This window comes from Nycticebus coucang, chromosome 1 (assembly GCF_027406575.1).
Source record: "Nycticebus coucang isolate mNycCou1 chromosome 1, mNycCou1.pri, whole genome shotgun sequence".
Lineage (NCBI taxonomy): Eukaryota > Metazoa > Chordata > Mammalia > Primates > Lorisidae > Nycticebus > Nycticebus coucang.
In genome coordinates, this window is record NC_069780.1 from 183,439,873 (window position 1) to 183,511,961 (window position 72,089).

The following is a 72,089-nucleotide window of genomic DNA, read 5'->3' on the forward strand; positions in this document are numbered from 1 at the left end:
CATTATAATTACAGTTCTCAGGCTGTGCCGCCGTGCTCGTTTAGAGTCTTGCTGTCTTAATTTATTCATTGAAGGGCTAGAAGAAGAGGAATTTTTCCTTATCATTTCCCCTCTAAATATTGAGACTGATTAAGATAAATTCCATTCTTCAGTTTGGGAAGCATCTTGCCGAGCTGTGCAAATGCCCCCTCTAGCTTCCTCTTCTATGGCACACAAAACGAGGAACTGGGAGGAGAATCACCGCTGTGTAGGTCATAGCTTCCGCCATCTTTATTTCCAACGTCAAGGTTCTTAGGTCTCGGGTTGCACTGCTTATACCCCTGACAACTTCTGAGCTCCATCAGCTGGATGTGCAGCTGATTCAGAATGCCCCGCTCCACCGTGTGCACTGTGTTTGTGAGCTGATAAGGATCTGTATTCATATCAAAATACTCCAAAAAGCCAGTAGCGAACTCACAGAAAAGAAAATTATGCGTCTCATTAACTGTACGCAAACACCAGTAGGTGTTATTGTTAGAACTCGTGCAAGCACAGAAAGATCCCAGGTTCCAGAAGGGGGCGGTCTGCCAGTGGTTGTTGTCGTGGGTGAAGCAGGTGAGGCCGGGCAGGCTGCACTCCTCCCCCTTCCGCTGCCGCTTCCTCTCCTTCCGCTCCTTCCTCCGCCTGCGGTTCTCCTTGAAAAGCTGCAGCTTGCCGTCCACTTCCTGGGCTGCCTCCTTGAATGGGTGAAGATGGCTCTTTAATTTCTCTTGCTTTTTTACACCTTTCTCTTTATTGTAATAGCTCTGTTTGCCACAGCCACACTCCTCAGGCTTCCTTCTCTTCAGGTGCCCTCCCAATAGCCCTTCTGACTGGGAGATTGCCAGTCAACCTGGGCACTGAGAATGGGTATTTAGGAGGGGCTCGGAGGTCACATGGCACAAATGCACATGATACGGGCTCAGTGGTCTATAGGGAATGTGCAGGCAGCTTTCCATGGGATGCCCTCAGCAAGGGGGGAATTAAAAAATGGTAAAACAGTTCTGGGTGCTGGGGAAGGATCCTTCTCACTTATTCAGAGGCTGATCATGACCTTAATGCTTCCCATCTTTTCCACATCATGAAGATTCCACTGGCTTCCCATGCCCTGCTATTTCTGCAACCCATCCTAGCGACCACGGCAGGCCTCGTCTCCCTTTCCAAGTAATAGGGGCCTGGTCTTCACACTCTCTGCAGTTTAGAGGTGGGCGTTATTGTCTCTGCTGCTTTGTTTTGCTGCTTCAAGACTTTGCTTTTCGATTTTCATAAACTTGCTGTTTTATCTGAAAATAAAATGTTGGCTTTCATAGCGGTTGCCTCAGAAATGTCTCTAAGCACCTCTTTTGGAAATCAAAGCTCAATGATTATTTTTCCTTTTAATGTAAATTCCTGCTTAAATAAACTACACCCTCTCCAAGGCAATGGATGCCCTTGAATAAATAAGAAACAGGTCTTCTGTGTGAAAACAGAAGGTGAAATGCACGTGGATTAACGTTTTAATTATCTTGCTATATTAATGCATAATATGTATGTGGCATGAGGGTGAAGGAGAAGAGAGAGAGAGAGAAGCCAGCCCCCAAAAAAGGGAATGGAGAGATGTATCTATCAGTAACACTCTTTAGCCCCAGGACTTCTTCCCTCAGCTCACTCTGCCACCAAGACTGGCTCTTATCTATGTCAGTGTGCGGAAGGATAGCTAAAAGTTCTTCTATGTGGGTGTCCTGTTAAATAGGTTTTTTTGAATCTTTTTTCCTTACTTTTCTCATTCGCTTCATTTTTCAAATGCACTGTAAGAGGGGGCACATGTAGGAAAGGGCTTCTTTTTGATGTTGCTGGGCAAACACTCAAATCAAGAGAAATGAAGCATAGTATGTGTTGCTTAGGCCCTAGGGCCTGCCTTTAATTTGAGAAAGGAGCCAACACACAGCCCAGCCCAGTTTGACAAGAAGCCTCATTGGTGTTTGGAGCCAATACCATATAGAGTGGTATCCATTTTCTAGGGACTATGGCAAAAAATGTTGTCCAAAGAGGGACATGAGACCAATCAGATGATCATTACTGGGAAATAAAGTCTGAAACAGAGCTAGCAAAGCAGGCGTTGTGAGTTAGAGCTGAGGCTTACAAGATAAATAAAGGGAGAAGCAATGAGCTAGAGCAGGGATGAGTAAGCACCAGGTGTGCTCTTCAGGGAGCAGGAAGCAGAATCTGGGAGGAAGTGAAGATTTGAGGGAGAAGAATGGTGCAGACCAGCAAACCGGTGGTCATGGCAGGAGAGTAGAAGCAGGAGCTAAACTAACCTTCCACTGAAGGCTGAGAGCTGAGCTGAAGTCCTGAGGAACCCACGTCCCCCACCCAGATTCTGGTGGGCAGGGCTGGGCCTCTGATCCTGGCTTTTTGCTTTTACAATACCCGGCTCTCCGATTTCACCTCCCACTCTTGGCTTTCATCTCACCCTGCTCCAGAAAGTCAGTGATCCTCTCTGTTAGTTTGCTAGGGCGGCTGGGTGGCTTACCACAGCAGAATTTTGTTTCATAGTTCTGGAGGCTGGGAGTCCAAACTCAAGGTGTCAGTAAGGCTACACTCTCTCTACATGTATCAATTCTCCTTAGGAGAAAATGTTTCCCTGTCTTTTCTAGCTTCTGGTATTTTCTGGCAATTTCTGGCATTTCTTGGCTTGTAGCTGCATGACTCCAGTCACATGGCCATCTCCTCTGAGTATATCACCACATTGTGTGTCCTTTTAGAAGGACACCAGTCCTATTGAGTTAGTGCCCATCTTGATGGCTTCATTTTAACTTGCTTTCCTCTGAAAGACTCTATCTTCAAATGAAGTCACATTACAAGGCACTGGGGCTTTATATTTCAGCATACTTTGCGGGGGATGAGGGCAAAATGCAACCTTAATTCCCTCTAATAAATAATTGAATTAACCTATGTATCCTTACAATAATTCTTTTATTACTCTGACCCCATATAAATTTTAAGGAAGTCTCTCTCCTATGAATATAAAATAACACAAATTTTTTTAAATGTGGTTTTATTAAATAATTTTATAGTAGGATCTGATTACATCCAGCATACCTATGTATACAAGATTGAAAATTTAAGTTTGTGAACTCATCCTAGAAAAATTGCTACTCACTCATTGATGAATATCACTACCATTGCCTTCAAAGTGCTCCCCGTGGCCATCTGGTGACCCCAGTGATATTCCGCAAAGAGGTATATAGCATTTTTTTGAGGATGAATCCACGAACTTATCCTAGTTTCATAGTATCCTTTGCTATGAATAAAAAAATTCTCAGTTTGTTTACTGAATGGAAAAGTAATAGCTCTTATTATTTGTGGCTCTAAGTATGTTATCCCATGTGTCAGGCAGGACGTCACACAGGAGTTACGCTATTACACTAAAAGGTCCTTCATGGCTGAGGACACTAGAAGGCCAGCTATTTACAACAAAGGTAAAGATAGTGCCCTTAAAAAAATGTAAATATATGTCAGGCAGGGATGTCAGACAATACATGGCACACTTAAATTGGGATAATTTTATGCCTTACGTATGGTGATTTCTGCCAAGAACAGGGCAACTCTTCCAAAACAATTTCTCTGTGAGTTTCAAATTGTGAGAGCAATAAAGCAAGAAAAGAAGAGGACAGGTGAGATTCAGAAAAGGTAGCTGCAAGACAACTGCACTTTTCTCAATTTCATCTCTTAGACTGTCACTAATAATTCACCTCTCATCGTGTCTTCCAGGAATGTGTCTAACAATATCATCCCCTCACCCCAATGCTGACTTTACATTTCTAACTACCTCAGGGACATTCTCAAACATTTTAAAATACTTCAAACTCTACATTCTCCCACCCCACCTCAGTATGCATTCATTGCCCACTTCTTGATGTTAACGTTTTTTCTACCATCCCTTTTAAAAATATTGATATTATATTTGAATCATTTTCTTTCTACATACTCCATATTGATGCACTCAAATTGGCAGATTTTCTTGTGTTCTCCCTCTCTACTATTTTCTGATAAATATCTATCATTTATGGTGTTCTTAGAAAACAGCCACTATGATGTCATATCAAGTGTCACTATTTTGAGGATTAAAACTATCCTTTAAAGTATATACGATCATTCTTTTAATTCCTCTGAGTTTTGAAAGAAGGGATGGGAAATAAAGCCAAGGAAATGTCCTTGAGAATGGTTCATTCAAAAGGAGAAAATTTGAAAATGTGATAAAAAGAAATAAGACTAAGAATATCAATTCTGAAAGTCCAGCATCCACTTCTGAATGGAGAGAATGGGAAAAATACCAGAGGGTGAGTTATTTTTAAAAAACATAATAGAAGAGAAATTTCTAAAGCTAATAAAAGAGATGAAAGATTTTTGATTGCTTGGGTTACCTCAAGGTCCAAGAAAATAAATAGAAATTTCCCCCAACAGAAATATATTTTAAAATGTCAGAAAATCAAGTGTACACAGAGATTCCTCGAAGTTCCCAGAAGGAAACCAAAAAAGTCATCTTCAAAGCAGTGTACATCAGATTGGTACTCAGCTTCCCTTCAGTAACACCACGTCTTTGAAGGTAGTAAATTTCTTTGAAGGTAGTAATTCAGTGCCTTTGAAGATGCTTAGGAGAAAAAAATTTATTTTTCATCTAGAATTTCTTTCCCAGTCTAAATTTTACTCATTCATTATTGTGTGAACAAGATTAGACATATTTTCCTGTATGCAAAGTCTCAGAAATTTTATTGCCTATATACCGACTTTGAGGTGTGCTCCTGTCAACCCAATGACCCGTGGGCTGCATGAAAATTATGTGAGGACTTTTTTGCTTATCTGTGGTGGCAGGTATCATGAAAATTATGCACAGATCTTTTTCTTTTTCTTTCTTTTTTATTTTTTGGATTATCAGTTTTTTATAGTGTTTGTGTATTTAATGTGTGGCTCAAGACACAACTTCTTCTAATGTGGCCCAGAGAAACTAAGAGATTAGACACCACTGAGAGTAATCAAAAAAGGCCAGTATCAAAAAAAATTTTTTTAAAGATTAGATGAGACATTTTCTTGAGATGTCAAAATATACTTAAGACTATGAAAAGAAAACAATATTTATATGGATACATATATGTACACTACATACACAAATAAAAAGAAAGGCAATTACAAACTACAGGAAAAATAAAAGTTATACAAGAAAAATACACTTCTTAGATATGTAGTGAACAATATTTATATCAGTATCATAATGCAAATAATATTTACATATTTGGTGCCCATACACCTTTTATGGGAAACCTACAGGTAAAGAAAAAATAACGAATTGTCTTAGTCCACTTTGTGTTGCTATAACAGAATACTTGGGACTGGATAATTCATAATGAACAAGAATTTATGGTACTTGATTCCAGAGACTTGTCAGTCCAGATCTAGGTGCTGGCATTGGGTAAGGGCTTCTCACTATGTCATCACATAGGGTAAGGCGAAAGGAAAAGAGCCCTTGATAGGCAATCCACCCTTGGAAGCCCTTCTTACTCTGGTATTGATCCATCTATGGGAAAGAGCCTCTGTGACCTAAACACCTTCCATCAGGCCCCACCTCTCATCACATTAGGGATTAAGTTTCCAACACAGAAATTCTGTGGAAACACATTCAAACTATCGCATTAGTGATAGTATTTTTAAAGTATGTAAATGTATTTTAGAAAGTAGAAGAGAGGGGAAAAAAAAACATGATGGTGGACAGGACGGACTTGTAGCCCACCTTTCCCAAGTCATCAGATGAGAGGAAGGGGGGTCTGGACTTTTCCCCATGTGGATTATTGGTGTGGACAGACAGCTAGAGACGTGCAATGAATTGGTGGATTGCTATATATGAGGTGTAATTTAAAACCACGGACTCTGTTGTAGAGACTTTCCCTGTTTGGCCGTGCTGGCCAGCAGGCCCCTCCCTCACGGAGGACAGCAGCTTGCAATTCCTGGCAAAACCCAATTGACGAAAATTTATTCCTGAGCTGAGTTTGGCGACCAGAAAGGGGTGCCACTCAGAGCCACAAGGGGCTAAGCAACCTGATGGAAAATTGAAGGGAAGGGATCCCACCCAGGAAACAGACATTTTGAATTGTCCGAAATGGCGGACACCTTCCCCCAGAACAACAGGAGTGATTAAATAGACCGGACCATTCCTGGCAGGGAATATTGGTGTGGGCTGGCAGTTCACACTGTGCAGTGAACTGGCGGGTGGCTGAACTCAAAAGTCCAGATTCAAAATTGAGACTCTGAGCCACAAAAACTGAGGAAAAGGTCTCTGTGCGCTGCAGCCGTGGGAGCCAGCGGCAGCTAGAGCTGGCAGCAGCCAGCAACCTCCCTCACAGCTGATTGCAGTTGCCAGTTTGCAGGAGAACGTGAGTGCAGAGTCGAGAGATTTGTGAAGTGTGGACTCCTGCACTGAGTTGGGAGGTCGGATAGGAGTGCTGTCTGGAATAGAGCAGCTGAGGTTGCATAACAATAAGGTAATAAACTTTTACAGAAACTCCAAAATGGCGATTGGCCAGGTAGGGGGGTTACATGGTAACACTGTAAACTGTGAATCAGGTATAAGCCTGGGAAACACTCACAGCGCCACATAGTCTCCAGAAAGTACATTGCATTATAAATATATTCCTACGAAAGTTGATCCCTATGTCATACATATAGATGTATATTTCTACATATGTACAAGAATAATATTTTTGTGGTTGGTGCCTTTTTTTCTCTTTGTTTTTCCTCATCATCTTCTTGGAGGAGCTATTGTTAATTTTTTTATTTTTATTTTTTCTATTTTAATTTTTTCTTTCATGTTTTTTAACTTTTTCATGAACACCACTTTTTTTTCCCTTCTCTCTTCCTCTTCTTCCCTTCTTACGGTTTCTGAGAGTGCTTACATCAGATTTTTAGAGGTTTTTTGTTTGTTTCTTTATTGTTTGTTTGGTTTTTACCTTTTTTTCAATTATTTTACGATTATCATTATTTTCATTGTAGTTGTTTCTTTGTTGTTGTTGTCTGTATGTCTATGTTCAGGCTGTGCAGTGAACTGGTGGGTGGCTGGACTCAAAAGTTTCAGATTGTTTGTGCATCTGTGGACTTGTGTGTCCAATAGCCTTTTTATCTGTTTATTGGCTCATTTGTTCTCAATGAGTTTGGTATTTTGCTAAATCCTTGGGTTGACTATTTTCCCTACTCCAATTTTCACATTCAACAAGAACAAGGGGGAACAGGGATGATGGCTGATTGGAGCCAGCTCTCAATAGAAGCTCCAGTCCAGAGGGAGAGATAATGACCAGAAAGAATCCACCAAAGCTACAAGAGGGAATTTGAGCTGAGAGATGAGATAGATAACTGCTTGTCCCTGCTAAGGCAAGCTTCGACTTCAAAGAAACTATTTTCAGAGGCGGAGACAAGATGGCTGACTGAAGCCAACTTTCCACAGAGGCTCCCATCCAGAAGGAGAGTTAAAGGACAGCACGTAACCTGGTGGATTAGAGCTGCACCAAGAAAGAAGGTTGAAGAACGCACATCAACCCCACTAAGGCAAGCTGCAAACTCAAGGATACAAACAAAACGTACAAAATCCATCACCAAGCAGACGGGAGTCCCCTCCCCCATGAGAATGGCTTGGAGTGCCCCACAAACAAACAAGCAGAGTTCAAAGGGCCTCCAACTACACTCCATGAGAGAGATCCTCTAAAAACTGGACCTACCTCCTCTACCAGGGTAACACAGCATTCTCCTGTCAGGCAGAAAACTGTATAAAATTGTATATATTCTCTACCTACAATTCTGAGCTCCCAGCACTCCCCTCCACTAGCACTCTGAGGTCTGGAGGCCTGTCCCCCAGGAGTCCAGATTCTTGGGTGATTTCTTGAGGGGTATGGACAGGGTCTGGACTGCAGCTGGTCAGTACTGATTTTGCAGCATGGGAGTGATGAGAGGAAGGTCGGCTGAAAGGGAATCACATCAGAGCGGCAGTGCCCAGAGGTGCAGAGCAGCAGTTATTTTTGTCAACAATAGGGCTCACCCCCGGATATTCTGAAGCCACACCCCCTGTCTCCCTGGGCAACCAGAGAAGGCCAGGCATATTCTCAGGTGGCAACCACCGTGGAACAGATCTGGGACTGAAACACAGGCCCCATGAGTAAAGGGTATGCCTGAAGCGGTACCGGCCTGGGTGGAATGCGGGGACAAGAAAATGCACGCACAGAGCTGGGAAATTAAGAGGGTGGGGAAGACCCAGAGGAACGCTTTACTGAGTCTAAGATGCACCCGGCCCTCAGGAGATAGACAAAGGAAGGCAGGAGGCTAGAACTGACACCTAACAGTGCTGTGAATACAAACCTGCAAGAGCAAACACTGGGCCCGAGGTGCAAGTTCTGGGAACTTGAAACAGCTTCTCTTCTGTAGGGGAATTTAGCAGGCACAGAAACAAATTCCCGCAAAATTGTTCTGTTCTGTCAGAAACATCAATCAGGGGCAGGACTGGAACTGAGTGAACACCCCTCAGCCTCCATGAAGCGCCCGAGGTTGTCAGTCCTCACCTCCCCATGGTGGATACAGGCAGAGTGCAATGGCCTGGCTGAGAAGATATAGATTTCCCTGTGATTCAGGCAGCAGCAAACCCCTGGAGTTATCTGTTCACTAGAGGCAACTGGGTCACAGCCCTGCAGGGCTATGAGGGACTGGGTGTGAGAGAAGTGTAAGGTAGGGAAGGAGGCATCAACCTTCCCAGACTATTTTCTGGGTGTGTCCTCCTGACTTCACGGAGCACTGGAGCAAGTCATATCTGAGTTGTCACCAGACCCCTGTGATCCAGTTGCCAGAGACCTTTTAAACTCTCCCACCTGAACAGGTGTTGATTGAGACAATTGATTTGGACCTATTGAACTGAGCCAATCACCCAAGGACTATTCAAGTGGTGCCCTGGGTGTGTGGTTGTAGGAAGGATTGATTTTCCTTTTCCAATAGTTACCTGTGGGGGGCGGGGTGACTTAACTGCTGGTATTTCTCCACAGCTGAGACTTCAATCCAGAGTAACTATTTCACTAGGGTCAGACAGAGACCAGCTGAAAACAAGACAGAACCACTTAGACCCACCACACCAAACAGGTCTCCAGTTTCTCAGGCGGTAGCACTGTACAGGTCCTCGAAAAAGCTCCAGAGGAAAATTCAAACGGTGTAAAATGATCATGGGCAGAATCAGTGGAAAAACTCTGGTAACATGAATAACCAGAATACATCAACCCCTCTAAGGAAAGATGTAACTGAAGATCCCATTCATAAACAGCTGGCCGAGATGTCAGAAATCGAATTCAGAATTTGGATCGCAAACAAGATTAATAGAATGGAGGAAAATTTGGAATTAGAAATTCGAGGAGCAATTCAAAAGTCACAATTAGAAATTCGAGGAGAAATTCAAAAGTAATCTCAAGAATTTACTGAATTTAAAGACAAAATCACCAAAGTTTTTGATGCATGGAAGCAAGAATTTGCAGCCCTCAAAGATCTGAAAAATACAGTAGAATCCCTCAATAAAAGAGTGGAGTAAGCAGAAGAAAGGATTTCTGACATTGAAGACAAAGCCTTTGAATGCTCCCAAACTTTCAAAGAGGAAGAGAAATGGAGAGCAAAAAGGAATCATTCTCTCAGAGAGCTCTGGAATAATTCAAAGAAGGCTAATACCTGCCTCATTGGAATCCCTGAAAGTGATGAAGTGGCCTCACAAGGAACAGAGGCCCTTCTCCATGAAATTATTAAAGAGAATTTTCCAGACATGCCAAGAGACTCTGAAATTCAGATAGCAGACAGTTTCAGAACCCCAGCATGACTCAATCTGAATAAGACATCTCCCAGGCATATCATAATTAACTTCACTAAAGTTAATATGAAGGAGAAAATTCTGAAAGCAGCCAGATGTAACAAATCCATTGTCTACAAAGGAAAGAATATTAGAACGACTCCAGATCTCTCTGCTGAAACTTTTCAAGCCAGAAAAGGGTGGTGATTAACTTTTAATCTCCTAAAGCAAAATGACTTTCAACCCCGGATCCTGTATCCAGCTAAACTGGGTTTCATTTAAGATGAAGAAATTAAATACTTTAATGACATTCATATGTTGAAGAAATTTGCCATAATCAAACCAGTTCTTCAGGATATTCTCAGACCTATCCTCCATAATGACCCAATCGTCTGCCACAAAAGTAAAGTCACTCAGAAACTTTTGATCAAACTCCAACTTCAGCAGTGGCAAAAGAATTAAAAATGTCCATTGGACTTTGGAAAAACTCGATACCCAAAATTTTACCAGACTTATCAATATTCTCCATTAATGTGAACAGCTTAAACTTCCTCTAAAGAGGCATAGGGTAGCTGACTGGATACAAAAACTCAGACCAGATATGTGCTGCATACAAGAGTCACATCTTACCTTAAAAGATAAATACAGACTCAAGGTGAAAGAATGGTCGTCCATGTTTCCGACAAATGGTAATCAGAAAAAAGCAGGTGTTGCAATTCTATTTGCAGACACAATAGGCTTTAAACCAACAAAAGCAAGGAAGGTTAAGAATGGTTACTTCATATTTGTTAAGGGCAATATAAAACATGATAAGATTTCAATTATTAATATTTATGCACCCAACCAGAATGCGCCTCAATTTATAAGAGAAACTCTAACAGACATGAGCAATTTGATGTCCTCCAGCTCCATAATAGTCGGAGATTTCAACACTCCTTTGGTAGCGTTGAATAGATCCTCCAATAAGAAGCTGAGCAAAGAAATTTTAGATTTAAACCTAACCATCCAACATTTGGATTTAGTAGACATCTACAGAATATTTCATCCCAACAAAACTGAATACACATACTTCTCAGCAGCCCACGGAACATACTCCAAAATCAATCACATCTTAGGTTACAAGTCTAACCTCAGTAAATTTAAAGGAAGAGAAATTATTCCTTGCATCTTCTCGGACCACCATGGAGTAAAAGTTGAACTCCGTAACAACAGGAATCTGTATACTCATACAAAAACATGGAAGTTAAATAACCTTATGTTGAATGATAGCTGGGTCAGAGATGAGATTAAGAAGGAAATTGCCAAATTTTTGGAACAAAACGACAATGAAGACACGAATTATCAGAACCTCTGGGATACCGCAAAGATGGTCCGAACAGGGACATTTATAGCACTGCAAGCCTTCCTCAAGAGAACAGAAAGAGAGGAAGTTAACAACTTAATGGGACATCTCAAGCAATTGGAAAAGGAAGAACATTCCAACCCCAAACCCAGTAGAAGAAAAGAAATAACCAAAATTAGAGCAGAATTAAATGAAATTGACAACAAAAGAATTATACAACAGATCAATAAATCAAAAAGTTGGGTTTTTTGAAAATGTCAATAAACTAAATAAACCTTTGTCTAACCTAACCAGGAAAAAAAGAGTAAAATCTCTAACTTCATCAATCAGAAACAACAAAGACGAAATAACAACAGACTCCTCAGAAATTCAAAAAATCCTTAAAGAATATTACAAGAAACTTTATTCTCAGAAATATGAAAATCTGAATGAAATTGACTAATACTTGGAAGCACGTCACCTTCCAAACTTAGCCAGAATTAAGTGGAAATGTTGAACAGGCCAATATCAAGTTCTGAAATAGCATCAACCATACAAAATCTCCCTAAAAAGAATAGCCCGGGACCAGATAGATTCACTCAGAATTCTACCAAACCTTTAAAGAGGAATTAGTACCTGTATTACTCAACCTGTTCCAAAATGTAGAAAAAGAAGGAAGACTACTCAACACGTTCTATGAAGCAAACATCACCCTGATCCCCAAACCAGGAAAAGACCCAACAAGAAAAGAAAATTATAGACCAGTATCACTAATGAATATAGATGCAAAAATATTCAACAAGATCCTAACAAGCAGAATCCAGCAACAGGTCAAACAAATTATACATCATGACCAAGTTAGTTTTATCCCAGCATCTCAAGGCTGGTTCAATATCCATAAATCTATAAGTATAATTCAGCACATAAACAAATTAAAAAACGAAGACCATACGATTCTCTCAATTGATGCAGAAAAAGCTTTTGATAATATCCAGCTTTCCTTCATGATCAGAACACTTAAGAAAATGGTATAGAAGGGACATTTCTTAAACTGATAGAGGCCATATACAGGCAAACCCACAGCCAATATCATATTGAATGGAGTTAAATTGAAATCATTTCCACTCAGATCAGGAACCATTGTCCTGCCCATTGTCTCCACTGCTCTTTAACATTGTAATAGACGTTTTAGCCATTGCAATTAGGAAAGAAAAGGTAATCAAGGGTATCCATATAGGGTCAGAAGAGATCAAACTTTTGGTCTTGCAGATGATTTGATTGTATATCTGGAAAACACCCGGTATTCTACCACAAAACTCTTAGAAGTGATCAAGGAATACAGCAGCATCTCAGGTTACAAAATCAACATTCATAAATGGGTAGTCTTTATGTATACCAACAATAGTCAAGCTGAAAAAACAGTTAAGGACTCTATTCCGTTCACAGTAGTGCCAAAGAAGATGAAATATTTGGGAGTTTATCTAACAAAGGACGTAAAAGATCTCTATAAAAAGAACTATGAAACTCTAAGAAAAGAAATAGCTGAAAATGTTAACAAATGAAAAAACATACCATGCTTATGGCTGGGAAGAATTAACATTGTTAAAATGTCTATACTACCCAAAGCAATATACAATTTTAATGCAATCCCTATTAAAGCTCCACTGTCATACTTTAAAGATCTTGAAAAAACAATACTTCGTTTTATATGGAATCAGAAAAAACCTCGAATAGCCAAAAAATAAAAACAAAGCAGGAGGAATCACGCTACCAGACCTCAGACTATACTATAAATCGATATTGATCAAAACAGCATGGTACTGGCACAAAAACAGAGAGGTAGATGTATGGAACAGAATAGAGAACCAAGAGATTAACTCAGCGACTTACTGTTATTTGATTTTTGACAAGCCAATTAAAAACATTCAGTGGGGAAAAGATTCCCTATTTAACAAATGGTGCTGGGTGAACTGGCTGGCGACCTGTAGAAGACTGAAACTGGACCCACACCTTTCACCATTAACTAAGATAGACTCTCACTGGATTAAAGATTTAAACTTAAGACATGAAACTATAAAAATACTAGAAGAGAGTGCAGGGAAAACCCTTGACGAAATCGGTCTGGGTGAGTATTTTATGAGGAGGACCCCCCAGGCAATTGATGCAGCTTCAAAAATACACTACTGGGACCTGATCAAACTAAAAAGCTTCTGCACAGCCAAGAACACAGTTAGTAAAGCAAGCAGACAGCCCTCAGAATGGGAGAAAATATTTGTAGGTTATGTCTCCAACAAAGGTTTAATAACCAGAATCCACAGAGAACTCAAACGTATAAGCAAGAAAAGAACAAGTGATCCCTTTGCAGGCTGGACAAGGAACTTGAACAGAAACTTCTCTGAAGAAGACAGGTGCACGGCCTACAGACATACAAAAAAATGCTCATCTTTAATCTTCAGAGAAATGCAAATCAAAACTACTTAGATATCATCTAACTCTAGTAAGATTAGCCCATATCACAAAATCCCAAGACCAAAGATGTTGGCATGGATGTGGAGAAAAGGGAACACTTCTACACTGCTGGCGGGAATGTAAATTAATACATTCCTTTTGGAAAGAGATATGGAGAACATTTAGAGATCTAAAAATAGATCTGCCATTCAATCCTATAATTCCTCTACTAGGTATATACCCAGAAGACCAAAAATCACATTATAACAAAGATATTTGTACCAGAATGTTTATTGCAGCCCAGTTCATAATTGCTAAGTCATGGAAAAAGTCCCAGTGCCCATCGATCCATGAATGGATTTATATATTGTGGTATATGTACACCGTGGAATATTATGCAGCCTTAAAGAAAGATCAAGACTTTACCTCTTTCATGTTTATATGGATGGAGCTGGCACATATTCTTCTTAGTAAAGTATCTCAAGAATGGAAGAAAAAGTATCTAATGTACTCAGCCATACTATGAAACTAATTTATGGCTTTCATATGAAAGCTATAAACAAGTTATAACCTAAGAATATGGGGAAGGGGGAGAGTGGGAGGGGTGAGAGCGAGGGGAGGGAGAGGGAGGATGGGCAGAGGGAGAGTGATTGGTGGGATTACACCTGCAGTGCATCTTACAAGGGTACATGTGAAAGTTAGTAAATGTAGAATATAAATGTCTTAACACAATAACTAAGAAAATGCCAGGAAGGCTGTGTTAACCAATGTGATGAAAATGTGTCAAATGGTTTATAAAACCAGTGTATGGTGCCCCATGATTGCATTAATGTACACAGCTATGATTTAATAATAATTAAAAAAAAAGAAAGTAGGAGAGAGAAGATGTGGAAGGAAAAAATTATATACTAAAATTTTCACTTAAAAAACAGAGGAATTACAATACATGGCCTATAATTGATGAAATAAGAAATAAAGACATCGGTATATTAAAGGTAACTTTGCAGAATAAAAGTAACTAACAGAAAGACTCAAAATGTGAAGTAATAGTTGAAGGAGGAGAGATGGTACACAAAAGGTGAATCTTTATTTCAATTATAAATCAATATCATCTAAGATTTGTAAATCAGGAAATAATGTTATAAAGGTAAACTATTCCATAAATGTAGAGATGACCAATAAAAAGGAAAGTCAGAAAAAAAACCTTAAAAGTACAAGTGGATTCATCTCATGGTTACTAAATGTAGCAAAGTGCCTTAGAAGCACTTCTGTGTGATTTTAAAAGCCATTCATATGTTGTATTCATTCATTCAACAAATATTTGCTGAGTATCTACCATGAGCAAATATTTGCTAGTATCAGGGACTGAGCAATGAAGAAAACAAACGAAAGACTCTTCCCTCATGAAGCTTACATTCTAAGAGAATAACTTAGATCAACATTCATAATATATTAAAATTTTTACCTAATTGTCTTTTAATGGGGAGACAGGTATGAATGATCAGAATTCAGAGTTCAATGAACGTGGACAGAATCTTGATCCTATCCTTTATTAGCTACACAAGATACTTAAGTTGTTCAAACTTTGTTGTTTGTTTTGGAATCTCATTGTCTATAAAAGATGGAGATGTGTTGAAGGGCTACTGTGAATATTAATGCTAATGAAGCTTCTGGCAAGTTGGGGGACCCTTTGTGGTATCTATTGTTACATACATAAGATCCACCTGTTTCATCTGTTCTGCTCTATTACTAGTCAAACATTATTTCTATGTCCCATTTTCTCTGGTCTTTATTCTAATTTTTTTAAGGTGGCATCTGACAAGCAGAGAAGCAAAACCAACCAATGAGTTGGCTAAGAAAAAGAAATGCATGTTATCTGAAAGTATCGTGAAGCACGAGTCACAGAAGTTCTTGGTTCTTGTCCTGGCTCACCCCCTACATGTCATGGACAAATCACTTCCATTTCTGAGCCTCACAAAAAATACACGAATATTTTGTAAACTATGGAAATAACATTTTAAGCACAAACATTTGTGAAGGATTTGTTAATTATAAAGGGCTATGTAAATATTAACTGCTTTATTATTCTTTCCTAATATTCACTTTTCCAGCAGGAATATGGCTTTTCTAGGTGATATGTCTCTTTACCAAAAAAAAAAAAAAAGAAAGAAAGAAAGAAAAAAAGCACTTATGCAGGTGAAATTTCAGCCACAGGAGTGGGTCAGCAGAAAGGGTGTTTGGGGAGAAAGGTCATCATTTTAGTGAACTTAACCTCACTTTGATACCAACTCACCTTTGACTGAGGTTCCACTGGACGCATTCAAAGAGGAGTTTAGAATTAAGCTGTGGTAAAAGGCCACTGAGGGTCACTAACTACTTTTCAAATGTTTTGGGTTCAATAAAATCACACACATAGTTGGCCCTGAAAAATTTCATTTTGTTTTTAAACCCATGTATGTTTTAAAGAAAACTTTAACCATATGTTTTTGATTCATTTACATTTCAATCATTAAAAATTGGTTTATTCCATACTACTAGTGGTAACTTATTCATAGCTAAAGTCCAATAAGCTTTCTTGTGTGTGTGTGTTTAAAATTACTTTCCTTAAAAAAATCTACTCTAAAGAAAAGGCCAAATAACAGGAAGCTGTGGTTCACCAAGAGTAAATAAATTTTGCACACCCCAAATTTCCATTTTGAGTCCAAACTCCAGACCTGTCATCTCTGGATTGTGTCTAAAGAAACCTTAATAAAACAAGTTCTACTTTCCAAAATTAGCAGTGAAGTATCAGGTGAAAACAGACTTAAAATAGTTAACAAAACACAGCACCCACATCTGCAATTGTAAACTTGTATCAGCTAGTTTGTAAACTGATATTGGATATGTCACATGGAATCAGGCAGAGTATGTAGCTCTTCTATATGAATCTCTGGCCTTTTCTGCCAAAGGAAATGAACATATATACTGTTCTAAGTTCTGCTGCCTGGGAGGATTTTCTGCCACCATCTTTTAAGTAGAACATAGCCATCGACATTTTCCCAGTGCTGGCACCTTTTGGGGAGACAATTCTGTGTGGGTCATTGCATTGTTAGATGTCTTGTAACAATGGTCACCAATGGCCTTTGTTCTACACTATCTTTTCAAGAATGTTTGCATATGAATATCACGGAAAATAAAGATAGTGTCCTTATCTAGAGCAGAGGGTGTGTTTGTTCACTGTCAAGAACTGTAAAAGGTCTGAGATTTTATTCTACTTTACAAGTTCACCTGGCCACAATTTTATGTAAAGTCAGGCCAACTGTATTCTTGAATGCTCCACTTCCATTTGACCAGATGAGGTTTTGTGGATCCTTCCCATCTTGTTAGTCATGAAGTCCAAGTTAACCACCCCCAGATGGAAGAATCGAGCTGAAGGGTCACAGGTTTGCATGGGTCAGGAGTTTGGTTTTAACTAGAGGCCAATAGTGAGCTAATAACCTACTTGTCAGAGGGGTGTATAGTAGTCATGTCAGGGAGGCAGTGAGTCTAAAATTGCAAGAGGAGCCTACGGGAGGCTTCCACCCTTTGTCAGATGATAAAAATCATCAGTCATAGAAGCTTACAGTTCAAAGAGGTCATCAGGGTTATAGGGGTCCCAAAGGGTGAAAAGAGCATGCCACGGCTTTCTGGATAACTTCCTCTGAAATCTGTTGGCTTGGCTGCCACTCAAAGCATGCTTATTTTTGTCTGTTATGAGTGAGAAACAGAATGCCCAAATGCTCCAATATCTAAAGAATCCAATAAAGAGCTGGGTCTCCTTTTTGGTGCTGGGGAGATTAAAGACACAGCAGTTTTTCCTGACTCCCGGAGGGACAAAGCATTGGCAACTCATCCACATAGTTCTAAGAAACAACATGGTGAGCAGGACTCAGAATTTTTCCAGGGTTCTTTAACTACCCCAACTGGGAGAGGTGTGATAACATCATAGCCAGGGTAATGTAGGCTGAGGCTTCTGACTTGCCAATCAACAAGGCATTATCTACATAGTAAAATATTTGGACAGCAGAAGAAAGAGGCACTTATTCTAATCCTGCCCTTTGCCCCCACGGATGGCCAGTGGCAGGGGTTTTTGTCCCATTAGCATTTCTCTTCTTGATTGGGAGAATCCCTTATGGCAATTATGGGACACATCAACATAGCAACTGCTGTCAGACATTGAAATAGAGAAATAACAGCATTAGATGGTACAGTGAGTTAGCCCAAGAGGTCCCAGGCATAGCACCTCATCCCTCCCCAGAGTATACAGAGTAGGCTCAGATGGTTGCATCTGGCCTTTAGTGCCCTTCGGAAACAAAGAATCCTGAACCACACCCTTCTCATCTTTTCCTTAAAGCATTTGGAATTGGATAGAGGGAGAGGGAGGGAGCAGCTTCATGCCACTGTGGAAGCACATCAATTTTTCTATCCTACGTAACCAGGAGGCTGCTTTACCCTCATTCTGCCGATCCACTGAAAGCTCTTTACCCTCATTGCTGACACTGTTTATTTCTGCTTTGGAAACTCCTGGAGTCAACAGCTACCGTCACATTGCCTTTTATCTGGAGTCTCAGTTCTTGCTGCCCTTTTGTCATAATAAATATCCCCTCCCTAGCAAAACCCAAAACACCATTCAAGAGACTTGTTTTCATTCTACCTCTTGAGCTCAGCCTCTAGGTAAGATAAATGGGGAAGCATTACTTCACACTTCTCCTTCCACTTGGGTGAGGGCATTTTCTACCGAATCACAGAAGCTATTCTCAGTCTCCCTAACCAGGTCTACAAATCCCTCATCCTTTCTTTTCAAGAAAGACATGTTTCTGTCAACATTCCATCCCATTACCCTGAACTTTCAGCAACTGTAAAATCTGAGATTTTTTATCATCCTTGCAAGATAGGAGATTAGCCTGCTATTGTCCTCCCTGCTGGCAGAGGACATGAATCTTGGACCAAAAATAAAATGTTTACTCTTCACAGCATAGCAAAGAGAGTGAAGTACCCCTTGTGTCAGTACCCCTTGGCCAGAGGTCCTACTGGGCCATCGTGAAGATGGATGCTGCACATGCAGTGAGTTTGCATCACAATTGAGGAACTCAAGCCTAGGGAACCCAAGCGTTTCTTAATGGGCTGCAGAAAGAGTCTGCCTGACTTTTGCCCTGGAGTGAGATGTTGCTTTCATTTTACTGGACAGTGTTGGAGTAATTCTCTCCCATTTCTGTATACCTTGCGATTAGAGACACTGACAGAGTCTTTCTCTGGACCAGCAGTTCTCAACCTGTGGGTCGCAACCCCTTTGTAACAATGAAAATACATCATGGCGTTAGGAAGGTTGAGAACCACTGCTCTGGACTATCTTTTCACAGATGCTTTATATGACATCATTAAGTGCCACAGACATAGTGACAGAAAAATTTGAGAGCAACCTGGACTTATTACAAGGCATTCTTTTAGCCTTTGTCTCACTCAGTTGTGAAGCTTTTTGGATTCCTTATTAAATGGGTCTGATCACACACCCAACGGAGGTGTGTTGCCCTTAAAATCAAAAAGGCCCAGTAGGCCCTAGGCTTCTTTCTCAGTATAAAAAGGGCCAGATGCAATGACCTCTCACTCACCTCAGAAGATTCATCTTGACATTGGACAGACTGTTGGATCCCTAGAAATCTTGCTGAAGTAGCAGGCCCTTGAATTTTCATGGAGCTATTTTTCCCACCCTCTGGCAATCATGCCTTACAAAGAGTCATTTACTAAGGATGGTTTTTGTCTTCTAATGCATTTTCTACCTTGTGAGGATAGCTTTGTAAAGTGGCTTATATGCTTTAGAAAAAAGAGAAGCCATTCAGTGATTCAGACATTGTAAAAGAATGCATTGTCCAAGTTGTAGATGCACGTACGTAGATACCAATAACATTTCAAAGTACAAACAACTGCCTCTTTCAAGGAGAACCATAACTGATCAACAGTATGGATTAGCCTTCAACTTAACAACTTCGTGCAGTACTTGAAAAGGAAAATACATATTATTCAGTCATTTTGGACGAATCAACTGATACTGCTGACTTGGCACACATTTTATTCTTCGTTTGGGTCATAACAGAAGGTTTTCTTTGCTGTGAAGAATTACTCTCTTTGGGCCACTCTTGGGAAGAGAACATGGGGAATAGATGCCTTCAACAACTTTCAAGATAAATGTGAGAGTTGGGATGAATTTGGTAAATTTAGTGAGTGTGTGTACAGATGAAGCACTTTCCTTGACAGAAAAAATATGAAAGGTTTGTTGCACAGATTAAAATAAGTATTAACAAATCCAGATGCTCTCATTTCTTTTCACTGCATCTTGTATCAGAAAAATGTCTGTGCTAAAGCTATGATTGTAAGCGACACTTTGCAACAAGTTATAAGTATTGTTAGCTATATTTATGCAAATGCAACCTGGCATTGTCAGTTTCATAACATGCTAAAGTTGAATGATGAGGTATTAAGTGTGGGTTTGCCATATCATTCTAAAATGTGCTGGATATTTCTGGAACAGGTGTTAGCCAAAATTTTATCTCTGCCAGAACAGATAGTTAAATTTTATGAAGAACAGAATCAGTAATGTGAATTATTGGAAGAAGTTTTCTATAGAAATGCAGCATTTCTGTTTGAAATGTCAAATCGAAACAACTTGAATATTTCTTTGTAAGGTAAAACTAAGTCTATATGATATGTGGCAAAAAACTCAAGTGTTTTGAAGAAAGCTATCTTTTTTCAAAATACTTCTTCAAAAGGAAACGTCGGATGAACATTTTCTCTAGTTAGTAAAGGTCATTGATCAGCAGAATGATGTATGCAAATCATTTGAAGGATACACACCTGTTATAGACCTATTAATTGGAGAACACATTGAAAGGTTCACTGACTTTGAGAATCATGATATCACACTCAAATTAGCATTTCAGCCTCACCTAGTAGATATTACCAAAGTACTTAAAAATCTATATATGGTATTAATTGAGTTCTCGGTAGATGGCGTTTTAATGTCACTGTTTAGTGCTAAGAAAGACCCAGCTAAAATATGGAAAACGTCAGTGAAACACCCACACTTTCAGCAACATGCACAAAAAATGATTTCTTGTTTTTCAATCACTTATTGCTGAAAATCTGCATTCTCCTACCTAACCTAAATCAAGACTCCCTTACAGTCACAATTGACTGATACCTGTCTAGACAATCAACTGAAACTTCGGACCTCCATGCTGTAACCAAATATTCAAATGCTTTCCAACAAAAACCAGACACAACAAAATGATTAAAAGGTTAGTTAACTTTAAAGTTAATAGTGTTCATTTTTTACATTAAGTACATAGAAGTTATACTTTTTACAAAATAATGTACATTTTTAAGTATATCTGATTGAAGTTCGTTGAATGTGTCTTTATTTGATTATAGCTGAATTTATGCACCTTCCAACACGACAATATTCCCCACTCCCATCTAACCACTAACCATTTGAGTTCCTGTTCTCTCGGGAACACTCCCACAATACTAGAGACACTCTCAAAATAGTGGGAAATATGTTTTAAAAACAACTCATTTGGGCCCTTGTTGCTGACTCTGAACTTCTCCCTTATTTGTGTGAAATTTATGACTACTTGCTTATTTTCTCCTAACATATGGGCTAAATTACATCTTCCCTTAAATATATAATTTAAATCACCTTTCCTGCCCAGCAGCTTGTCAGGATTCAGCCACCTGTAGGGGCCTAAAGAGATCACATGGTGAATATGCAGAGCTCTACGCCAGTCCCAACTTCTGCTCTTGAATCTGAGGCTGGGTAATTTCACAAGTCAACATTTCAACAAACATTTATTGACTATTTCAAAGGTAATACATGAGTAACTCTAGGGAATACAAAGAGGAATTTTTACCTACATCCTCCAGAGACTCACCATCTAATAAATACATATGTTGTCTTATTCTGTTTATGTTGCTGTGAAGGCATACCTGAGGCTGGGCAATTTATGAAGAAAAGAGCTTTATTTGGCTCATGGTTCTGCAGGCTGTACAAGAAGCCTGGTGCTGGCATTTGCATCTGCTGAGGGTCTCAGGCTGCTTCTACTCATGGTGGAAGGTGAAGGGGAGATAGCGTGCACAGAGATCACACCGCAAGAAAGAAAGGAGGAGAGAGAGGGTGGTGGTACCAGCTCTCACAGGAACTAATGAATTAGAACTTACTCGCCCTGTAAGCACAGTCCTGAGTCATTCATGAGAGATCCATCCCCACAGCCCAAACACCTCCTATCACGACCCATCTCCAACATTGAGGGAATAAATGTCCAAACCATAGCATCTGTGTTTGATACAAGCCATGAGAGAAGCACAATTTAAGGGGTGGAATTTGGATAAGGCCCTAAAAGACCCATGGCATATCAAATGTGATAATGGGACCAGAAAAGTTGCAGAGGTTTTAAGGGAATGAAAGAACTACCAATATCCTTGAAGTGAAGGTTTCTATTTGTGTTCATGGGGGTACAAGGGTGCAAAAGTAGTTAGGAAACAAGTCACAGAGTACCTTAAACTTAAGCCTTTACGTTGCGGCCCCGATTACGATTGCAACTGTAGATTATACAAGTTGTGTGCAGGAATGTGACACCACTAGACCTGGGGCTCATGTGGCAGGACAAGGTAACTCCAGGAGACAAGAATGCTACAAACTGATGTTGAGAAGATCCCCTGTGTTTGTCTTCAGCACAAGACCAAAACACTCTTAACCTTTTCTTTTGGCAAAAGTTTCCCTTTAGGAAACAATACTTCTTCCAGCTAAAGTATTTTAATTGTTTTTGATACTATTCTGGATCTAGGGGTGAGGATATGGCTTGTGTGACTCCCGTCAAAACAGTGTGTTCCCCTAACCAAAATGATTGGTTCTGTAATGGGCATGTTGAGGTTCTTAAAAGAGAAAGAGGTCATTCTTCTTACTGGAATTGTACTTGGAGGCTAGAATTGACTGGCACACAAAATGTGCTCGGTGAATGTATTTTCAAGGCATCCGTTTGCCTCTCAGAAAAGGAAGCTGGAAAATGGGGTTAACACTGGGATGGGGCAAAAGGAACTGGGACCTGAGGCACTGTGTGAGCCCTGAATCACACCTTGCTTTAGGTGCTCTCTAAGGCTTTTGTCAGTGGGACACTCATTGATAAAATAAGAAACCATAAAACCTCGAGAAACAAGTCTCTAGTTCTGGGATCTAGCTTCAAGGACAAATGTACTTGTACCAGTCAGCTGTTGCCACAATAATGCTGCAGAAAAAATGTCCCAAAACTCAATGGCTTAAAATAATAATCATTTATTCTTACTTGCCTATCAATATGAGTTGCTTGGAGTGCAGTTGAAATATATGAAGATCATTTGTGAATCTTTGCTTTAATCTATGCTCTTGTTCCTGATTCCTTGCTGTAGGTTTGAGTCAAGTCTGCTCCACATTTGTTTATACCACGGTCTATAATCAGGTGGTAGCTACACAGAGGACATTCTCATGGTGATGACACAAATGTAAGAGGACAAGCATATGATTGTAGCCAAAGCCTCTGCTGCTGCCACAACTGCTAACTTTCTTTTGGGCAAAAGCAAGACACATGGCTGAGTGCAAAGTGACAGTTTAGAGAAAATCATTCCATCTGTATGTGCTCAAATCAAAACACACACGACCAAGCCCAGCATTCATGGAGGAGGTAAATATACTCTACATAAGAACTTAAGAGTGATAGTAAACATTTTGAACAAATTCCCACACTCTGTTCTCACTAAGGAGACAGAGGTTCATCAAGGACTAGAAAATAGCTTAGCGAATGGATAAAAGGTCCTTCCAAAGGCAAAGGTCCTTCTATAGTCCATATAGAGTACTACTGCCTCAGTCTTAATCATAAGGTAATAGTTCACTAATGGGCATATTAAAGTAGAAGTAACAGTGGGACATAAAACCATAGTAGAAGGTTGGAAATATTGAGCTATAATTTTCTAGGAGAAAAATTGTACATTGTGGAAAGAGACCCAGGACCAAATCTTGCAGAGACACCACATTTGAGCATGGGTAGAGAAGCCAGTCAAAAAGACATAGAAGCAGTGATTACAGGGACAAGAAGTCCAAGGGAAGCCACCATGGGAAGAAAAAAGTAACTTTGAGATATTTGAAGCAGTTGTTAAGGGTTAAAGTGTTAAAGATTTTGAAAAGCTCAAAACGAATAAGAACTTAGAAAATGACATCCTTAGTATATGAAAGTGGGCTATTGATATGCTTTCAGAGAATAACTATATAGCATATTGGGGTCAGAAACCAAATTATAAAGCACAAGACAGAAAATTAGAGACCAGAGAGTTAACAGTCACAAGTAATATTTTAGAGCATATTCTTCTAGACATTTTTTTCTCATCTTTTTTTAAAAAAGACTCTGTATGTTATTCTTAAAATTTTATTATAATGTGCTTAGGTCATTAATATTCTTTGCAAATATTGTTTCAAGTATGGTATCTCTTTATATATATGTCATGAAATTAAGCATTTCTTTATGGTAGGTCATTAAAATTCTCCCCTGTGTGCCCCTACTATATAAAATATTATCATACGTTCATTGTTAAAAAGTAGCTCATATTTTCATAATATCTTTAGAAAAGATCTTTAGAAAATAAATTATTTAATCAAAGTTTAAAAATGTGTTGAAGATTCAACACACATTGTAAAATTTCTGAGCCAATTTAAGTTCCCATCAAAGAATGTTGCAAGTACCACCTTTATTAGTATTGAACATTTTAAATGCTAAATTTGGGCTTAGTTAATATATAAAAAATCAAACTCGATTATTGCTACTTATTTTGAAAGAATTCCTTAAATTTTATATATACATATTTATTTATTAGTTTTTAAATTTTCTTCTTTGTTAATTGTGGGGATTTTTTACACATTCTTTTCATTGAGGAGTAAAGAGATTTTTCCCCCCAATGTTTTAGAATTGTTGACTGTATAATACTAAAGATATTCACTCTTGCCATATTTCCTGTAAACATTTGATCAAATACAGAAGGCCCCCCTTAGCCACAGTTTCACTTGCTAAGATCTCATTTTTCTGTGAGATTAATGAGGCCTCCTGATTAATGAGGCAAAGAAATACTCTCTGTTTGCTGTAGTGGTAGGTATGCTAAAGTTACATGACAAAAGACATGGATATTTAATTCTAAAAATGGCAAGGGAGTAAAACATGGGAGCATCTAATCTACTACATCAAAGTTTTCTGATGTGCTTTGGGGGTAAGCATTTTAATAAGTTTCAATTTGTTATCTTTCCTTTGATGAAATCAATCATCATAATTATGTATAGATACTTTTAAATGAAATTTTTATGAACTAGCTTAAAAATAAAAATTATGAGTAAAAATTCCATTTAAAATAGTATTAAGTGGAATAAAAATATTCAAATTGGTGTGCATTTTTATCAATTTCTGTAATAAGGCAGTCTAGTCAGAAGTTTAGTATATATAATTTGTATGTGTAATTGTTTCTTATTACAGTTTTATTTGTAGAATGGCATATAAAATTTTTTATAACTGGATTATGCAGATTTAAAGAAAATAATTCCCGTGGGATAACAAGTTTAATCTATGCTTAGCCCTTTCACTGTTTAAACAGCATCATTCAAATCCCATACTTTCATTTCTTTTGATGCTCTTAAATGTCTCTAGAAAATTTTTTGTTTCTCTCAATGGGTCCTTGTAATCCTAATGTATTTTGATAGACTGTAGACAGCTTTAATGATTCTAACTATTTTATCTTCGTTTTGTTAATCACTGCAAATGTCCCTTTTGGAGCCTCTTGGATTTTTCTTTGACTTCCATTTTGAAACTAATGTTTCTTCCCCTGATTTCTTTGTACCAAGAACACTTTATTTATTATAATAGTGGAGTCAGAGGAGATATCTCTAAAGGGGTGGTGACACTTATGCTGACATCAACCAGTCAGGCTACAATCAGAGCCTTTGTAACGTTTCTGCTCATTCTAGTTAGACAAACTGTGACTTCTTAAGGAGTCCTGGGTGGAAAACAATGAATGCCAATATATTAGTAAAGGTTGGGACAAAATGTGATTTTTTTAATATTCCTTATGGATTCCAATTTTGGAAAAGTTTTATACTTATTAGGCCATAGAAGAGGATGACTCTATGGTATTTTTCAAGCCTAAAATTCTACAGTTCTACAGAATGAAATTAAATGGAACATAGGTCAGAGGAAGCAATGAGTAATAGTCCTCAACATTTTATAGCTTACATTCACAATGAATGCATAGTTTTCATTATAGTTGCATAGTTTCATTATAGTTGCATAGTTTTCATTATAAAACAGCAGTTATTGTCATTTAATATCTTTCACTCTTATGTATTACTTGAAATTCCTAGTAATCTTGTGGGATCAGTGTGATCATCCACATATTACTGATGAGAAAATTAAGGCCCAGAGGAAAGTAGGGAGGAACAAAATAAAGACTTGAACCCCCATTGTTTGATTTTATATGTGCTGCTCTCCTTATGATATCATACGTCCCTACGATCTTACCAACCACAGTAGAGGAGCTATATTGCTCTTGGGTCCTAGATTTCTCTGACATATGCTTTAATAAGAAACAAATAAGCAAATAAAATCAATGGAATTGTTTGTTATTCATTGCCTGACAAAGGAAAGAAACTCAGAAGTTTTGCAGAAAAACTAAATTTCTACAGGAACTTAATTTTAAAAAATAGACGCATTCTAAGGGACACTGATAGTAACTTTCAACTACATATTTATAAAATGTGGAAAAACTGATCCTATGCATCTTAATTTGTCAATTTCATAGACTAAACAAACCATTACTTAATTTTTACTCATTGAAAGCATTTATTGACGACTCAGAGATAACATTATGTACATTATGTATCCTTTTAATGCTGGGATAGTACTTGGGCACTCTGGAAAATAACTTCCCCAAATGTTAGGTTTATGTTCTAGCAATTTGCAGGAGTTGATCAACCATTATCATAATGGAATTTTATAACATGTAATTATAGCACCTGGGTGAGAATATTCTGTTTTAGACATCAGAGATAGAGAAGAGTTTCCACAGCTCTGAAATTCTAAGTGCTGGGCTTCTGTTTTCACTACCTGTGGGCCCCCCCAACCCGTAAGAGCACAAGCATTAGCACCTGAGAAAATTTGTTAGCCAGTTGAAATGTAAAGTCACAAAGTAGAGCATTGCATTAGGAGATACTGATTCATGGCAAAACCCACTCTTCCTTTCACATGGACAATCTGATGCCTAAAGTAGGAAACAATAGTAGAAACTGGAACTTTCACAGAAAGGGAAAAACAAGAGAGAGAGAACAAGTCTATTCCACTTTCAAAGAAGCTACAGACAAAGTACTCCTTTCCAAGGTATATTAGCTTTGGCAGCCTTAACATAATCCATTTCAAATTAAGTGTCTCTGTTGGGCAATCTTACTCATATGTTGAAATGTTTTCTAAACAGGAAGTGTGATTATGTTGATTTGACAATTTCTCAGCAATATGTTTAACATATATACAAAGGAAAGAATTCTTTAAGTCAATTCATATAAGTTATATCACTGATAACATTTTTTCAGCATTCAGCCTGTCTGGAGAATATCCATTTCAACATACTTTGTCAACTGAAATAATAAATAAACCCCATTGTAGGGATGCTATGCTAACTAAACATTTTGACTCACTGGTTTATGCTGTATTAAATTTACTCTCCTGCAGTTGGAGATTTTCGATACCTCCAAATAGCCTAACTTTGGTCATAGAATTTGTTTCAATCACTTTATTGTCTTTTTACTCTCAAATTTCCAACTACCTGATTAAATTTACATTCTTTAAAATTCTCAGAAACATGTGTCCCTCTTAGGTATCTCCTCTTTTATACAAAGGTGAGACAGACTTTGCCTAGACTTTGATTTATACAGAAGAAATGAGAGTTTTAGATTCACTGGCACCATCTGTTGGAATTTTCTTGTATGCTATGTATTATAGTATTAAATCACAAACTTTTGTGGTTTCTTTCCTAGGGCATTACCTGTGAAAGTTAATTGTCAATAATAGTACAAATTTCTCATATCCAAGTTACATATAGATAGATATAAACAATATATGTAGATATTAAATAATCCATAAATAAGTTTTAAGATATCTCAAAAAGTAGTTGAGAAACAGAGCTAACGGGGGCAAGAATTCTGCTTCTGGTTATGAAGAAAAATATAAATATAAATATCAGATTTATACTCCCAACATGAACAACTATAACAATGATCAAAATATATGATAAAAATGACTTTCTGGCATTGGACAACTGGCATCAAAGTCCAGTGATCCTCAAGAAAGAAGAACACACACCCTTAATTCGAAATTTGCTTCAGCGTTCAGACTGCGAGCACGTTTTCACCATGGCACAGGGAAGTGGCTGCACGGAGGCTTCCCTTGAGCCCCTGGCTGGGGCAGGAGCTGTCATGCACAGCACAGGAAAACATGCCTAGCAGAGAGTGGCCACTGGAATAAGAGCTGCCAGATACAGTGATTGTGAAGTGAACAGAGGTATAGAAATTCTAGTCCAGCCAGAGTGGAAAGACTGTGAGGAACTTAGACATCCGGCGTAGACCAAGATAGGTAGTACTTTGGGAATTAGGAACACATCCTAGAGAAAGAATTAAGCCCCAGGGCAAAGGACAGATCCTGAAAAGGTCTGCTTTAACAAAGCATAAACCAAATCAGATAAGATCAAGAGGATGTTTCAGCAATTTAATTGCTATGAAAACAAAAGTCAACACTTTTTAAAAGAAGACAGCTCATCCCAGATGCTCTACAAAACAATATCCTCAATGTGCTACAGACAGAAAAACTAGGCACACAAATGAAAACCAGAAATATATGACTGATAAAAGAAAAAAATCAGGCAATAAAATCAGACCCTGAAATGACGAGTGCTGGAAGTAGCAGACAGGATGTTAAAACTCATATCATAACGATGTTCAAGGATTTAAAAGAAATATGAACAGAATGAAAAAAAAATAAAGGAAATGCCACCAGGGTAATGGTAATGATAAAGAAGTTGCCAAAATGGCAATTCCAGGAGAGAATATCATAATATCTAAAAATGTAAAAGGTTCTAGATAGGATTAAGAGTGAGTAATGGAAATCTAATTACAGGGTAGTAGCAAGAGGATGTCTATGGACCCATTACCCAAAGAAATAATCACAACTGGTAAAAATTGCTGGAAAAACCAAACCATTTCAAATCTTAGAAAACTTTCCTAAGAATATACAGTAAATTTAAAATTTCAAGAAAATCTACTAAATCTCTATAGAGAGTATGTGGCATTTGAGCTGCAATGCACCCTCCCCTCATCCTTCCAGCTAAGTGTGATAGAAACTCCATACAGGTAAGTGCAGGTAAGAACATAGGGTTTCTTCATTACCCATGTTCCCATTGAGGACCACAGTATCTTCCTAGGATGAGCAAGCCACCGGCATTTCTTGTCACCTCCAGATTTATGGTGCAGAGGCTGAATTCCAGATGACTATAGGTGACAGGTCAGGGGCTCCCTTCTTACACCAATGTCCCACTCACAGGACAGAGGCATAACTTCAAGCATTGTGTGTTATCCCAGAATGACTCTGAATGTGCCCAGGGTAATTGTATACATCCCATGTGGCCGTGTGTGCCAAAAAGTTCCCACTACTTAGCAGATACACTTTACTAAATAGTATAGCCAGTCACTAAACAATTAGTAGTTCTAGTATTTTTTAGTAGATGCGTTAGGAATGTGATATGTCTTCTACAAACAGTTTTACTTGTTTATACATTAACAGGTAAAAAAATAGAAAAGCATGCAATTATCTCAATAGAAGTGGAAAACACATTTGACAAATGGCAACATGTATTCATTGTAAAAACTCAGCAAAGAGAGAGTAGAAGGGAAATTCCACCTTTTAGTAAAAAGCATCTATAGACATTAATAATTAATGATGAAATATTGAACGTTTTTCCTAATATAAGGAACAAAGCAAGGATATTTACTCTCAATTTCTATTCATTTTATACTAGAGCTCCTTGTCAGTGAAATATAAACAGAACAAAAAAAGTACATAAAAGGAAAAAGAAAAATTAAAACTATCTTTATAGGCCAGGAATAGTGGCTCATGCCTATAATCCTAGCACTCTGAGAGACCAAGGTGAGCAGGTTCCTTGAGCTCAGTAGTTCAAGACCAGCCTGAGCAAGAGTGAGACTCTGTCCCTACTAAAAATACAAAAATCAGCCAGGCATTGTGGCGGGCACTTATAGTCCCACCTACTTGGAAGGCTGAGGCAGAAGCATCACTTGAAACCAGGAGTTTGGGATTGCTATGAGCTAGGCTGATGGCAGGACACTCTAGACTAAGCAATAGAGTGAGATTCTGTCTTTAAAAACAAAACAAAACTATTCACAGACTAATCCTGGGGGCGGGGGCGGAGGTATTCAAACACTCTAAGTTATCTAAAAATTTAGAAAAGCCATAGGATAGAAAATTAATATACAAATATTAATTGTATTTCTATATACTACTAGCAAAAAATAGGTAGGAAATTTTAAATGCCATTTAAAAGTGTATCCAAAAGATTTGCCAGGAGTTCCAGGTGGAACACAGAGCTCAGAGCTCTGTCAATGCTGTGGGTCTTTGAAGGTGAGGCAAGATGCTACTGTTATTTAGCCTGCAGGAGCAGCTGGAGTTTGAGAGGAAAGTGGGAATGTCTGCTGCTGTGTACCTTGCAAGAAAAGCTTGTTTCTAGAGTAGTCTTGTAGGCCATACATTGGGGGGCTTTTTGAACCCAGATCCAGGTATATGAGGGCTGTCTGCAAAGTATTCATCCATGTAATATGAAAAATAGAGACACACGTGGCTGCATTCTTTCCCAGAAGCCTTGAAATTTCTCTTGGTCTGGAACTGTTACAATTGGACTGCCCCAAAAGAAAGAATACAAACAGCAAAGGCCGTGCCTCTATTGAGTTTGTGTCTAAATATGTTGCCAAGATTGCTGCTGAAACAATGTGCAACTATATTTGGGAGAAAGAACCTCAAAGTGTCAGTTTGTGTCATCTAGAAAAATATGTAAAGAAATCTGGAAAGACTAAGACGTCTCCAAAGACGGGGGTTTTCCCATTGTCAATGATGTCGTATACAATCAGTGAAATGGCAACTCAAGCAAAACTCAGAATGGAGAAGGAATTTAAAAACAAAGACTAGGATTAAAAAAAATTAGCTAAACCAGGAATCAGTTTTACTTTTCTTTCATTGATATGATAAAAAATGTTTTAAATGTCTCAAGCACAGATTTTCAGAACTCTACAAATAGCCAGGCTTGACCAAAGAAGGAAGTAAGAGGTTTCAAGTACTCTAACCCTTCTACATTAGCCAGGTTCACACAGCAGTGTGTACACAAATGTTTTGGGGGAAGGGAAAAATCACAGAATGCTGTAATAAATAGTGATGATGAAATGGTTTTCAAACAGTTTATACCTGATGTAAAAGACAAAATACCAGACACAAACACCGTCATGGTCAGGGGAGCAAAACATGAAGAAAAAGCCACCGGTATTTATCATTATGTATTCTGAATATAATATGCATAACATTTCTTCTGAAAATGTGATGATTTGGTTTTGTTGCTAGAACTGATTTTTTACCTTTCACTAGGTGCACTGGAATGTGACCCTTGACAGAATTTTTAGAATAGAAATCTATTATTGGTTTGAGTAATAAGTAAAGCAGTAACTTTAACTTACCCACCCTCGCTGAAATGCAGGGGTGCTTCCAGCTCAGAGTTTTCAAACTCACACTGCCTTTTGGTCCTGTTGGTCTCCTCTAGTTTCTTTTGTAGATTTTATAGCTGTCTTAATTACTTCATCTGGGTAGAAAAGTCACACTGCTAATTGTAGGCTTAAATACTAAACTTCAGCCCCTGTTGTCAACATCAATCCTTCTTGACATCCATATGTCATGTGTTAGATCTAATTAAGCAGTGCACATTTAACCAATAAGAATACTTAGGAGTTCAACAACAGATGGTCTATTTGGAAAGCTCAAACTAGAGGGTGAGAAGATATTTCAAATTTTAATACAGAATCATTTATATATCTAATGACTCATTTTTACCAATCATGTCAAATTCATTTTTGATAGCCTAGCATGGATCAATAACTATAATTTGCTAATATGTACATCATGGTGGAAGTACATTCCAAGATTTAAACATTGTCCAACAATGATCTCTTTTTCTAAATGTATTTGAATGCAACCAGGAATTAGAATTTTTGAAATGAAGTAGTAGGAGTCTGTCTTTGGAACTAAAAATATATAGAATCAAAAACATAATACTTAGGAATAGATTTAACAGCAAGAAACACACTCTCCCTACTGAAAGCTATAAATCATTGCTGAGAGAAATAAGAAAGATTTCAGTGAACTGAGAAAATATCCGTATTCGTTGATTAGATAACAATATTGTTCAAATGCCTTTCTCCTGAAACTGATATAGAGACTCAGTGAACTGTGTGGTATCATTTCGCAGGCAGATCCTAAAATTTACATAGAAATGAAAAGAATTCAGAATAGCCAAAACTATCTTGAAAATAACACAACTGTGAGACGTATGCCCTCTGATTTAAAGACTCAAAATTACAATAATCAAGACAAAGTGGGTTTGGCCAGATGAAAAACAATTAGATCAACGGGTCAAGATAGAAAAATCCAGAAATTAGACCCACAGATATATACAGTGAATTGATTTTCAAGAAAAATGTAAACTCCACTAAATGAAGAAAGAAAACCTAAGAAATTTTGAAACAAGTGGATGAATATATAGAAAAACAATTAAAATCAAGTTCTGCCTCACACCTTTCAAAAAAGTCATCTAACATAAATAAGTCTAAACTTTACAGAAAAATACTACAAAAATTCACAGAGAAAACATCAGAGAATAAATTTTTGATCTTGGTATAGGCAAATATTCCTTAGAGACAAAAGAAAAAAAAAAAAAGCACGGACCATAAAAGAAAAAAACAAAAAATTGGGACTTCATCCAAATTTAATACTTCTGCAGCTCATGAAATACTAGGAAGGTAATGAAAAGGCAAAGTATATTCTGGAAAGAGAATCTCTCTCTCTCTCTCTGCCTCTCTCTCCTCTCTCTGTAAAGGACATATATCCAGACTTTATGAGGGACCCTTACAACTCAGTAGTGTAAAGCCAAATGCAGACATAGAAACAGAGTCTGTACCCAGCATAGATTCTGATGTGTGTGCTTCATAAGTAATTGCCACACTGGTTCTGCTGTTTTTTGAAAGAGATGAAATGCTAGACCGGCAAAGAACCTGCTGAAAAGCTAGATGGCTGCTGTAGCTACTTGAAAGTCTGAAGTTATAGGTACCTTCTCCTCAATTATTTTTAAAGTGCGAATGATGTCCCCAAGGATGTTAAGAGTATTACAGAGAAAATATTTAGAAAAATGAACCACAATCCCTTCAAGCAAATTTCCAAATTATCCAGGAATGAAACAGTAGAAAGACCTCTGACTAGACAGCAGAGACACCTGTGTTCCAGGCCCAGCAGAACTGCTGCCATGAATTGGAACAAAACAAATCTTCCCCATGCCTCATTTTCCTAAAACATGGAAGCTGGACAATAGAATCTTTAATATTTTCTCCAAATGTGCACTATGGTTTATTCACACATTCATGAATTGCCTTTATTTATCAACCATTTATTGGCATCTACCACCCATATTTGTGAAGCATTGTTGATATACAGATGAATAAACAATCTCTGTATTTATGGGACTCAATCCAATTGCAAAGACACATTAAAACAGCTGAAGACATTTTAAGACTGCTAAAAGAATTCAGATCCAAGCATTGCCCAAGCAGAGTGTTGAGCCAGTGGTATGTCCAGCATCAACAGAGAGTCTCTTGTGAAAGCACTGGGGAGGTGCCAGTCCACGGATGGTGGAGGTGAATAGCGGGAGGGGCAGCTAAAGGCTTGTATGCAGTGCCAAGTAGCTTGGACTTTATTCTGTAAAGTCTTTGAGAATCATCAATATTTCTTTTCTTCTTCTTTTTTTTTTTAGGCAACCATCTGTTCTAGAAAAATTTGTCTAGAAACAGGCTGGATTAATTATAGATTTTTTTGGTAATTTCTAACAATATGTTCTTTAAAATACTTATTTTTTTTTCAATTTTCCATAATAAGTCTACTTCATTTTGTGATATTTGGTTTCTTTCCTGGAAATATTTTTTTCCTGGTCTTTTAAATCTACATAGTGTCACTCAAACAACACTGACACACCATTAGAAATACCAGGTTTTTCCAGGCAGTTTGACTAAAGCGCATTAAGAAAAGTTCACTTTAGCTAAAAGAAAAAATAAATACAGTCTCCCTGCTGAAAATAGCTATCATTCTCATTTCCTTCCTCTTTTTTGCAGAAGAAGATAGACTTCATGTAAGATAGAAATAAATTTATAATAATAATGTTTTGAAAAGGCATAAACATATGGTTGGATCTGTGATGATTTTCACACAACCAAACCTGTTCTTCTGTTCCCATTTATGTTGGCAAAGTCACAGTAAGTTAAACTGGCAGAAAATTCAGCAGCATAAGATTTTGGGATACCGACATAATAAATATGAGTTAGCTGAGTGTTGGAATAGTCCAATTAAATCTATTCTGTTTTGATTATAGCTGAACCACGTGAGCTATATTTCACAACATATGGTATATTTACATATACATTCCTCATCCACGTATTCAACCGACTTTGGATTGAAAATATTTGAATAAAATCCCAGTATCTGTAGTGAACATATACGGCCTTTTTTCCTTGTAATTACTCCCTTTATGATATAGTATAACAACTATAGTAAAAACCTCCATAGCTGACCACTTCCTTATATTGACCACCTCCTTAAGTTGACCTAATTTGCATAGACCAGACATGTGTCCCCTGGGCATATCAGTACAGTAGGCCTCGTTCCTTATGTTAACCACCTTTGTGTGTCGACCAGTTTGCTACAGTTCGTGAGTGGTCACTTACAGAGGTTCTACTATATTTACAGAGCATTGACATTGTATTAGGTAATAAAAGTGTCTAGAGATGATTTAACATGTATGGAAGAAGGTGAGTAGGTTTTATGTAAATACTGTGCCATTTTATATAAAGGACATAAACATTCTTGGATTTTGGTGTGGGGGGGACAGTCCTAAAGCCAATTCCCTGTGGTTATTGAGGAACAACTGTATCCATTTGGGGATTATCCATGTATTTTAAGACAATGCTGCAGGTAAACATTTATTGAGGCATGTACTTTGAAATATTTTATGGGAATACATATTTAGCATTCATGTTACACAGTCCTAGATCATCTTTGTAGTAGCCAACTACTGGAACAAAGATGCAATTTAGGTATCAGTCAGGATTTGGCCTAGAAACCAGATACCACGCTAGGTATTTTAAGCAAGAATAGGTCTAATATAGGGAAGTGCAATCTTACATAATTACTGCAGAGTCAGGGAAGCTGAAAAAAGTGTCAAAAAATCAGAAATTAAAAAGTCCCAATTAACTTCCGCCAATGATCCCACAGCATCTTCAGAGGACACCCGAAAGCCACTGGCAAAACTCCATGTCTGCCATGTGCAGACCCCCAGCTCTGCCTGGAGAATGATGATTTCTCTGTATCTTCCATGTCCAAAACTCACACAGATGCCTTTCACTGGCAGAATTTAAAACAAATCCCTACCGGCCAGCAAATCTGGTTAATATAGCTTCCCAACTGTCAAGCCCCATGTTAAGAGTTTTTTAAAAAATAAGAATCATGCTACACACCAAGACACGATGTCTAGTATGTCTAGTTTAGCTCTTCCTACGCATACATTTAAATCCCAAACAATGACAATATTATGGGGAGACATGCTCAGTGTCTCCTCCAAAAAGCAAGGTGCAACAACGCTAACATATCCATCTCTGCACATTCATTATTTTTCTGTCTTAGTCTCAATCCCTAACTGATGTCTTATAATTTACAAACTGAGCTACAAGTTAAATGACTAACAATACCGCTTATATAAGTCATTAGAAGAAGAAGGGGAAAAAGAATTTGGTACATAGGTATATTATACAGGGTGTCCATAAAGTTCATGCGTAATTTAAAATAGTAACTATATATGTAAAATATATGAAGAAAAAATACAAGCATCATTTCTAAAGTTCTTCTTCTATAGTGGATGATAGAGTTATAACTGGATCAGAACTTACTTCTTTTTTTACCCATTTTTTATTTATTTTGTTCTACATCATCATCTCAGGTAGATGCAAGCCTGGCAGAGAAACCCAAAGCTTCATTCCTGAATGGTCCAAACCACGACTAGTGTTGCCTCTACTGGGTAACTGTGATTTTCATTAACAGTATCAGAAGTAGTAAGAGACACACGCAGACAATCCCCCTGCGTTCTTGGCATATTTATCACTCCCTGGGGGGTAGCATCAGCTCTATTTCCTCTTAATAATTAGGATTAGTCACCCTGCTCAGTACAGTATCCCTCTTTTTTTGTTATTTGAAGGTCACTGAAAACTCAACGTGGCCAAGTTGCAATCTGAACTTCATGTTCAATACACCCCCCTGATAGAAACTTTCTGTTCTTGGAAATAGATGTCTCAGAATCTGAAGACTCCAGGCTATGGGGACAGAAAGCACACCTTTTAAGAGTGACTTACTAAAACACTGAGAAGAGTCATACCTACTCCCACCCTTTGTTTCTCAGACCTGTGGTTTTCTACTGTAGGGGGAAAAGCACCATCTCACCATATCACGTTCATTTTCTCCTTTCTGGCTGGCTTGTGAAATTAATTCCCTGCTCATGAGTGGTGAATTCATTATCATCATGAGGTAGAATAAAGTTATCATTAAATCTGTAGGTGATGGACAGGCAGAAGCACTGAGCACAGGGAAAGCTCTTGTATAGCAAGAGAAGACATCTTTTCCAGTGAAGATGTGTAACAGTCCCCTCTGCCATAAATGGTTCCAGTGTAATCAGCCTAATATCAGATGCTTGGTTAGTTGTTCTAGAAAATAGTGCTGTATCAAAGGTTCAGTTCTGGTCTCTGCTGCTGGCATACTGACACTCAACAATGATCATGGCCAGATCATCCTTAGTTAGATGAAGCCCATGCTTTTGATCCTGGTCATAATCTCAATCCTATCACCATGGCTCAATCCTATCACCTATTAGTTCATGGGCCCAGAGAGCAAGGCCTGAGGTGGCTAGAATAAGCTGCTGATGAACATTCACAGTGAGTGACCTTGATTAGCATCCTATGGAAAACAAATATTTGCATAATCTCTGTCCATTCTGAACGTTCCATTTGCTTGCCTTCTTGTCACCTATCCTCTGGAATGATTCCTTTTACAACCTTGACCATCTGGCCAGATGGTTAGATACTTCCCACGAATTAGTACAAAATTTTATCTCTGGTCCTCTCCTCTAATGCACAATGGAAAACAAGATGCTTGCAGTTTTTTCCCCTGGAAGTATTTCTCTCCCCTGATGCTTTTCAGTAACCAGCTGAGGCAGCTATGAGGCTGCAGTAAATGTGGAAAGTACCAGCATAGTCCATGGTATCCCATGGAATGCTAATCAATTTAAACCAAGAACAACTGCTTTCTTCCTCAGTCAACTGATGGGAACAAACTCTCCATGAGGGTATAGTGTGAGGTGAGGGAGAGGTAAAAATACGTTAGGAACAGTTTTCATGAGTGGTAGGTCATCTGAACATTAAATTTACTTATGCCTTCAGAACATGTTTACATCTCATGTCATATGTATGCAACTCCCACTTGCAGAAAAGTGCTTCGACCCTGGCCCAGGACTTGGTATATCAGACATATTGTTTCATATCACATGATCATGTGATGTCCCATGATCAAGCAATTAATCCTTACTGGGGCCCAGTTGCAAAATAGGAGCTATTTCTGAAAATGAAAAAGTTATGTGCAGAAGAGAGCATGACATTGCCCTAAAATCTTGGGGTGGATCTCTTATAAGAGCTGGTCAGCAGCCCCACACAGCATTCCTGCATGCACCATAAACATTCAAGCTCCATTTGCATCTATGAGTCATTAGGTGTAGTTGGCACAGTGGCCTAGAAAGGTTGGCAGCTTTAACACATGCTTGGTAAATGGGTCAGAGCAGCACACTCAGATATAGTATAGGTTGCCTCCAAAATCCAAAGAGGCTTGTAAGAATTTCATTTCTTTCTTAGGGCTTGGGAGTAAAAGGAGCAAAAAATTGCCTTTCACATTAAATGTGTTATCTCAACAAACTCAGACCCCTATGCCACCAGAAAATTCACAGAGATGCAGGCCACTGATTTTTAATGTGTTTATTCCCAACTTTCTGTCTTATATGTGTGTCAGCCAGACATCAGGATATGATTTATGTCCTGCTTGTCAGATGTTATCAGCATGCTGTCATCAGTACAATGAACTACCTCAATGTTGTGTGTGTCAGTGTCACTCAGGCCTTGTGGATTAGATTATGACAGGTACAAGAAAACTGACACAGCTCTAAAACAGATTAGTTAATCTGTATTGCCATCCCTGTATAGGGAAAAAAAAATGTCTCTAACTTGCTTTATTTATTAGATAAAAGGACATTTTCTGGGTCAATAATTAAATAGTAGGTACCAAAAATTACTGCAATTAGAGTGAATACCTGCTTATGTTTGTGAGAATCCACTCATTCTCCAAGATCCTTTCCATAGGGCAGTTAGATAAATTAAATAAGGGAAGAATATAGCACAACTTCCTGGCAACTTTCAGTGCTTTTATGGTGATATTAATCCCTGAAATTCCCCCAGCAATGTGATGACTTTTGTTTACTTTTGGTAATGGTTGTCAGGGCTTCCACTTGACCCTTCCTTCAATTAAAGCTGCATGTTAGGAATCTGACAAAGGATTGATACTAGAATCTACAGAGAACTCAAATTAATCAACAAAAATATGAGCAAACAGTTCCATCTATCACTGGGCAAGAGACACGAACAGAACATTCTCTGAGGAAGACAGACAAATGGCTAACCAACATATGAAAAAATGTTCATGTCCCTGATCACCAGAGAAATGCAAATCAAAACCACCCTGAGATGGTGGTTTTGATCACCTAACCCCAGTGAGAATGACTCACATCACAAAGTCTCAAAGCTGCAGATGTTGGGGTGGATCTGGAGAGAAGGGAATATTTCTACAGTGTGGATAGAACTGAAAACTTATTCCACCTCTTTGGAAAGAAGTATAGTGAATCTGAAAGAACCATAATTAGACCTCCATTTGTTCCTGCAATCCCATTTGTAGGTATCTACCCAGAAAAAAAAAATCATTTTATCATAAGGACATTTGCTCTAGATTGTTTATGGCAGCTCAATTTACAATTGTCAAGATGTGGAAACAACATTGCTGCCCATCAACCCAAGAATGAGTTAACAAACTGTGGTTAACATACATACCATAAGATACTATTCATCCATAAAAAGATGGAGACTTTACCTCTTTTGTATTAATCAGGCTAGAGTTGAAACATATTCTTGTTAGTAAATTATCACAAGAAAGGAAAAGCAAGTATCCAATGTAGTCAATACTAATCTGAAGCCATAGATGATCTAATACATGCCCACATAGGAGGGAAAACTCAATTCAAGTTGGGGGGAGGGGGAGCAAGGGAGGAGTGGAGGCTTGGAGTGCTCCCACTTAATGGACACAGTGTAAGGGTATATGGCACACCTCTTGTGTCTGAGGCACAACTATAAGAGGGAATGTACCTAACTAATGCAAATATTATAATCTAGTTGTTTGCACCCTCGCCTTAATCTGAAATTTAAAAAAGCCCTGATTCTGTGAGGAAATTCTGCAAGTTGCTAACTACATCCAAATCAATTGTACATTCGGGAATAGGGACTATGATCTCTGTGGTTTTACAGGTCCACTGGGATCATTGTGAGACAAACTTGGACCAAAACCCCGTAAGTCTCCTCTCTCACTGGTGGACAGAATTGTATTTTGGTTTTCCATTTCAGCTCAAGGCAACTGTCCAAAAAAGAAAACAGAAATCTGCAAAAATTCCTGATAACTGCATCTCTTCAGTTCGCAGTCACAGCTACCATGTCAAAAAGCTGATGGTCTCGTGGGGAAGGCTGGAGTGCAGATCTACTGTAAATGTGTATGCCAGTCTCCTGAGGTCTTCTCTCATGGGAACACAGCCTCTCTTTAATCAAAGCATACACTTGGTCTTGAATTGGTTTCTGTCAGGGAATTAAGTGGAAGGGGGGACTCTACTATGATTGTGTTGAACTAAGACCTAGACTTTTGGATTATATATTTTAAGTAATCCTTTATCAGGCTTCCCAACTTTTTCGGTCTTAAAAATGCCATAATTAGCTACTGCCCAAAATGTCTTCAGATAAAACCATTCTGATTACCACTCAAACTCTGGGGCCCATTTTCACAACTGCCCCCCAATTCTACTTCTTGGTGCTCAAGTGCTGCCAGTGGCTTCTGATACTCTGGGACATCTTTATTCCTTTTTGAAGTATATGAATACATTCCCTTGAAGATAGCTCCCACCACCAGGTTTGACTTGTAGACAGCAGTACTATGAAGCCTTCCAGGATGCCTTTATTCCCCTCATACACATATATGTATCTCCATATCTTCTCAAAGTCTTTGGAAGGATGTAGCGCCCAGATCCTGGTGGGACTCCTGGTACCAGAGCTAATAAACTGATTGCACATGATAAATTTATTCCAACATTCTAATCTTCTTAAGTCTTTGATTCTTCCTCTACACTGTACCAAGGACATCCTTATATCTCAATTTCCTTAGAATAGGATATCTTTGAGTCCAGGTTTCAAAGAACCAACCAACAAAATCGTTATGCTGTTCTCAGCTATTTGCACTATCATGTTAAATCCAGAATCTCTGGCTATGTGCAGGGATATCAATAAATCTATTTCAAGATTAGGTCCCATTTTCTGTGGTTTTTATTGCTTAGAACACATTCCTCACAATACTCCCTGAGTTTCTTCTATATATATATGATATTAGTACATATATAGTCATATATATTTGCATATATATTAATATATATATTAGCAAAAATCTTACAGTTCTTTGGTATGTATGCTGTCTCCTGTTGGATCTGAATTTATGATAACTACCATCTAGAGCAGGCATCCTCAAACTTTTTAAACAGGGGGCCAGTTCACTGTCCCTCAGACCACTGGAGGGCCAGACTATGGTTTAAAAAAAAAACTATGAACAAATTCCTATGCACACTGCACATATCTTATTTTGAAGTAAAAAAACAAAACGGGAACAAATACAATCACACCATCTCATGTGGCCCGCGGGCTGCAGTTTGAGAAGTCCTGATCTAGAGGCAAAGAGAGATACCAGAGTGGACTGTGAGGAGCTTCACCAGGTCTCTGCAGGTAATGGTCTCGGGGGCCTCACAGCCACATCATCAAGCCAGGGTAGGGATCGTCGAAGGAAGTGGCTGAGCAGTGGCTGCTGCTTCTGGAGAGGGAGGCTCAGTGACAACAGGGGAGCAAAATACTCAAAGCGATTGGGATCCGTTCCAGTTCTTATAACCCCAGTCTTGCCTAATTCCTAATCTACATGAAGTAAAATACCCAATGGAACTGTAAAATCAATCGGTGTTTAATTTCTACAATCTATAGTCAAACCTGGAAGCTAACTTTGAATGCCTCGGTCTTATGACAATAAGAGCTAAGAGATATTTTTAAGCTCATTGTACAGAGTGTACCAAAGATAGCAACACATAGGCAAAATTAACACTTATATTTTTATGTTTATATATCAACATGTATAAAAATACTTTGTAAATTTTTGTAATGAATATTTTTTAAATAAAGGTATATTTAGGGGAAAGGGCCAAGGGAGGGGAACGGAGGGGGGAAGTTAGGGTGGAGGGAGGGTAATGGGTGGGGCCACACCTACAGTGCATCTTAGAATGGGTACAGGCGAAATCTACTAAATGCAGAATACAAATGTCTACATACAATAACTAAGAAAATGCCATGAAGGCTACATTGAACAGTTTGATGAGAATATTTCAGATTGTATACAAAACCAGCACATTGTACCCCTTGATTGCACAAATGTACACAGCTATGATTTAACAATAAAAAAAAAAAGGTATATTTAGACACAATTTCCCATTTTCCCTGAGTATATATGGTGACCTTTGGGATGCCTGGTAACCATGCTCTGATTCCCAGAACCATAAACTTGTCATTATTTGACTCAAAGCTTTCCATTACAATAAGAGGTAGCCAAATCATTCCAAGGTCTGCATAGTAATCACTTCCACTCCAGCATTGCAGTAGAACAGCTGCTTGGTCTTCCAAATTCTTTTTGATAGTTATGCAGTTGTAAGCATGTTATTTCAAGCAAATGTTTTGTCTCTGCACACTGTGAATGACCAATAGCTCCTATTTCATTGATCATGAGAACATTACTGCCTTCAAATCTACCATCAGGTAACCAATCCAAGATCACCATCTATGAAGTTCTGTATCAGGTTCAAATTTTGGTGCCAAATTCTGTATATAAGAGGATCAGTCAGGAAACTGGAAGCCACTATTGCCATTCTTAGGCATTAGAGGTGTGCACAGCCATCAGGAAGGCCAGAGGAGTGGAAATTATGAAAGCTGCAACTACCAGCAGGAGATCAGAAGAGCTAGAATCCCCCAAAACAGTCGCTGAGTGAGGTCGTATGTTACAGCACTGACAGGTGATTCTAAGAGGTCGCTGAGAAACCACTGGCAACATCCTAGGGCCATGTGCAGCTATAGAATAGAAACTTTTTCTTTTCTGCCTCCCAGATCTCACTGAGAATGTCTCAATGTAGGAGTCTAAACAGGATCCTGGTGACAAGGAATTCTGGGCCTTCACCCACCCCCATGAAATATGAGAAGCACTTACAAGGCAGGAAAGGGACTAAGTTTCAGCATAGACTATCTGCCACTATAACCACAGGGAGAAAACAAAGTCTCAAGAATTGAACTTTCAGAATGAATTAACCATGACCAAAAGTAAATTGAATTTTATCAATTACAGCTGGATGAATTTGGGCAAGATTCTTAATCTCTTTAAACTCTCATTTCCTCCTTTATAATTAGAGTTAATTGTAATGTATTATCCTAATTTTGTTGAGAAGACTTAATATGCATATAAAATCTTGAAGGAAAAGTAAGTAATCATAATCGAATATTGTGATATGATAATATTTATTTTGTTTATATGGATATTTTACATCTAAATGCATTTCTGCAAATCATACTTTATATCTTAATGAAAACACACAATTTTAACTTTACTTAAAAAGCAATATAGGCAGATAAGCTAATCCATAAATAAGAAAACTCCAGCTACAATGAGATTATATGTTATATCTATAATAATGCAACTAAACTCAGGCCATCTGTCTCACAGTGCTTTTATTTACAAATGAAGACTTGTGATCATATCAGCACTATATTTTTGTGCTCAGTTTATATCTATTCCCAAATAAAGTGAAATCATTAATTTTAATGCTTTGCGTCAGAAAAATAATACCATATGGATCACAGAAACATGATGTTAGTTTTAACACCAGAAATTAAATAGATGTTAACTTTGGTAACACTAATTCAAGGTATGATATTAATTCTGATTCAAATCTCTAAAGAGATTCATTCTAATGGGAAAATTACATAGTATTTTCAGTCTATGTTATTAAAATCAAGATTGATGGGTTAAATGTTATATTTTTTTCCTTGTAAAGAAGGATTTAATCTGATGTTAAGTGGTTTATTGGTAAACCTCCCATTTTATTACCCATCTGATAATCTGAAGCAGTCATCATCAAGTTGTAAGAACTACAAATGATAGCATTGATTTTTCCCATGTTTAAAGTCTTTTTTAATTAAATAGTAGTCTAGAATGAAGAAGGAGCAAGTGGGGGCATGCAACTAATTGCATAATAAACTTTTACAGTCAGCTATGTAATCATCTCCATTTCCTATTTTAATCTTATTATCTTCCAAAGAGAGATACAGGGCCCAATGATTGATTAGGAAAAGTATTTCCTGTTTCTGCTCTTTCTGCTTCCCCCCCCCAATAACCTTAATTGTCATTAATTGTCCTCATATCAAAATTGAGTACATAGGATTCATGCTTCTCCATTCTTGTGATGCTTTACTAAGAATAATGTCTTCCACTTCCATCCAGGTTAACACGAAGGATGTAAAGTCTCCATTTTTTTTTAATAGCAGAAAGAGGGATGGAGGGAGGGGAGTGGGGCCTTGGTGTGTGTCACACTTTTTGGGGGCAAGACATGATTGCAAGAGGGACTTTACCTAACAATTGCAATCAGTGTAACCTGGCTTATTGTACCCTCAATGAATCCCCAACAATAAAAAAATATATATAACGCAAAAAAAAAAAAAGAAAAGTATTTCCTGAATAAATTTTTTTCTTTAAGAAAGAGGCAACAAACTACAAAACATATTCATTGTTTCTTAAAAGTGACATTTTTGAGTGGAGGAGATGTTCCTTGCTGGTGTCTAAATTGCCCTTATTATCCTTCACGCATACTGGATTCTTCCTACAGCAGCATGTTCACTCACTACCAACCAATTCTTAAAGATTTTGATAGCAAATTTATCTCAGGTTTCATGGGTCTTTCCTAGGGAATCACTATAATTACTGCAAAAATTAAGTGCTTACTAAATATAGACCATAGCTTAGCATTTTTATTTTACATTTGCTTAAAAGTATTAATTTCCATACTATTAAAAACAGATTATTAAACAGATAAAAGGGACTGTTGATGATGCTAAAATGTTCTCCATGTCCTTTATTTTATCATCTTTTAGCGAATGCAGGTGAAGCGTATGACCAAAGGAGTACAATTTGGGAACTTCTGTTTTATAAAGACTTTATCTGCCAGACAACATTGAATTCTTAGTTTACCAACATTATCTTGGAACTGGTCAATCATTTACCCGAGATGGAAAATCTTAAAGGTAGGAACCAAATCTTCTGTGACTTCATATGACACAACAGAACTGAGTGCTCCATGCAAATAATGGAACTAGATAAAAATCATAAGCAATTAGAAAAGTTGTTTCCCCAGAGATGACTGTCTTTATTCCTTTTTCATTTGTAAAGAAACCTAGTAGCGTAAAAGTTTCTGACATTGGAAGTCTGGGTTTTATCTGTATTGTTTACTGTTGTATCCGTATTACTCATACTCGTGACCGACACAAGGATCCTGGTGGCAAGGAATTCAAAAGTTGCATAAATAAATAAAACATAAAGGTTTGTTATCAAATAAAGATGTTAATTAAAACCATTTTATTTTGCTCAAAGGTATACTGATTTTGCACCATTTGTGTTTTTGAGTCATGCTTTACATAGTACCTTAATCTATATTTACTTAAAAATAAAAGTGATATATACGTTTAAAGATGGTATAATTATTCTAAATAGGTTTGCAGGAAAATATAATTGTTGACATATGATCTTTCTTCTTCTCTTTTGATTCATATTTAAGAAACTACCTCTTAATTTTTATTTCAGACCTGAAGACTTCAGGATATAAAGCAAAGACCTTACCAGTGTGACGAAAATATTTCATTGTATATAAAACCAGTGCATGGTACCCCATGATTACATTAATGTACACAGCTATGATTTAATAACAAATAAATAAAAATTTTAAAAAAGCAAAGACCTTGGGCTTCATTGCCCATTAACAAGCTTAGTAACACTCAGTCTTCCTTACGAAAGTGATAGGGCACATTTCCAAGAAAATAATTGCACAGTCTTTCACAAAGCACTTACAAATCTAGTATGCCAAATCGAATATCACATACTATCTTAACCAGTTTGCATGTGCAAAAAACTAAAACACAAGACATTGCTGCAACGTAGACTCTGTTTCCAGGCTTTCAAAGTCATTCCTGAGCTCTGTCCTAGCAATTCCATAAACAAATCACTCGGTCACCTGTTCTGCCTAACCCAGGAGCTCCTACTGGGCACTACATTTTCAGCAGCCACTAATTGGTCAAGGCATGGCACAACCCAGCACACCACCAAAACCTTGTATGGCAGAGGAACTAAGTAAATGGCTTGATTTGATTGGATTGCTATTGTGATTAGATCGTTCAAGGAAGAATTGTGGAAAGTTTCATTTCACCCAAATACATATGGGCAGAGATCATGCATATTTTTTAAAAAGTAAAATAAAATAGAGAAGGGAGAACCAGTTCCATTTTCATCATTCAGAGTTTTTTAAAAAGTATAACGTTTCATATTATAATGAATAACAGAATTGATCCCAAGAGGGATTAAAATTGTTTAGATTTCAAGGAGACAAAATAGTTCTCAAATTATTTTTCTTCTGGCTCTGTCAATCAACTAAAGTCTAATTTATCCCTCCACTGTTAATTTTTTAAAGCAGGATGATGAGAAAGGGTAGATCCAGAAGTTATCTTGAACTTCTCCCTTTCCCTAACCCTGTTATCTAAGCAGTCCCAGAGCCCTGTAAATCCAAGTCCTTAATATCTCTTAAGCCCTTTCCACTGCCACCGCCTTATTTCAGAACTTTATCAAATTTCAGTTGCTTTCCAACTCTTCTTCCTGAATTTACTTTCATCTCTGTCCAACTGGCCCTCAATTCTGTTTCAGGAATGATTTTTCTAGAATCAAAATCAATCATGTCAGCCTTCGGCTGAGAATGTCTCAAGTGTGTCTAACAAAACTGGGCAACAAAACATCCCCCATTAAGATGTTGTGCTGGATGAGGTGCTGAATCTGTGGATCAAGTATCCCACAAGGCCTTTCCCATATGGGAAGGACCCACTAGACCTGTTCCCAAATGGCTGGGAAAAAACCATGGTCTCTCAGGTCTCACCTGTCTAGGATACCAAGAGGTAGATCAGTCTTGGTAATTTGGCGTTGGGCCGATGCACAGTCTCCGTCCCTGCCCCAGGGCAGCTCTATTCATCTTCCATCACACTCATCCTTGTGTGGCTATTGATAAAGTTGGCTACTCGAGTGTTCAGATGCTCTCCCATGGTAGATGTTTTCTGATGAGTAACAATGGTTGCTACAAAAATCTCACATGTGTCTGATCATTCCATAAATCAGTCTATGTGCCTCTACCCCAGACTACCTTGTTCCTGATGTTCTCAGACTTTTCCTTTCAGGAAGGAAGGAAGGAAGGAAGGAAGCACTTTTTCTTTTCTTTCTTACTGCTTTTTTTTTTTTTTTTTAATTAAATCATACCCCTGTACATTAATGCAATCATGGGGTACCATGCACTGTTTTTTTTTTTTTTTTTTAGAGACAGAGTCTCACTTTATCACCCTTGGTAGAGAGTACTATGACATCACAGCTCACAGCAACCTCCAACTCCTGGGTTTAGGCAATTCTCTTGCCTCAGCCTACCCAGTAGCTGGGACTACAGGTGCCTGCCACAACGCCCAGCTATTTTTTGTTGTTGTTGCTGCAGTTTGGCTGGGGCTGGGTTTGAACCCACCATCATCGGTATATGGAGCCAGTGCCCTGCTCACTGAGCCACAGGTGCCGCCACATGCACTGGTTTTATATACCATTTGAAATATTTTCATCACACTGGTTAACATAACCTTTCTGGCTTTTTCTTAGTTATTGTGTTAAAACATTTATATTCTACATTTAGTAAGCTTCACATGTACCCTTGTAAGATGTACCATAGGTGTGGTCCCACCAATTACCCTCTCTCCATCCATCCTCCCCCACCCCTTTCCCTCCCTTTCCCCTTTCCCCATATTCTTGGGTTATAATTGGGTTATAGCTTTCATATGAAAGCCATAAATTAGTTTCATAGTAGGGCTGAGTACACTGGATACCTTTTCTTCCATTCTTGAGATACTTTGCTAAGAAGAATATATTCCAGCTCCATCCATGTACACATGAAAGAGGTAAAGTCTCCATCTTTCTTTAAGGCTGCATAATATTCCATGGTGTACATATACCACAATTCATTAATCCATTCGTGGATCGATGGGCACTTGGGCTTCTTCCATGATTTGGCAATTATGAATTGGGCTGCAATAAACATTCTGGTACAAATATCTTTGTTATGATGTGATTTTTAGTCTTCTGGGTATATACCTAGTAGAGGAATTGTAGGATCCCATGGCAGGTCTATTTTTAGATCTCTAAGTGTTCTGCAAACAAAATGTTTGGAAGCACTTTTTCTTGACTTCTGGCTCTCTGTTTGCCTCTGCTCTGCTTTTCTCTTTCATGGATTGAATGAAGATTCAACCCCTCCAACAAGGTTTCCATGATTCTCTCCCCCATGAAGTTTACATTCCTGCTCCTCCTCCTATCTGCCGTAGGACCTGTGCTCCCTTCAGTGGTGGCTTTCACTGCAGTGGTGGGTGTCCTTGATTTATCTGTCTCTCCAAGTGGGAGTGTACAACACACATATGTACATACATCCTCAGCTCCTCACACGGTGCTAGAAGAAAGGCCCAATAGTGTTTGCAGAAGCTGGGCACAGTGGCTCACACCTGTAATCCTAGCACTCTGGGAAGCCGAGGCAGGTGGATTGCCTGGCTTCAGGAGTTTAAGACCAGCCTAAGGAAAGCGGGATCCCATCTCTACTAAAAATAGAAAAATTAGCCAGGTATTGTAGTCGACAACTGTAGTTTCCAGCTATTTAAGATGCTGAGATAAGAGGATCACCTTCCTCCAAAGAGTTTGAAGATGCTGTGAGCTATGATCCCATGGCACCCTACCCAGGGTGACTGAGTGAGACTGTCTAAAAAAAAGTTTGCAGATTGACTATACGATTCTGTGCTGTCAAGATTCCATCAATTATTTATAGAGAGTAATGTTTGGGAGTTACTTTAGGGTTTCTGCAGGAATTTAAAGAGATGACTGTATAAAATATCATGTAACGTTGCTTCACAAGATTTTTGACATCAAATATTTTCACAGCTGAACAGAAGAAGTATGGAGAAATCACCTCACATATCGTATTTCTTAACTTATACAGAGTAGGAAGTCAAAGCATGTTTGTTAACTGCTTGTTCCATATATAAGTATATTTTCATTTATATGGAATTCTACCGAATTTGGTTACTAGTATTTTACTGAATAAATTAATCCTTTTTAATATACTATGTTTATTAGAATCATAGCGGGAATAATTGCTAAAAGTTTTAAGGATTAGATTTAAAAGGTTCAACCTCTTCTGATGCCAGGGGTTCAAATTCTGTCATGATTATCCTGATTCTTCATACATTTATTTTTAATTGACATGTTACATAATATGTATGTTTGTTACCGAGCTCACTTGACAATTGTCTTGGTTAGTTTTGGCTGCCGTAACAGAATATCATAACATAGAAGGCTTAAACAAAGAATATTTATTAACATATCTCACAATTCTGGAGGATGGAAGTCTAAACTGCAGGTGCTAGCGGACTTTGGGTGGGGAGGGCCTCCTTCCCGGTTATATAGAAGCCATCTCTTCACTGTGTCCTCACATGTTAAAAAGAGATGGCTTTTTAACCACAGAGAGTTCTGTCACCCCTCTTATAAGGGCCCTAATCTCATCCATGAAGGTTCAATCCTCCTGACCTAATTACCTCCCAAAGGCCCTACCTCCAAATACCATCATATTGGGATTAGGGTTTCAACGTAAGAATCTGGGAAATACAAACATTCAGTTCATTGCAATCATCTAAAGAAATGTTCTTATTTTCTCAGGTAACTCAATGCTAGTTATATAAACTCTAAGATATTTAGAGTTTATGATACAATGTCTCAGAAAATATGATTATAATACAATATTCCTAAAACATTAATGTATAAACAGGGGTTCTACAAGTCTGTGAAATGTGTAGAGGATTAATAGTAACATCTGTGGGTGGGAGAATGAAATTAATTTATTTGAGTAGATCTTGAGTATTAATATCCCATTCACCTTTTCTTTTTTTTTTTTAAACAGAGTCTCACTTTGTCACCCTGAGTAGAGTGCCATAGCGTCATAGCTCACAGCAACCTCACACTCTTGGGCTCATTTAAATACCATCTTCTCCGTGAAGCTTCTCTGAACTTCCCAGCCTCTTGACTCTCTAAACAAAAGGCTTATTATGGGCTATCTTCCCTCTCCCTGGAGGTACTTCACACAGCCATAGGTGATATTGTAGGAATATTAAATTCATTGTAAATTTCTCAAGGATTCCTTAAGGCTACATCCCTCATGAGTGGTACCAGTTCACCTGTTTCACCTCCCACTTAATAACTGATTATCTTCCGCTTTACTCAAGAAGGCACACACCTTTAAACTTTTTTTTTTTTTTGTGGTTTTTGGCCGGGGCTGGGTTTGAACCCACCACCTCCGGCATATGGGACCAGCGCCCTACTCCTTGAGCCACAGGCACTGCCCACACCTTTAAACTTTGGGGTCCTAAATAAAGGAATAATTTTAAATAGCTGTATAGAAATTCTTTGAGTGGTAGGTGGGTTTCCAACCTAGAAAGAATTTAAAGAATTAAGAGGCAAGGCAATAGTAAAAATATTCTATATTAGCATTTACTTATGAGAACAGATTCACATACTTGTTGTCTATGTATAGATTCATAAAGACAACTAGTAAAACTGATGCTATACAGGGTGGCCATAAAGTTTGTGTGCAATTTAAAATGACACACGAACTTATGACCACCCTGTATTTTGTCTTATAAACAACTTTTATACATGGATCTATGAACTAATTTTTTAAAAGCATCACCATTTCACTCATCAAGAAATGCATTTCTAACAAAATTTTACTTTCCAAGTTTTAAAAATCCTTCTCAAAATTGAGAATAGTGTCAAAATATTTAAAATAAAATTGAGACAATATTTTCAAGGATAATTATGAAGACATTAAATTTAGGAGCAGTCATAAGAAGCAAAAAAATTTTAGATTTTAAATTTACATCTATAATTTTTCTGCAGAGATGCAGGAGAAAGTAATCCAATTTCGAACATAAATGTATTATACTAGAAGGAAATTCTGTAGGAAAGTAAAATGAAAATGCAATTTCAAGGGAAAAAATGAAGAATTTCAGATTCTCCAAGGAGAATTTGTGCATGTTTTGTTAAAATGTGTGATGTGGGTATCAAATTGGTATATAGTTTAAATTCTTTTAGATAAATTTGAAAGTAATATATCTGTTTTTAATTAAATGTCAAAATTTATAATGTATTAAAAACTATACATTTTGCTAGTATTTAAATATCTCACTAAATTAGCTTTCAATTCTATAATTATGTGGAGGGCAAGTAGTTTTATAAAGTTATTTGGGGGATATTCACATTAAAATGTTTAAAATTACAACTTTAATGTCCTGTGACATATATTGCTGATACTCACTCATTCTGGGTTTAAAATGTCTTGAAACACATGGCGGTTGTTCACATATCCTGACTATAAACCTTCTTCACTGCATCTTTTTATTTTTTTAATGCTTTTCTGGATCTCAAACTCCTGGAAGGCAGGGAGTTTTGGGTCCCCCTATGTGGGCCATGGAATGGGGGATGGTGGTAGAGTAGTGTGCAGTGAACTAAGATTTCCAGAGTAGCCAAATGCAGGCTGAGCCAAGTGGAGCTCTGCCCAGTTCCATCTTCTTGGTACAGCATCCTCACCAGATCTGTGTGCCTTCCTTTTCCTCTTCACCCTGGTCTCTCTCCAACTTGCAAAGACAGTAGAGTTGACTATCCAAGGAAAATATGGCCTGTAAGTTGACTATCCAAGGAACTGTAACAAACTGGTCAACATATAGAGGTGGCCAACATAAGGAACTAGGCCTACTGTACTGATACGTTCATGTGGTACATGTCCAGGCTATAAAGTTAGGTCAGCTTAAGGAGGCAGTCAATGTAGGGAGGTGGTCAACTGTGGAGTTCCTACCAGATTGCTCTGGAATTTTCATTGTATGCTCGTTTATTCTTTCCAGTATTTAAGTTCTTTTAACATCTTTTTAATAGCTCATTCCCTGCTGGGTGAATTCCTTATGTATCTACCAGCATTCCCACTCAGAAGCAATCACCAGTCCATGGCAAGCACTCCCCATGTGCATGAGTCTAGCCTCAGAATTCATTTGACATAGGTTCCACTCAGCCATGTCTGGTGATAGAAGTTACCACTGGGGTTGAAGCTTTTTTGCCTTCTCAGGTTGTACCTCAAGCCTATTTTCTACCCTAAGTTCCAAGAACTTCACCAGTTCCATAATATTATCTTTTCCCTGTCTCTAAGCTGATTCTACTAACCAGTATTTATTGCTAGCATCCTACTAAAGCTGTTTACAGTTGAAAATATGGCCTTCATTAAGCTGAGAATATTTGGATCTTCTTTTATATTAGTGAAGTCCATTCTGCAAGTTGAATTATGTAATCACTACAGCAATACAGAATTAAAGAATTTTAATCTTCCGAATCACTGTGTCATTCAAAATACTGTAACTTGTCAAACCTGACTGCAAGAGAAATAGTATTTGTCTCTCCTAAGGAGACTCAAAAGACAGTAATAGGAAAAGAAAGACACAAGACAGTAGAAATAATCAGTTTTCTATTTTAATTAAAATACCCAATCATTGAAGATATAAAGTACATAATGGATAAAGTTTTATTAATTGATTGTAAGTGATACATGTTAATGGAAAATCTATTTTAGAAACTGCATTTTTGGTGAATAAAAATTTCAATATTTTTGAGACTAGATACTAAAACTAAAGAACATATAGTAAAGGTGTTTACGTGACTTATTTCAGTAATAGATAAGAATAATACACAAACAATATGTAATGTTTTTCATATTTTTATAATTCTAAGAATTGGAGAATGCTTAAAATGTTTTTTAAATGCAGTAACAATTCCCTATAAAGTTTTGCATATGCACAAAACATTCTTAGGAAATTTTCTGAATGTGGTACAAATGCTGGCTTCCTTCCAATTTACCAGTGGTTATTAAAATAATAGTAAAAAAAAATAAAAAGAATTAAAGATGTTTTTCTGAATGTATAATAGTAACAAGTGTCTTTCTTAGGGGAACAGAGAGACTCTGAATATCGGGGTTTGTTATTATTTAATTCTACCTCACGTTGGAAAAAATATATGGTTAAATGTTTTCCATTGATTTTTCTGTTTGAATTCTACTATTTAAATACAAATAAATTTCACTCAGTGCAGAGGGACTATGTGATCTGAAGTCTGATTGATTCCTGGAGTAATTGAGGCAAGTTCCTGAACATTTTTCATAACTGGCAATAGGAGTGATGTGTCCATTCTAAAAATATTGTGAGGGTTAAATTAGTATAAAGTGCCAAGTGCATTTCAAAATTGTTAAGATGCATGAAACACCAGAGCAACTAAAAACTTGTAGTGCCCACAAATAGGCAATGAATTAAATAAATTGAATACATTCCAAAGATGGGATACTAGGCTGCCATTAAAAGTTATATTAAACATGAATATTTACTAATCTATTAAAATATTCATAATATTGTTTTATGAGAAAAATCAGATTGTTAACTTCAAATTGTTTTTAAATTGAATTTGTGAGCATGATAGTACACAGCTTGGTAATGGCATAAAGATATTTAGAAGTGGAGAAGGCTAAAATTTTACCAAATATTTACAACATATCCTCTACATGTTGACCACTTCTTTGTAAAATTTTATAATGAACATGTTTTTAATAAAGGTACATTTAGCTACAATTTCCCATTTTCCCTATGTATGGTGGCATTAGGGGTGACTTTGGGACACCCTGTAGGTCACAGAGGAGACCACAGCTACACGTTTCCCTTCAAAGCAAGCACGCCGTGCCATGAGCTTAAGCCGCTCTCACCTGTCAGCTATAGAAACCGAGTAGCCTTCAGGCAGCCCGCAGCCAGTCTTTGAGTCCCTGTGAACCACCCTTGTTCAAGTCCGAGCTCTGTGGCTTCTTGGCTTCCTGACTTGGGCTGCTTCAGTAGCCAGCCTGTGTCTCGGGGCCTCCTCTGTGCAATGTGGGTGGTAATAATAGTGTCTACTCAGGGAACTGCTGTTGCAATGCACTTAGATCAGGGTCAATTATGCCCCACCAAGGGTCGTTTGGCAATGCCAGATACATTTTTGTTGTCAGAAGGAGAGCAAGGATGCTACTGGAATTGAGTTGGTACAGCCCAGGGATGCTATTAGACATCTTCCATTGCATAAGACAGCCCTCTCCTCACCCTCTGAATGTCAATAGTGCCAAGGTTGGAAATCCTGGCATCGAATCTGTCATATAATAAGCTCAAATGATGTTATCTATTATTATGCTCTCAGCCCACATACCTCTGAAATGTCTTTTCCTCCCTGCTGATATTATCAAAGCACAGGTCTTATACTGTAAATGTTCTCTTTGAAATGTAGGGACACTGCTGTCACAATGATATGTTTATGTGAGCAGAGGAAGAGATCAGAAAGCATCTTCAGCAAGCCTAAGATAATCTCAACTGAAAGAAGCAATACATTCCCAAAATTCATCTAGAATCCTTCACAACTAGTCAGTTCCAAAATTTGTTTGGTAAAGATAGACTAAAATTTAAATTATCTTTTCATAAAAGAAATGGATTTTCTATGAATGTACAGTCATGTGCCACATAAAATGTTTTGATCAACCATGGATCACACATATGATGGTGGTCTCATAAGATTATAATGAAGTTGCCCTATATAGGTGTAACATTTTTAACCTTTTATACATTATTTTTACTGTACCTTTTCTATGTTTGGATACACAAATACTTAACACTGTGTTGCAATTGCCTGCAGTATTCAGTGCGGTCACATGCTGTCCAAGAGTGTGGCCTAAGTGCAATCTGCCATCCCATGTAGCCTAGCTGTGTGGTAGGCTGTGCCACCTACGTTTGTGTAATTATATTCCTTGATGTTTACACAATGACAAAATCACCTAATAAATCATTTCTCACAACATATACCTGTTGTTAAGCCACCTGTAACTTTTTTTTGGATGAAAACACAAAATTCACAATGTTCTATTTCATGCTATTCTCAATATGTGGCCTCCAAAGACACTGAGAATAAGGGAAAGAGAGAAGGATTATGTGAGGAAGGATCATGGTCCAGATTTGGAAGGCTGTATGTCAACTTTTTGGTGAGAGTGAACTATAGGCCCACCCAGATGAACACTGTTAGAAACTCAATTATTGAGGCCCACTGTCACATGCAATCCCATATAGGACGATCCAGATGCTCTGGGGTTGCCCATAGAGACCACTAAACCAAATCAAAGTGAGAAGTCAGGAAAGATCTGAAGGAGGTCACATTCTAGAGCCATCAGTTTTTGCTTGTTAGGGACTAAATGTTCATGTGCCCACCCTCCAAATTCATAATCCCTAACCCTCAATGTGATGGTACGTAGGAGATGAGGCTTTTGGGAGATGGTTAAGTTTAGATTCAGTCATGAGGGTAGAACCCTTGTCATGGGACTAGTGTCCTTGGAAGAGGAGGAAAAGGAACAGGAGCTCTCTCTCCACGATGTGGGCACGCAGCAAGGCGGCGACCGTCCACGAGCCAGGAACACCCCCACCTCAGGACCTGAATCCGCCAGCACCCTGGCCTCCAGAATTTTAAGAAACAAATATCTATTCTTCAAGCCACACAGTCTATGGTATTTTGGTACAGCAGCCTGAGCTAAGACATTGACCAGGTAAAAGAAACAGGCAGGGGAATGTGGCATGGAGTGTGTCACTTATCCCCGGTGACCCTAACAAGTGATGGAATCTCTCCAATATTCTATTTGCCCAATCACTGTGTCCTCTGAGAACCGAATGAGAAAAGTTACTTAAGAGTTCTCAGAAAATAGAAGACATTTAAAAACTAGGAATTATTAAGAGAACTATGTGACCTGTATTGTTCCTCTTGCCATCCACATTCCAGCATTCACTGCATGTAAAAAGAAAACTGGCAGATGCAATACTTAGAAAACGACTGCTTTATTCTAAAGGTTAGTGAGTTCCCCTTGTAAAATATTCACACATTCAGGCCAACTGTTATTAAGCCAGTGTCCTAACTGAGGGGCCTATAACTGTAAAAAGGATTGAAGCTCTTGTTTTATATCTAAGATGTTTATATAACTTTGCAGGTGCAAATCTTTAAGCTCCCTCTGGTAAACAGACCCCGGCTTGTTAGGTTATTTGGCAGATTTTTCTCAAGGAGATAAGAGCTGAACATTCACCATATCAAGATAAATTTTGTGCCTGTCAATTCTTTTGAGATTTAGTGAGCACTTTCAATAAGTCTAAATTTTATTTTACATTTGTTGCTTTTTCGTTTCATTAATGTTTCTATTGGCTCTCTCTTCTAACACTAATTCCAGCTCTAGAAAGTATTTGCTGTAAACTAGATTTGTAAGAAGAATGAGAAAGTCTTCTAGGACTTATTTGAACTAGACACAGAGATCTTCCTAAATACTTTTTCTGTTTGAAATAAGAGATTATTTTAGTCAAAATTTAGAAGTGTATGGAGATAACATTTTGGTCACAACATTAAAATTATGTTTACTGGGAAGTGAATAAACAGTTCCAAGTTTCCTAAAGAACTGGTTCTCAGTACTGCACAGACTCAATAATTTAAAAGCGCATGTGTTTGCATGTAGATAGAACTTTTTACAGTTTAATATTTTGGCATAGCTTGTCATTTTTAGTATTTCTCTTTAGACCTAACATCCCCCAAAACTGCATTTAAATTGGTTTAGACATTGGGTGGTAACAAATTCTATTTATGCTTCAGATTGTGTCCATAAACCTATATCAAACATAATTTGCCATGAAAGAACTCTGCAAAAGATACTGCTGATATTATTTCCTGCTGTAAACAGAAGAATATTAATTTTAATCGGTAGAATCTGTCTAGACTAGATGTGTTGCCTAAACTTACCGCTTAATAAAGACGAATGAAGTGATCCATTTAAAATAACCAAACTCATATTATGTGGAAACTATGAAGACAGTTTCAAGACATGCTGACATTGAAATATTAACTAGAGTATCATTGACTGTCGGCACTTCCTTCCAGTTCTCTTCTTATATTCAGACAGATAGGTGTTCTCCACTCCTGCCCACAGAAGAAGAGCTGCAGCAGTAAGCAGGGAACGCAAGAGCTCAGAGAAAATGGCATGAACAGCAGATCTTCAACTCTATGCTCTCCCTTGCTACAGATTAGGAAAAAATATCTTCCTAGTTCTAGGGGATAGGAGAGAGTCAGAAGGATGGCAATGAGTCTCCAGAGAGGGATTCTGCAATGTTCTCTTTGTCCTACTCATCTTCAGTACAAAGGGTTTACATGGTCCTTCCCAGAGAGTTCTAAGGAGGTGGTGAGACCCCAAAGTATACATGACTGTAGAGGCATCTAAGCAGATGTGGCCCTAGAGAACAAACTTAGGGTGGCCATGGCCATGAGTGAAGCATGAGCAGCTGAAAACTTCCCAAGGGAGCCCTGGAGGATATGCAATGTTGTTGCATCCCCAGGGATGGCCTTGAAATAATAGAGGACAGAGCTAGGGAACCTTGTGTTGAACCTGGGGGATAAGTCAGCTGTCACCTTGGATGGTTCTCCAAGTCTAGAAAAGACAACAACCTTGGATGGCCCTCCAAGGACTAGAAACAGTGACAGAATGTGGCAGATACTAAGAAGAGCCAGGTGGGTAGAAAACGAGTTTCTTCTCTCCAGTCTACTAAAGAGCACAACATAGTCCTCTAAGCATTTAAACATAGATCTGGAGAAAAAGTAGAGATGGAGAGATCAACTTGGATTGTCTGAGATTAAATTTTCCCAATCTAAAGGAATGAGCTCTTCGAACAGAATTAAATCATTTTTTTTAATAAAAAAGAAGTTATGTTATAGCTCACTTGAGTTTATGACCTGAAATTCTTAAGAATATATTTTGAGTCTTCTGAAATCAGCCCATAGTTCCTCCTTATAAAGATACATAGTATAACTTTTTCTGGAAGGAGTGTTGGTTGAGTCTGGATCCTGTCCAAAGTGCCCTGGGCTGTTCCCATCACACATGAGATGGCCATCTCCAGCTATGAGCTTGTGTGATGACATCTTAGTAAATATATGCCAATGTATGTACAGAGTATATTCAGAGTACATCATCTAAGCACTGAAACTTTGCCAACCGATTTCAAGGGAAGGCTTTGCTTTTATCCAATATTCTATGCAAAACCCTGGTGCTGGCTGTGTTTCCTCACTGCGTTTCTCTCTGATCTCAAACTCTGTGTCTGCCAGCAACTTCATTCAGGCTCTTTGTGAGAACCAGTTCTCGTTCATGCTGGCAGCTGTGTTTTCTCTGTAGGATCATCAGTCTTCTACAGGCTGTGGTGATAGAACGGAGTTTTAAACTCTTTTGGCAGAAAAAGTCACTTCCTGCTTAGAAAGAAAGATGAAAGTGAACCCCACTCTGTGCAGAAACACAGACACCACGACACTTCCTACACAGCAGTGTTCAGTAAGCCCCCCTCTCCTCAGTGATTCAGAACTTAGCTCCCTCAGCCCTTCTTGACCTCAGCTACATAAGCTACATCCACCTCTCAGCTGATGTCATGTTGACTCAAGTAAAGACTACTTGGGTACTCAGCTTCCTATCCTTGAAAGTTCAGATTATGTACTGCATTTCCCACTGTTATCTGCACAGGTTTTAAAATAGGACATCCTCAGTAATTGAAATGCGTGCATCATGATTACAAAATAATAACCATAAAAATCTCAAGTGCAAATCATTCCCTGCAGCTGTATTATGGGGAAATGTGGTAAATTATACTGATTACTGGAATGCAAAAGACATCTAGACTCCTGATTCTTTTCTGTTGGCTTGACTTTAAGTCATGACATGTTATAGAGGCATTTCAAAGTTTGTTGCTTCTTGTCTCCACATGTTAAAAAGAGCCCATGGAAGATCTTCAGGATGGTTGGTATAATGAAAGGAAACCAATCTTGTAGCTGTGGATAGAATCCTAAGGAGAAATGCCACCTACGCCTCATACTAGAGTCATTCACATAGTCCTTTCTTTCTCATTTCTTATATGTCCACTATTCAAGTGCTTTGAGAGTTAGCACTAGATATTTTCAGGGGACATTATCCCATTTCTCTGTCTCTCCATTGCCCTAGGTTTCCACAGTGCCTGGAAAATAGGAAGAATTCAATAGGTGTTTGGAAATGTAATTGAATTGGAGAAAGGACTCTTGGTAGACGCTGTGTCTCCCCCTGACCCTGAGGACTCAGTGGATAATCTGGACCTTCCTTCTCCCTCCTTTCTGGTAGCTCCTGGTGCTCTTTGGCTCTGGAAGTATTAGTTAAATGCCTGCCCATGTCTTCATATGGCCATTCAGTCTGCATCACTGTGCATTAAATTGTTCTCCACCATCCCCTGATCAGGACACTTATCATTGGATTTAGGGCCTACCCTCAATCCAAGAGGGTCTTATCTAGAGATGTTTAATTACACTGCAAAAAACCTTTCCCATGGGTTCCAAGGATGTATGATTTAGACGTGTCTTCTTGGGATCCAGGATTCAACCCACCATAGCACCCAAAAGAAGTGTTTTATTTGCTCTACCTTACTCTTGGCCCCACCTCAAAGCTGTGTGTCCCCCACAGACTCTGAATCCCTACTAGAGGGCCTTAAAATAGCTGGTTCTTTTAGGTGGTATAGATGGGACAATGTCAAACACTGAGCAGCACACATGAAAAAAGTGGTGGCTTTCTATAACTTTTCCCACCCTCACAAAGAAAGTGCAGCAAAGAGAGAAAGGTAGTATCTTTCTACATTAGAGTTTTTCTTAAGGGTCTTAAAAATCAGTAGTAGAGAAGTTACCAAACTTCTGTCATTACAATAACATATCTTTTGGTTTTTACATAATTTCATTTGTCACTCGACTTGTTTCCTTTCAGTATTTGCCATATATACACTCACATACACATATATGCATATTGTACACACTATAGATGCATGTATACACACATAACTATTGATTTTTTAAAAAACACCACAGCTGCATGGCTGTTATAAACATGCTCTGGAATTCTTAGAGCATGATCTTTTTCCTATGATTGTGGGAAAGACTGAGCTTCTTTAAAAATGTACACATGCACACATTTCTTGAAGCCATCTGGAGATTTTATTCATGCAAATAGAGGCTTGGTTTTCTCCCAATTTTCTGCAGAGCTCTCCTCAACATCAGGAAGATTTCTGCCCCTCCCTGGGACCTGGTAGAATTATCCTCTGACTAAGACCCTCCCCACCACCTGCCTTGGCTCTTAGCTACTTGCTGATTACCGTCATAGTGGTGTCAAGATGCAAGAAAATGTGAATGAGGAGGACCATGATTGGTTCTATTGAGCTACGTGCAGTTTTTTAAACCTAACTTACAATTTTAAATGAAGCTATATGTAAACACAAAAATACAATTTTCAATGAATCTGAAAGGGAATTTCTACAATATTAGACAAGCAACATTATCTCAAAAAAAGTATGCAATCTTCTATGTTTGGATAAACGTCTCATATTTAATATGTTTAAAAATTGGCATCATGTGAGCAAATTATTTGCCGATTGCTTAACAGAGTGAAGAATACGACCCCATATGGAGGTTATTTATGAATCACAACCACTTCCACACTGTTGATCATGTGTAAGATAAACAATGTAACCAAAGTGAATTATTACTTTTCCATTATTTCCTTGGTCAATTACACTTAATGTTTAAATTGAGAGAAGAAGCTTTTGAGACATTCTATTATGCACATATTGCTATTTATTAGTTCAGGATAAATTACTTGTGTTGACTATGTTTTAACTTCAACACACAATTTGCCTTCCTTTTCCTAAGAGATAACTGGTATTTCATAGAGGAAATGATTAACTATCATAATATTAAGTACTAGCAACTTTTACTCATACAATGCAAGTTTTGGAGAACTCCTCATGAGGAAAGAGTTTGTCCAATAAAGTGCAGGAAGGGATGCAGAGGAAGGGATGGCAGTTTCAGGAAATGACAACTCTACTTTGCCATCCACATGCCTCTCTCAAACTGAATACTCATGAGTCCTGTGGATGGGAGGATTCCAGTGAAAGCGGAAAGAGTCATTAGGGTACCATATAACAAGTGCTTGTTATTGAACTTCCTAATTTTTTCAGTCTATTCTCTCTTTTCCATTTTCAATACAACATTATAGCCTGAACTTGATTGATTGAATAGTATCCTACCTGCTCTCTGCTCCTTGTGAACCCCTAAACTCAACTTCACACACTGCCAGAATTATCCTTCCAAGGGGCAAATCTGATTGAAATTTTTCAATAACTCCCTGCAGAATAAAGTTCTAATTTTGTAACATGACTTATAGGCTTACTGATGCTCTGACTCGACCTCCCTTTCCCCTCTGTCTCCTACTCTTGTGGACAGATTGAATAGCCAACCATTTGGCAGTATAGTAGAGACATAATAGTTTAGAAGTGGTGATGAGAAGGAAGCGCCTTCCTCCCTACCTTGAGGCGCCCGAAACATAGGAGAATGATCAGCATTTATATACATGCATCAGGAGAGTTGGTGTGGTAGACAGGAGGTCCAGCAGGGCCAGAACCTCAATCAAATCTGGAGTTTTTCAATAACACACACTTAATCTTTTTATAGACTTGCCCCAAACATTAATGTCATGCAAACTTTTTTGCTTTTCTTAAAGATGTATTTTAAAAAGATAGCAGGTGTCAAATTCCTCTCCTTTGAAGGAACAAAAATTTAATATTGATTGATTAAGCTCCCATAAGTTGCAGATAGTGGTATAAGAACAGAGAATTTAAAGATGAATTCAGACGTTGCTAGCCCCTTCACTTAAGAAATTATGGGATCTTTGCAAGCTTTGAGTCTCCAACGGGAAATTCATTTACTGAAAGAAATGTTGGCTTAATATCGCTTGTCAGTCTCCTACAACCAAAATCCTGGCCAAGAGGAAAGAGAGATAAGATATGAAAAGAAACATGTTCTGAGAGAAAGTACAACGAATGAGGCCTGGGAAGCAGAGGGCAGCAAGGCTGAGTGTTTCAGGAACATGGGTGAGAGATGGTATGGGGCAGGCAATCCAGGGGGATCCCAGCATGAAGCTGCTTTGCCAGCTTCTACCTCTCTGAGCACTCCTTCACACGAGTTTCTACTTCAAAGAAAGAGACAGTTTTAAGCATTTGATTGGCCCTACATCTCTGAAACTCTCACAATCAGACCCTGTCTCAGTCAGTATGGGACGCTATAATAAAAACACCCATAGACTGAGTGACTTATAAACAACAGAAATTTCCTTATCATATTTCTGGAGGCTGGAAGTCCAAGGTTGGGGTACGAGTATGGTCAGAATCCTGTTTTAGGTTGCAGACTGGCAATTTTATGCGTCCTTCCATGGAAAGGGTGAGGAAGGTCTTGGGGGTCTCTTATGTCAGGTTACTGATCCCACTCATGAGGTACGGGAGGGAGACCTCGTGACCTAATCACTTCCCCAAGGCCCTACCTTCCAATACCATTACCTTGTGTGTTCAGACTCTAACATATGAATTTTGAGGGAAATGAAGTATTCAGACCACAGTTTGATACTCACTATGTCTGCCCTGAGTCTGCAGGAGAGGAGAGACTACTTAAGGCTATCTCTGGAGCTCCTGGAGCTCCATGCATGCTCTTAAATGAACATTTTTCCTATATGCAGTATAGTAAAAAGCAGTCAGCTATGGTGGTCAGCTGCCATGGTCAGCTGCCAACTAATGTCCTGTATCAATCCATCCCCACATTCAGTGGCTTATAAAACAGCAATTACTTTTTTTTTTTTTTTTTTTTTTGCAGTTTTTGGCCAGGGCTGGGTTTGAACCTGCCACCTCCAGCATATGGGGCCAGTGCCCTACCCCTTTGAGCCAAAGCGCCACCCGACAGCAATTACTTTTGTCAATCACAGATCTCATGACTGGCTGAAGTGGCTGTGCTTTGGTCTGAAGTTCTGCTGGGCCAGTCATATCTGTACTATTTGTTTCATTCTGAGAACTAAGCTGAAAAACTAGTAGCTGGCATGGGCAGTGTTCTAGTAGTGATGGTAGGGGTGTAGAAGTGAGCCACACTACATGATTTACTTCTTAACTGTCTTAGTCTGTTTCCTGTTGCACTAGCAGAATACCACAGACTGGGTAAATTTATAAAGAAATGAAGCTTATTTTAGCTCACAGTTCTGGAGACTGGGAAGTCCAAGAGCAGGGCATGGGCATCTGTGAGGCTTCTGTTCAGGCCTTCTCACTGCCTCATAGCATTGCAGAAGGATCACTCGGCCAAAGGGGCAAGAGTGTGCATGTCAACTTGTCTTTTCATGTAAAGCCACCAGTCCTATTATGGGGGTCCCACCCTGATGACTTGATCTAATCTTAATCACCTCTTAGAGGCCCCACCTCCAATCAACATACAGATTTGAGGATTAAGTTTTTAATACATGACATTTGGGGGAAACATTCCAATCATAGCAATACCTTTGCTTACTTCACATTTGCTCAAGTTCTATTGGCCAAAGCAAGACATGTGCCCAAGTCCAAAGTCAATGTGGATGGGAAATAGACTCCATCCCAGTGGGAAGGGGAAGTCAGTGAAGGGATTTGGAGCAATACTTCCCTCCATCATACCAGGTAAGGCTGCAACATTTGCCACAGCCACTAAATCCACCATTGCCCTGCCTGACATAAGTTGCCACTACCAATCATCTAAATGACCAGCATGGGACTGCATGCTAAGGGTTACCACTGTCCTATTTATTCCAATGTTAGTCAAGTCCCCACCCAATATTTATGAGCAACCAAATCCCAGAAAAACTTTTGAGAGTCTGTTTCCTGAAGCTACTCCTGGTACCAAATATACTGTCAAACATAGAAAATAATGTTATACTTGGTATATAGTCATAATATTTTATGAGAGATCAAACTAAATATCCAGATTTTATATATCCCAGCTAATGGACAGAACTGATATTTTTAAAGCAACTCATTCCAACTGTCTATGAATCCTACTGCTCAGAAAATGCATTAAAATGCTTGGCTTTATTCCCCTCTCAGGATCTTTGTAGAAAACATCGAAAATCCTCAAGATCGTTAAGAGTTTAAAGACACAAGCTTATCCAAATTCTGCAGATTTAGCACTATGTAAAAAATGTGTTCACAGAAACTGTGAAATGGAATGGATTATAAAAGTACAGTAATGATTGAGCAAACTGGTCCATAAATATTTAGTCATAGTTGAGAGTCACGAATCTCCCAGTAAATGTTATCAGTATATCATCTTTCTGAAAAGAAACAACAGAGGATACCAGGGACTTTGCTGGTGAAGCTGAATATTTACCAAAGCAACCAAATCTCACCTGATCTGTTCTCACCTAATGCGCACAATGTGAGGGTGTTTAGCACCCTGGGTGAAGAGCTCAAGTACAACTTGAACTTTAACCTTAGAAATGAAAACAATGTGACTCACTAATATGAAATTTAAAAATATTTTTTAAAAAAGAATTTCTAAGCAAATATATTTTTAAGAAATTCATTTTTTACCTTTCTTTAATACAAGACGATTTGCACTGATTTCATAAGTGAAACATGATAGATGGACAAAATGTAATATCTCACTTTTTTTAAATGTGAACAAAAGCACCAGTGAATGAGTTTTTGTTTTTCTTGTTTTTTTTTTTTTTTATGTACCATTGATATGAATTTTTATTGAGGGCTACATCTTTATGGAAACACCAGGAAAAATATCTGTTGTGCATTTTTTTTTAAATTTTTTTATTAAATCATAACTGTATACAATGATATGATTATGGGGCATACACTCACTTCATAAACCATTGGACACATTTTTATCACAGTGGTTAACATAGCCTTTCCGGCGTTATCTCAGTTACTGTGCCAAAACATTTATATTCTACATTTACCAAGTTTCGCAAATACCCCTGTAATATGCACCACAGGTGTGATCCCACCGATTCCCCTCCCTCTGCCCACCCCCTCCTTTCCCACTTCCCCCTATTGTTAAGTTGTAGCTGGGTTATAGCTTTCATGTGAGAGTCCCAAATTAGTTTCATAGTAGGGCTGTGTACATTGGGTATTTTTTCTTCCATTCTTGGGATACTTTACTAAGAAGAATATGTTCCAGCTCCATCCATGTAAACATGAAAGAGGTAAAGTCTCCATCTTTCTTTAAGGCTGCATAGTATTCCATGGTATACATATACCACAATTTATTAATCCATTCGTGGATCGATGGGCACTTGGGCTTTTTCCATGACTTAGCAATTATGAATTGGGCTGCAATAAACATTCTGGTACAAATATCTTTGTTATGTTGTGATTTTTGGTCTTCTGGGTATATGCCCAGCAGAGGAATTACAGGATTGAATGGCAGATCTATTTTTAGATCTCTGAGTGTTCTCCATATATCTTTCCAAAAGGAATGTATTAATTTGCATTCCCACCAGCAGTGCAGAAGTGTTCCCTTTTCTCCGCATCCACGCCAACATCTCTGGTCTTGAGATTTTGTGATATAGGCTAGTCTCATTGGAGTTAGATGACATCTCAAAGTAGTTTTGATTTGCATTTCTCTGATGATTAAAGATGATGAGCATTTTTTCATATGTCAGAAGGCCGTGCGCCTGTCTTCTTCAGAGAAGTTTCTCTTCAAATCCCTTGCCCAGCCTGCGATGGGATCCCTTGTTTTTTTCTTGCTGATGCGTTTGAGTTCTCTGTGGATTCTGGTTATTAAACCTTTGTCAGAGTTATACCCTGCAAATATCTTCTCCCATTCTGAGGGCTGCCTGCTTGCTCTGCTTACTGTGTTCTTAGCTGTGCAGAAGCTTTTTAGTTTGATCAAGTCCCAGTAGTGTATTTTTGAAGCTGCTTCAATTGCCCGGGGGGTTCTCCTCATGAAATGCTCACCCAGACCAATTTCTTCAAGGGTTTTCCCTGCATTCTCCTCTAGTATTTTTATAGTTTCATGTCTTAAGTTTAAATCTTTAATCCGATGAGAGTCTATCTTAGTTAATGATGAAAGGTGTGGGTCCAATTTCAGTCTTCTGCAGGTTGCCAGCCAGTTCACCCAGCACCATTTGTTAAATAGGGAATCTTTTCCCCACTGAATGTTTTTAATTGGCTTGTCAAAAATCAAATAGCAGTAAGTAGCTGGATTCATCTCTTGGTTCTCTATTCTATTCCAGATATCTACTTCTCTGTTTTTGTGCCAATACCATGCTGTTTTGATCACTATCGATTTGTAGTAAAGTCTGAGGTCTGGTAGTGTGATTCCTCCTGTTTTGTTTTTATTTCTGAGTAATGTCTTGGCTATTCAAGGTTTTTTCTGATTCCATATAAAACGAAGTAATGTTTTTTCAAGATCTTTAAAATATGACAGTGGAGCTTTAATAGGGAGTGCGTTGAAATTATATATTGCTTTGGGTAGTATGGACATTTTGATAATGTTGATTCTTCCTAGCCATGAGCATGGTATGTTTTTCCATTTGTTAACATTTTCAGCTATTTCTTTTCTTAGAGTTTCATAGTTCTCTTTATAGAGATCTTTCACGTCTTTTGTTAGGTAAATTCCCAAATATTTCATCTTCTTTGGCACTACTGTGAATGGGATAGAGTCCTTAACTGCTTTTTCAATTTGACTGTTGTTGGTGTATATAAAGGCTACCGATTTATGAATGTTGATTTTGTAACCTGAGACGCTGCTGTATTCCTTGATCACTTCTAGGAGTTTTGTAGTAGAGTCCCTAGTGTTTTCCAGATACACAATCATATCATCTGCGAAGAGCGAGAGTTTGATCTCTTCTGACCCTATATGGATACCCTTGATCGCCTTTTCTTCCCTAATTGCGGTGGCTAAAACTTCCATTACAATGTTGAAAAGCAATGGAGACAATGGGCAGCCTTGTCTGGTTCCTGATCTGAGTGGAAATGATTCCAATTTAACTCCATTCAATATGATATTGGCTGTGGGTTTGCTGTAGATAGCCTCTATCAGTTTAAGAAAAGTCCCTTCTAGACCAATTTTCTTGAGTGTTCTGATCATGAAGGGATGCTGGATATTATCAAAAGCTTTTTCTGCATCAATTGAGAGAATCATATGGTCTTTGTTTTTTAATTTGTTTATGTGCTGAATTACATTTATAGATTTACGTATATTGAACCAGCCTTGAGACCCTGGGATAAAACCAACTTGGTCACGATGTATAATTTGTTTGATGTGTTGCTGGATTCTGTTTGTTAGGATCTTGTTGAATATTTTTGCATCTATATTCATTAGTGATATTGGTCTATAATTTTCTTTTCTTGTTGGGTCTTTTCCTGGTTTGGGGATCAGGGTGATGTTTGCTTCATAGAACGTGTTGGGTAGTCTTCCTTCTTTTTCTAAATTTTGGAACAGGTTGAGTAATATAGGTACTAATTCCTCTTTAAAGGTTTGGTAGAATTCTGACGTGAAACCATCTGGTCCCGGGCTTTTCTTTTTAGGGAGGTTTTGTATAGTTGATGCTATTTCTGAACTTGATATGGGTCTGTTCAACATTTCCACTTGATTCTGGTTAAGTCTTGGAAGGTGGCGTGCTTCCAAGTATCGGTCTATTTCCTTCAGATTTTCATATTTCTGAGAATAAAGTTTCTTGTAATATTCATTAAGGATTTTTTGGATTTCTGATGAGTCTGTGGTTATTTTGTCTTTGTTGTTTCTGATTGATGATATTAGAGATTTTACTCTTTTTTTCCTGATTAGGTTGGCCAGAGGTTTATCTATTTTATTGACCTTTTCAAAAAACCAGCTTTTTGATTTATTGATCTGTTGTATTATTCTTTTGTTTTCAATTTCATTTAATTCTGCTCTAATTTTGGTTATTTCTTTTCTTCTACTGGGTTTGGGGTTGGAATGTTCTTCCTTTTCCAGTTGCGTGAGATGTCCCATTAAGTTGTTAACTTCCTCTCTTTCCGTTCTCTTGAGGAAGGCTTGCAGTGCTATAAATTTCCCTCTTAGAACTGCCTTTGCAGTGTCCCAGAGGTTCTGATAGCTTGTGTCTTCATTGTCATTTTGTTCCAAAAAATTGGTGATTTCTTTCTTAATCTCATCTCTGACCCAGCTATCATTCAGCATAAGGTTATTTAACTTCCATGTTTTTGTATGGGTATGCAGATTCCTGTTGTTACTCAATTCAAGTTTTATTCCATGATGGTCCGAGAAGATGCATGGAATAATTTCTATTCCTTTAAATTTACTGAGGTTAGACTTGTGACCTAAAATGTGATCAATTTTGGAGTAAGTTCTGTGGGCTGATGAGAAGTATGTGTATTCAGTTTTGTTGGGATGAAATGTTCTGTAGATGTCTGCTAAATCTAAATATTGGATGGTTAGGTTTAAATCTAAGATTTCTTTGCTCAGCTTCTTTCTGGAGGTTCGATCCAACACTGCCAAGGGAGTGTTGAAATCTCCAACGATTATGGAGCTGGAGAAAATCAAGTTACTCATGTCTGTTAGAGTTTCTCTTATAAATTGAGGTGCATTCTGGTTGGGTGCATAGATATTAATAATTGAGATCTCGTCATATTGAGTATTACCCTTAACAAATATGAAGTGACCATTCTTGTCCTTCCTTACTTTTGATGGTTTAAAGCCTACTGTATCTGCAAATAAAATTGCAACACCTGCTTTTTTCTGATTACCATTTGCCTGAAATATGGATGACCATCCTTTCACCCTGAGTCTGTATTTGTCTTTTAAGTTGAGATGTGACTCTTGTATGCAACAAATATCTGGCTTAAGTTTTTGTATCCAGTCAGCTAACCTATGCCTCTTTAGAGGACAGTTTAAGCCATTCACATTGATGGAGAGTAAGGATAAGTCTGGTGGAATTTTGGGTATCGAGTTTTTCAAAGGTCCAGTGGACATTTTTAATCCTTTCGCCAGTGTGGAAGTTGGAGTTTGATCCGAAGTTTCTGAGTGAGTTTACTTTTGTGGTATAGGATTGGGTTGGTCATTGTGGAGGATAGGTCTGAGAACATCCTGAAGAGCTGGTTTACTTATGGCAAATTTTTTCAACATATGAATGTCATTGAAGTATTTAATTTCTCCATCATAGATGAAACTCAGTTTAGCTGGATACAAGATCCTGGGTTGAAAGTTTTTTTGCTTTAGGAGATTAAAAGTTGATGACCAGCCTCTTCTTGCTTGAAAAGTTTCAGCAGAGAGATCTGCAGTTATTCTAATATTCTTACCTTTGTACGTTATAGTTTTCTTTCGCCGGGCTGCTTTGAGAATCTTCTCTTTCATGTTAACTTTAGTGAAGCTAATTATGATATGTCTGGGAGATGGCTTATTGGGGTTGAATCGTGCTGGGGTTCTGAAGCTGTCTGCTATCTGAATTTCAGATTCTCTAGGCATGTCTGGAAAATTTTCTTTCATAATTTCATGTAGAAGGACCTCTGTGCCCTTGGCTGCCACTTCATCAGTCTCCGAAATTCCTATAACCCTTATGTTATTTTTTTTCGAATTATCTGAGAGCTCTCTGAGTGAGTGATCCGTTTTTGCTCTCCATTTCTCTTCCTCTTTGAGAGATTGGGAGCGTTCGAAGACTTTATCTTCAATGTCAGAAATCCTTTCTTCTGCTTGCTCCATTCTGTTACTGAGGGATTCTACTGTATTTTTCATATCTTTGAGGGCTGTAAGTTCTTGTTTCAGTGTGTCTAAGTCTTTGGTGGTTTTGTCTTTAAATTCGTTAAATTCTTGAGACAGTTTTTGAATTTCTCCTTGAATTCCTAATTCCATTTTATTAATCTTGTCTGCAAACCAAATTCTGAATTCGACTTCTGACATCTCAGCCAGTTGTTTATGAATGGGATCTTCAATCACATCTGCCGTATCTTTTCTTGGGGGGGTTGATCTATTCTGGTTATTCATGTTACCAGAGTTTTTCCGCTGATTCCGCCCCATGGTTTACTCCCTTTGGTTTTTCCCCTGGGGTTTTATCGAGGGCCCGTACAGTGTTGTGGCCTGAGAAACTGGGGCCCTGTCTGGTGTGGTGGAGCAAAGTGGTTCTGTCTTGTTTTCAGCTGGTTTCTGTTCGATCCTATTGCAACTTCTACTCTGGCTTGAAGTCTCAGCTGTGTGGAAAAATCAGCAATTAAGTCACCCTGCCTGCCCACCTCTGGCCCCAGTTGGAAAAGGAGAATCAAACCTTCCTACAATCGCACCACCTGAAAAGTCCTCAGTCTATTAGCCCAGTTCAAAAGGTCCGAATCAACTGTCTCAATCGGCACTTGTCTCAGGTGGAAGGGTTCAAGAGGTCTCTGGGAAGTGGATCACAGGGGCCTGGTGACTCCTCTGAGATAGCTCACCCCAGTGCAGCGTGGAGTCAGGAGGAGCCACCCCGCAAACAGAGCAGTCTGGGAAGGTTGACGTCTCCTTCCCCACTTTGCCCCTCCGTCGGACCCAGTCACTGGTATCTCTGCAGATGGCTAACCCAGTTGCCTGCAGTGAACAGACACTCCAGGGGTTTGCACCTGCCTGAATCGCGAGGAAGTCTGCCAGGCCCCCGCAGACTGCCGCTATCTAGCAGGAGGAGATGGGGCCTGACATCTTTGAGTGTTTGATGCAGGTGATGGGAAGGAGGTGTTCACTCAGGCTTAGCCCCGTCCCTGATGGATGCTGCTAACAGAACAGAACAGACAACTTTGTGAGGTTCTGTCTCTGTTCCTGTCGTCGCCTACAGGAGACGGGCTGTTTTGAGTTCAAACGTCTTTGGTGCTGGAGAATTGCGTCTGAACACCTCTCTGGGTCGGCCCCGCCCTGGAGGCTTCTGGGTTTGTGAGCCGTGTCACCGGTGGCCTCCTCTGGTTGCCCAGGGAGACAGGGGGTGTGGCCTCAGAATATCCAGAAGTGAGCGTTCTGCCGTTAAAGAAAAAACGGCTGTTGATCTACCTCCAGGGAACTGCTGCTCTGGTGTGGGCACTCAGGCGACCCTTTTCTCCTCTGTCCCGCGCCCCAGAGTCAGCACTGAGCGGCCGCAGTTTGTGCTGGGTCCACACCCCTTAAGAGATCCCCCAAGAATCAGAACTCTTTGGGGATGGGCCCCCAGACCCGGATTGGGAGTGGGGCGGGGGGAAGCTAGAGTTTCATTCAGTTTCACGCAATACTACGGTCCGGGGAGGGCTCCTGCACTGCACCGCAGGGAAGTGCCGCCAAGGCTTGATTTCCCCTCAGCGGAGTGCCCTCTCCTCGCTCACGTGTCCCAGAGTCAGCGCTGACCTGACGCAGCTCAGGCACTGTGCACTCCCCTCGAGAAATCACCCAAGGAGCCAAACTCCTGGGGGATAGGCCCTCAGACCCCGAGTGAGAGTAGGGGTTCTCAGCTCTCAGCGGGGAGGCCAGAGTCTGATTCAGTCTTGGGCCCCGTATGCCCGGGGAGGGTTGGTGCACTGCACCGCAGGGAAGTGCCGCGAGGCGTGACTCCCCCTCAGCCCGGTGCCCTCTCCTCACTCGGCGCACCTCAGAGTCAATGCTGACCAGTCGCAACTCGGGGACTGTCCACTCCCCTTGAGAAATCACCCAAGGATCCGAAGTCCTGGGGGACAGGCCTCTAGACCTCAGTGGGCGGGAGGGGAGCGCTGGGGATTCAGGGTTGCCGGCAAAGGATTCCCAAAGTTTTATTCAGCCCTATGTCCGGCAGGAGAACGCCACGGCACCCCAGTAGGGGCGGTAGGTCCAGTTTTTAGAAGGTCTCTCCCGTGGAGTGTAGTGGGAGGGGCTTTAATTTCTGCCCGCTTGTTCAATTGTGGGGCTCCAGAGCCGGTCTCATGGGGGAGGGGGACTCCCGTCCGCTTGGTGGTGGATTTTGTACCTTTTGTTTGCGTCCTTGTGATCACAACTTGCCTCAGCGGTGTTGATGTGCGTTCTTCAGCCTTCTCTCTTGGTGAGGCTCAAGTCCACCAGGATACTTACTAAATTCCTGTCCCTTAACTCTCCTTCTGGACGGGAGCCTTTGTTGAAAGCTGGCTTCAGTCCGCCATCTTGTCTCCCCTCCCCTTTTTCTTGTTTTTAAGGAATAATCTGGATAAAGATTCCATGGGTCTTCAAAGATGTTTACTTGGTCTGTTTTTTTAAATGGATAACTTTCCTATAATTATTTTATTAAAGCTTTAGTAAGTAAAAAAAACAATAAAAA

General features: G+C 38.7%; 1 protein-coding gene across 1 annotated transcript; it reads right to left on the reverse strand.

Annotated features, from left to right (window-relative positions):
• Positions 1-203: 203 nt before the first annotated feature.
• On the reverse strand, positions 204-19,327 carry LOC128591487 (extracellular sulfatase Sulf-1-like). The gene is made up of 2 exons (XM_053598961.1): positions 19,247-19,327; positions 204-851 (listed from the first exon to the last, which is right to left on the reverse strand). Exons 1-2 carry the CDS (start codon positions 19,325-19,327, stop codon positions 204-206), a joined length of 729 nt encoding a protein of 242 aa, XP_053454936.1.
• Positions 19,328-72,089: the final 52,762 nt, after the last annotated feature.

Excerpts from the sequence above, each read along its gene's own strand:
- LOC128591487 (XM_053598961.1), bottom strand. The coding sequence starts at position 19,327 with ATGAAAATTCAAGGGCCTGCTACTTCAGCAAGATTTCTAGGGATCCAA. Across the intron at positions 852-19,246 it reads GTCAAGATGAATCTTCTGAG|TCAGAAGGGCTATTGGGAGG; the intron begins GTGAGTGAGAGG and ends GCAATCTCCCAG.